The sequence below is a fragment of the Bufo gargarizans genome, chromosome 3 (genome assembly GCF_014858855.1).
Source record: "Bufo gargarizans isolate SCDJY-AF-19 chromosome 3, ASM1485885v1, whole genome shotgun sequence".
Taxonomy (NCBI): domain Eukaryota; kingdom Metazoa; phylum Chordata; class Amphibia; order Anura; family Bufonidae; genus Bufo; species Bufo gargarizans.
The window spans coordinates 121783349-121855437 of NC_058082.1; the positions used below are offsets into that span (position 1 = coordinate 121783349).

Consider the following 72089-nt stretch of genomic DNA (forward strand, 5'->3'; position numbering starts at 1 on the left):
TTAAAGGGGTTTTCCGAGTTATGAAAAAAAAACAATATAGCTGTGAAAATCTGATATATAACTGAGCTAAGCAAGTTTTATGCAAAAAAAAAAATATATATTTTTCCTCATTTCCCTGGTTCTTTTCTGGGCCTTTGTTTACATGCAATAAAAACAATCTCTGCCCCTCCCCCACTCTGCTAAGGGAGTGGATACAAGAGCTGCCCTGAATGACATGTCTGCCTGCTGGGAGACTCTGCAGCATGTTGTATGTGTAGGACTACAAGTCCCAGCTGTATAATGACACTGCTAAGGGAGTGGATACTAGAGCTGCCCTGAGTGACATGTCTGCCTGCTGGGAGACTCAGCAGCATGTTGTATGTGTAGGACTACAAGTCCCAGCTGTATAATGACACTGGTAAGGGAGTGGATACAAGAGCTGCCCTGAGTGCTGGGAGAAAACAGCAACTTGTAAGTGTAGAACTACATGTCCCAGCTGTATATGGACACTGCTAATACACACAGGATCTTCCCCCTACCTTCTTGTGCAATGCACTCTCTAGTATGTATTGTCTCCTCACTGCCTGCATAGCTGTGGAGCTGAAGGGGTTAAGTATCCCAGCAGAGAGTAGACGGCAGTGAAGGGGGGCGTGGCCAGCACAGTGACGCCTCGTTTACAGGCTTGTAAACGACCTTTATCAGAGCAGGGAGAGAAGCTGACATCACAGGTCATGTGACCCTCAGTGAAATCTGAGAAGCCAGCCACCGGAGATAAAGTGAGTGAATTGGAAAGCTGCTACATTTGCTTAGTTAGGAACATAGAAAGAACAAAAAAATAACTTGGACAACCCCTTTAAGGTGAAATAAGGCTGTGTCCTAAAGGGGTTAAACTCTTTGGTTGCTTTTGCAGCATGCTTTGGGTCATTGTCCATCTGCACTGTGAAGCACCGTCCAATGAGTTCTGAAGCATTTGGCTGAATATGAGCAGATAATATTGCCCGAAACACTTCAGAATTCATCCTGCTGCTTTTGTCAGCAGTCACATCATCAATAAATACAAGAGAACCAGTTCCATTGGCAGCCATACATGCCCACGCCATGACACTACCACCACTATGCTTCACTGATGAGGTGGTATGCTTAGGATCATGAGCAGTTCCTTTCCTTGTCCATACTCTTCCCATAACTCTGGTACAAGTTGATCTTGGTCTCATCTGTCCATAGGATGTTGTTCCAGAACTGTGAAGGCTTTTTTAGATGTCGTTTGGCAAACTCTAATCTGGCCTTCCTGTTTTTGAGGCTCACCAATGGTTTACATCTTGTGGTGAACCCCCTGTATTCACTCTGGTGAAGTCTTCTCTTGATTGTTGACTTTGACACACATACACCTACCTCCTGGAGAGAATAATAATAATAATAATAAAAATAATAATAATAATAATACAGAAGGGGGTATTATATATTCTAATAATAAAGAGGGGTCCTTTATATATAGTAATACTACAGAGGGGTCCATTATATATACTAATAATACAGAGGGGTCCATTATATATAGTAATAATACAGAGGGGGCCATTATACAGTATATACTAATATAGAGGAGTCCATTATACAGTATATTCTAATAATACAGAGGGGGCCATTAGGGTAATTATATACTAATAATAAAGAAGGGGTCATTATATAGTAATAATAGAGAGGGGGCCATTATATATACTAATAATACAGACCGGGTCATAATATATACTTTTAGTATCGAGGGGACATTATATATATATACACTAATAATACAGAGGGGACCATTATATTTTTTTATAATACAGAGGGGGAATAATATAAACTAATAATAGAAGTGGGCATTATATTTACTAATAATACAGAGGGGGCTATTATATTCCAATAATACAGAGGGGCTATTATATATTCTAATAATACAGAGGGGACATTATATATACTAGCAATGCAGAAGGCATTATACATATGGGCACTACGGGATGGGGGTTGTATTATATGTAGCGGCACTACAGGGAGCATTATAATACAGAGAGCACTGCAGTGGGGCTTTATAAATACTGGGGCTACTACAGAGGGCATTATACGTACTGGGGAGACTATATGGGGCTTCTAATGCTGTGGGCTCTATAGGAGGCTTTATAGAGGGGTCTTGTTACATTATTAACACTATAGGGAGCTGTATTTCTACTAGGGGCCCTATAGGGGCATTATTAATTTTAGGGGGTGTTGTAGCAGCATTATATTGAGCACAATATGGAGGACATACTAATGGGGGTGCCATTGAGAGCAGTCTGGGAGCACTATTACTATGGGGGGAAGGTACTATCTTTATGGCACTGTTGTTTTTGCAGTATAGTATTTGGGGGTATTAGGGAGCACAGAAGGCACAGTATTGGGGGTAGCAGCAGGATGAGAATGTTGGGGCAAAAGAACGGGGGATAGAAAAGTGAGGAATCTAAGATGTCTGTGTGTTAAACTCTGAAAGAAATTATCAAGGCAGTCTGATCTCTGAATGGAAAAGATGAAGAAAGAGAACGTCTTGATCAAACTAGTTGTAAGAGGTATGTGGAGCTGTATTCTCCTGTATGTAATGTTCATCCAAATCTCTTTGTCAGTAGGGATGGGGGAGTTGTTGGAATGAGAATTCTCCACAGCAGGGACAGCAGAAAGGCTAGAATCGGCCCTTCCCATTAAGCCACTGAGGGCCTCTGTAGGCCCACACCACCGCAGCCCGGCCCCAGGTCACACTCTGCCTGTTCTGAATTCTAGGATATCTCACCGTGACAATGCAGACTGTGTGCAATACTGGGGTGGGCATCCCCAGAACTCATAACAGCCATAAGCCATGGTGTCCACAATGCCCTTGTCTTGACATCCTGATTCTAGCTAGCATAAGGACGTTCTGTGCGGGCTCTCAAAGCTGGCTCTGCCTCCTTCCTCTTGCAGCGCTGCTGTTGTGTCCCGCTGGAGGAGAAGAAGGACAATTCAGGTCACACTTGCTTCCTTATCTGTATGTGTTATCACTGTGTTATCTGTGGTGTTACATAGGATTGCAGGTAGGTAAAAAGGGGCATGTCCACAGGTTAGAGGGTTGGTGCAGTACATGGCTCAACCAAGCGCTGGCAACCCACGCTACGCCACGGGCCTAACATGAATAGCTCTTTAACCTCTCCCCGACATGTGACGTAATAGTACATCACATGTCGGGTCTTTAAATATGGCCCCCACTCCCGAATGGAGTGGGCACCACCAGCAACCGAGTGCCTGCTGTTTCACACAGCAGACACCTGGGCCTAATGTTTGGTCACAGATTTTTAACCCCTCAGATGCCATGGTGAAATAAGGATAAGGGAGGAGCCGATGTGTGTGTGTGGCAGCCTCTGTATTCTCCAACGAGACGAGGCTGCCGCACATTAGTTCCTATGGAGCCCTTGCCTGTGGCAGGGCTCCATAGGAATACAGTGTACATCTCAATGCTAATGCATTAGAGTCTTTAAGCAATCTGATGATTGCTTGTTATAGTTCCCTATGAAAACTATAAAAAAGTGTAAAAAAATTAAATAAATATAAAAATTTTAATCACCCCCCTTTCCCCAAAATGAAAATAAAAAAACATAAACATTAACAAAATACACATCATGGGCATTGCCGTTTTTGAAAATGTCCGTGGTATTAAGATATAAAAATATCCCATATGGGAAAACTGCTAAGTGGAAAAAAAGTCAAAATGGACGATTCGCTGTTTTTTGCTAGCTTCACCTCCCCAAAAAAGAAAATAAAAAATTATCACAAAGTCATACACCCCCCAAAATGTATAAATAAAATGTACAGATCACCTTGCAAAAAATGTGCCCTCACACAGCTCTGTACATATAAATACAAAACAGTTCTTGGGCAACAATATACTGAATATGGCAACAAAAAGAAAAAAATTTTAAGGACTTTTTTTGTTCTGTTTGGTATTGTCATAATCGTACTGACCTGAATAATGAAAGTTATGGAACGCCGGAAAAACAAAATCCAACAGTTTTTTTTCCAGCTCCCTAAATACATTGTATGCAATATTAAATGGTGAAATTAGGCTACTTTCACACCTGCGTTTAGGTGCGGATCCGTCTGGTACCAGCACAGACGGATCCGCACCTATAATGCAAACGCTTAGATCTGTTTGCATTACCATGAATGCATGATAGTGCAAACGGATCGGTTTTGACTTTACATTGAAAGTCAATGGGGGACGGATCCGTTTGAAAATTGAGCCATACTGTGTCAACTTCAAACGGATCCGTCCCCATTGACTTTTACATTGTAAGTCTGGACGGATCCGTTTGCCTCCGCACGGCCAGGCGGACATCCGAACCCGCCTGCTAAGTGGAGCAGAGGACAAACGGTGCCAGACTGATGCATTCAGGGCTGGACGGATCCGTTCGGGGCCGCTTGTGAGAACTTTCAAACGGAACTCACAAGCGGAGCCCCGAACGCAAGTGTGAAAGTAGCCTTAGACAGTGCAACTTGTCCTACAAAAAACAAGCCCTCATATGGCTATGTGAATGGAAGAGTAAAAAAGTTATGGACCCCAAAAACAGGGAGCGAAAAAAAAAAACTCCAGGGGTTTAAAGAGTTCAATTTCAAAAACTTTCAAAAACCTGCTTATTGCCTTTGGAAATTCCTTTTACCTTGCTGCTTTCTATTACTATAAGTAACTGAAAGAATCAGTCTGTTTTTGTTCTTTCACTCTACTACCATCTAGTGGCTGAAATGCATTATCATAAAATACATACTTTTAAAAGGAAGACGCTGGACTATACCACTACAATGGGTGGTAGGCACTGTTACCTTGCATCACAGGGAGTCCTGGGTTAGAGTTTAACCAAGGAAACTATCAGTTCAGAGTTTGTATGTGCTCCCTATAGTGCCTGCTAGCACTATATAAGCTACAGTAGAAAATAATGTAAATTATTTTAAAAAATTACTAAGATTCCACACTTAAAAGGATTGTCTGAAACAGAAAAAACTAAACAACAACAAAAAAAACACCTATCACTGGGGCAGAGGGTCTTATTGCCAGGGGTGTAGATATATTGGAAGCAGGGGAAGCAATTGCTACAGCGCCTGAACTCAGAAGGGGCCCATTTAGGAGGAAGACCAAAAGATGTTATTGTCAGGGCCCCTTCAACAGTATAATACAATACATTATATACAGTGACAGTATATACATTTAGAAGACCTATGAAGCAGCGGCTGCCTGACCTGGTAAATACACTCCTCAATATTGAATTTGCAACACCAAGAAGGAAAATTAATGAAATTATGTAAATCATGGATCAATATACGAGTTAATGGTATGCAAATTATCAAAAATGGGAAAAAAAGTATTCAAAACATCTTGATTTATTCAGTGTTTAATTATGGGCACCACGTACAGCAATAAATGCACTTACATGACTTGGCATGCTATCAGCGAGGTTATTAATGGTTGTCTGATCAGTGTTCTGCCACCCTGACTGCACTTGGGCACGTAAATCATCAAGATCTGTTGCTGGCAGCTCCCTTTGTAATTGCCGACCAATAACATCCCAGATGTGATCCATGAGAGGCTGCTCACAGTAGCAGAAGCAACATGAAGCTTGGTGTTGTCCTGTTGGGAAATGGTCCCTAGGACACTTTGGAGAAATGGCCGCACTTCTGGTTCTACCACCAAATGTCACGCTGAGCTGTTAGTGTACCTGAAATGAAGACTAGAAGGATCCGGCTATCTTAATTTATGCCCCCCCCCCCCGCCCCCAACCATAATCCTAGGAGTGGGAGTGGTGTGACGTTACCTTGTAAAGGCCTCTTGTGATCTTCAGACCAATTTCTTACTATCACTGTGCCCAAGAAAAAAGCGGGACTCATTGAGGAGGACAGACCTCCATTCCAGCCTCCTTTGCTGTGCACCATCTGGTTCATAGCCCAATGTAATGCAAACTTCTTCTGATGGTTTGTGTAGACAATGTTTAACGCCCTAAACTTGGTAGGTGACGTCCGATTTCACTTGCAGGACAGAATGGATCACTAATCAGAATTCTTCTAATCAGACAGTCTGTCCATGAAGAGGTTCTCCTCTGTGCCCTTCTTGCTGTCATTACAGTTTGCCATTTTTTTCTCAACCACCAAGACATGTAATGTTGAACAGTAGTGAGACGTCTCGGCCTAGGAGTGTAGCGATCTGCTGGAGTGATAATCCATGGTCTCTCAGTTCAAGGATTCTGTCCCTCTCAGTTTATAACAAGTGACAATAATTGGCATATTGATGAACAGGAGGCATCACAAAATCATCCCACACGACTTGATACAATTTTTGAGGTTTCATGAGGTTAAAAACTTTGCTTTCAATCTGGCTTTTATGTCCCTCCCACATGTCACAAATGTTATCATCTGCAGATCTGACAACTGCTACATCCTCAATTTGCATAACCTTATGGATTGTCCTTCTTGGAGTTGCAATTTCAGTGTTGAGGAGTGTATTTATGTGACTGATAACTGGCGCAGGAGCAGTCAAAAATGAGCCACATCTCAGATTAAGACCAGCGTATTAAACACCTATGTTTATTACAAGAGGCAGTCTGTCATGCATGCTTCCTGTTGTGCTTTCTGGTGTGTTATGACTAGTGGTGCACACTTCTGTTTTACATGTACATGCTGTGATGTTCCAGTCATTATATCAGCTGTGGCCATCACAGAGTATAGATGTTGCAACCAAGATGTTTCTCTACCTACAATGTGGTTTTGCAAGGGTATTTTACAAAATACCCAGGGACCTAATGGAAGCCCCTGAGCAAAAACATTTGGTAGGAGCCCCTATCCCATTTCTGGAATCCAGAACCTACCTGAGTGTCTATCACAGCCACAATTAGGAAAGTTGGTTGGACAATCATACACCATGCTAGTTCTGCAGACAGCTAAGTCAGCATCTCTCCTGCTCTTCTGGGCTTCATTGAATCACTTTTAGTCCCCAGGGTGATAAAGACCATGTACCTCGAGTGGTTTCCCATCCTGATTACTAGAACCAATCCCTGTTCATTTTCAAGATAATTATAGTAAACAATTCTATTTATAGAATTAGCTGAACGTTTTTCATGATGGTAACGTGGTGGCACTTAATAACGGCATCTATAAAATGTTAAATGATGGGGCTGTACAGCGTTCACCTCCTGTTTTACCTTTTTAATAAAATTTTATAGATGCCCTTATTTAAAACGTTACCATCTCATTACAGTGATACTTTAATCAAGTGGTATTTCATCCTAGAAACAAATGTAGTATCCTTTCATATCTGACCTCACTTCCACTCCCCTACTGTATAGTGAGCCCACACCAGCCCGTGCACTGTATACTAATTGAGCATCTACAGTGCACTGTACTGTTTCTCTGAGTTTAGAGGTCTGAGGGACCAATGCACAGCATGGACCATTTGCTGGCTTACTGCAATTGAGTGAAATTGTGTCTCTTCTAGAGTTGTTGCGATACCAAATTTTTGATTCGGTTTCGATACCATGAAAAAGTATTGCGATACTCGATACCATTCGATACCACGCAAAAAAAATAAACAAAAAAAGCCACGTGCATTCCTCATTTTTAAAAATGGCGAATCACGCAGTTTTTATTTTATTTTTTCTGTTCCGGCATTCACCACCTAGATTTTTTTTTATATTTTAATAGTTTGGACTTTTCTGACGTGGCGACGTAATATGTTTATTATTTATATATTTTATATGTGAAATTGGGAAAAGGGGGTGATTTATACTTCATATTTTAGTGTTTTTTTTGTTGTTGTTTTTTTTTACACTTTTTATTTAATAACTATTTCCCCCCCTTAGGGGCTAGAACCTGGGATCTTTCATCCCTTTTCCTATTCAGCCTGATAGATCTCTATCAGGGTGAATAGGACTTCACACTGTCCCTGCTGCTCTGTGCTTTGTGCACACAGCATCAGGGATGTTACCATGGCAACCAGGGCTTCTGTAGCGTCCTGGCTGCCATGGTAACCGATCGGAGCCCCAGGCTTACACAGCTGGGGCTCCGATCAGAAGCTGCCACTGCACCACCAATGAGGGGAGGGGAGAGGTCCCTGATTTTAATACTGGGGGGTTGAGATGGGCCGGCGCACTGTGCCACCAATGATTTTAATGGGTTGGGGGGCACACTGCACCACCAATGATAATTACCCCTTTATACAGGAGGCGGGTACTGGCAGATCAGCGGCAGTTAACTGCCGCTGATCGCAGCTCCCTGTCAGGGGCAGGGTGCCGGCAATGCGATTCTGCTGCCAGCACCCGCCTCCTGTATGTGTTAAAGACTGACTACTATATGGGACTCCAGACTTTCACTATCAGGCCACACAGAGCGGCGCCCAGCGATGTCTCAGCATTCACCATTAGTCCTGGGCGCCGCTCCGTTCGCCTGCAGTGCTCCATTACTGTCTCCTCTCCTGCTCCACATGCTGCTGATTACTATCGGAGCGATGGGAGGAGACATCAGCTTCACTAGTGGGCGTTCCTTCTCCCTGGCTGTAGCGCTGTCCAATCGCAGCGCAGGGAAAAGGAACGCCCACTAGTGAAGCTGATGTCTCCTCCCATCGCTCCGATAGTAATCAGCAGCATGTGGAGCAGGAGAGGAGACAGTAATGGGGCACTGCGGGCGAACGGAGCGGTGCCCAGGACTAATGGTGAGTGCAGAGACATCGCTGAGCGCCGCTCTGTGTGGAAATAAACCTATCATTGGTGGCGCAGTGCGCCCGCCCCTCCTCCGCCCCTCTCTTCTCATTGCCGCCTTTCCTCCGTGGTGCCGCCCCTCTCTTCTCATTGCCGCCCCTCCTCCGCCCCTCTCTTCTCATTGCCGCCCCTCCTCCGTGGTGCCGCCCCTCCTCCGCCCCTCTCTTCTCATTGCCGCCCCTCCTCCGCCCCTCTCTTCTCATTGGTGGCAGCGGCAGCAGCACAGGGGGGAGGGAGGACAGCTTCCTTCTCCCCGTGCTGCTGAGAGAACATGAGCGCGCCGATAGCAGCGCGCTCATGTTCAGAGATACTAGACTGCGCAGAAGCGCAGCCCAGTATCGAAAAAACGGAAATCGGGACAAAAGTATTGATTGGGTATCGAAATTTCGATACCCGCAACAACCCTAGTCTCTTCATTCTAGTAGTTCTGTGTGAGTGGGCAATTTCACGGTAATAGATTGTCTTCAACAACTATACAGCTAAAAAACCTATAGATGGGACAATTCCCTCATTAGTGATTATCTGGCAGATTCTTCGCCCATGTAAAGGGCTCTTTGGGTGGGCTACTGAATATCCTTAAAGAGACCCGCGCTATATGGAGACTTACTGGAAGTGCTCCATGGTATGGAGAGTTGGAGACTTATTGGTAATGCGCCATGGGAAACAATATACAAAATCAATGGCGTAACTATAGGGGTCGCAGTGGTCGCAGTTGCGACCGGGACCCTAAGCTAGGGGGGCCCAGGGGGCCCTCCTTGCCAGTGGTACTGTACTTTTCCCTTTATAAGATGCAGTGCATATTATAAAGGGAATACTAGTGAGTGCTTCCATAATGGAAGCGCTCACTAGTCTGCAGGAGGAGGGGGAGTGAAGTGCTGTAAGCGCTGTCCAGTACTTACCCCTCCTCCTGCTCGCTCTTCTCAAGGCCCTCTCTGCTGTGTAATGGCTGCCTGCAGCATCAGGACATACAGAGCGCACTCTGACCTGACTCTGCAGGAGGTCAGGTGACTGCAGCACAGGCCCTGAGAAGAGAAGACAGCCAGGACAAGGAGAGTGGCCGCAGGAGAGGGCTTTTACAGTCTGATCTAAGGTCTGATACAGAGGTCTAATGGGGGGTCTGGAGTGGTCTATGGCGTGTCTGGAGGTCTGACTGGGGGTCTGAAGTGGTCTAATGGAGGGATCTTGAGGTCTGACTGGGGGGTCTGGAGAGGTCTGACTGGGGGGTCTGGAGAGGTCTGACTGGGGGGTCTGGAGAGGTCTGACGGGTGTCTGGAGAGGTCTGACTGAGGGGTCTGGAGAGATCTGACTGGGGGGTCTGGAGGTCTGATATGGGGGTCTGGAGGTCTAATGGGGTCTTATATGGGGGTTTGGAGGTCTAATGGGGGTCTTATCTGAGATCTGATATTGGGTCGGGGTCTTACATGGAGGTCTAATGGGGGTCTGATAGGAGGTCTACAACTGGTGTCTTATATGGGGTCTGACATAGAGGTCTAAAGGGGGTTTGGTCTGAGAGGGGGGATCTCATTTAGGGTTTTATATGGGGGTCTGATCTGAAAGGAAGGGGGGATTTTCTTGTACTAGCGCACAATATTAAGCAATGTTTTTGGACTGACGCACTATCTGTGTGGTACCAGTATTTTCAGGGGGACTGTTTCTGCAGGAAAGTATTGGGGAGCACAGTGGACACAGTATTTGGGATGGCAGAATGGGGTGTTGAGAAGGTGAGGAGGAGGATGGAAAAGTAGGAAAGTAAGATGTCTGTTTGTTAAACTCTGCAGAGACGAGGTGCAGCTGACATAATTCACCATGTGTAGCTGGCCAGCTAGCACCTGTCCTAGGTTGCTAGTATAGCTTATATGTGTATACAGCTAGACCTGCCAATAGCCTTAATACAGTTCTTATGTTTATGTGTTAAAGACAAAAGCATAGTTATTTACTGTGACATCATGTTTTGGATGTCATATAACTGTTATATTTTGTGTTCACAGAAGCAGAAAAATATAATATGCTTTTAAGATTCATTTTGTAATGTAAGGTAAGCTCAGTGAAACAACAGAAAGCACAGTGTTATTCTGTTGTTGCTAGGCAGAAGTCTAGACCAATCACAGCCAGCTTCTTACACAGCAAGAGTTTTCACAAATCACAGCCAGCCTCACACACAGCCTGTGTGGGGAATTCCCCTAGCTGAAATCATTACTCACCAGAGAGAGGAGCTGAACAGACACACAGTTCCAGTCAGATTCCAATTTTATGAGAACAAGAGGCCAAAATAGATATTTAGAACAGTTATATAATGTTCATATTGTTAGTATTGTGATTTAGAACTATATACTGAACCGGTTAGATGTGTGTTTACTTACAGTTCCACCAAATTGCAAGCATACAAACCAGATTCCATACAAATTGCATACAAACTGCGAACTGCTGATACCAGATCATAAGCAATTGCAAAGTACAAATACAAATTACAAGCTACAGTTGCAAACTGTGAACTACTTAACCGATTCCATACAAATTGCAACCATACCAGATCATAAAAGCGTAGTGTTGTCTCACCTATTCTATGCTTATGGTAGGGTGCCTCCAACCAGATCAGATACACCCAATCTGTGGAAAACAAAAGTATATAGTATATTGGTGGGTTGGGCACACCTTACTCGGATAAAATCTATATAGTTATTCAATTTTATTACAGCAATATTATAGATATAAAAACATGTATCTCTATTTAAAACATCATACAAATATATGCACATATAACATAAAAACATTCAATAAGCTACAACATACGTCTGTTCAGATATATGTTAGACCCATATAGTATATATTGGTATATGAGGGGTGAACAAGTATCGTGTTCGTGTTTCCTTGATATGGTAAGTTAATTGCTCACATCCCTCTCACACCAATATATTGTCAAAGTCCAAAAGAAACTATATCGATGCGTTCAAGAGAATCTATTTCATTGATATAAATATGATATAAGATGAAATATCTGTTCTTTTCTTTATTCAATAGATTCTATTGTCGATATAATGAACTGTGCAAGGCTACGATGTCCCCCTCCACACTGTATATATGTGACAGTAGCAAAGTATGATGTTTGGTAACTCAAAACAGTCGTAACGTTATATCCTTTAGACTGTAGTTAGTATACTGGTTCCGTTGTTATCTTTTAAAGTATCCAAAGATTTGAAACAGTATCCACAGATGAAAACAATATATTGTAAATCTTGTATTCAGATGTCACTCTGATCAGAATGTTACATCAATATTCATATGTGTAGATATATCGATGTATTACTCACGATTGGATGTCATCTCTTTATAAGTAGTGAGAGTGGCGATCCATAAGTATAAGCGTAATCGTGTGCGGTATTTTCTTATCTCCTTATCCTTGTGTTGCGGACGAATACTGAATATATCAGATGGCGGAGTATATGATCGTGGCAGCCCACGTGTGTATAATCATGTAGAATCCTACTCTTTCTCGTCTCGCTCCTGCTCCGGATACTCCGTGGTCAGTGTCCAGGTGTCGGCTGATTCGATGTTAGCACGAATAGTTCTAACAGGCTGGAGGTGTCTGACTGGGGGGTCCAACACAAGGATAAGGAGATAAGAAAATACTGCACACGATTGGTCGGGTCTGACAGGAGAAGATGAGGAAAGAGAATATCTACATCAGAGAGGAGACGTCACTGGATGTAAGAGGTACATATGTGGCGCTGTATTACCCTGTATGTTCTGTAGCGCTGTATGTAATGTTTTCCAAGTATGTCTTTAAAGGGGTTGTCTGCTTTTTTTTTTTTGTACGAGCGCTGCCTTCTCTGCTCTGTTTACCTGCTCATCATTGCAAATGCTACAGTGAGCAGGTGAACAGAACAGAAAGCAGCTCTCACATGAGCGCTGCCCTCTCTTCAAATAGCTGATCGCCAGGGGTTCCGGAGGACCCCTGCTGATCTGATATTGCTGACCTATCCTGAGGATAGGTCATCAGTAGTAAAAAGAGGACAATTCTTTAACAGTAGGACTGGAGGGAAGAGGGGGGGGGGGGGTTCTTTTCAATATTTTCCTTGGGCAGGCAGCAGAAAAGCTAGGTGCACCAGCGCTGAGTGAAGGGGGGAAGGCAAGCTGAACTCTTGCACCAGGGCCCATGAGCCTTTAGCTACGCCCCTGATACAAAGAGCTATCTCCCAAGGACAGAGAACTGTCTCTTTAGCACCACCTTGTGGAATTGGCTCCCTATGAGTCAAAATCTGACTTTTTAACAAGCCTTGGAACATGACGGGGAAAATAGCCGAGAGAAATATCAATCTATCCAAACAGACATCTGTTTCAGGGTGACTGTCCCTAATCAGTACAGAGGAGGATTCTGGCAGGTTGAGGTGGAGTTCAAATTTCTTGCCTGGAATATTACTTTTTTATTGGCTATCACTTCTGCAAAGCGAGTTGGGGAACCAAATTTCTGCAAGATGGGTGCTACTCAAGTTCTTGCCTACCTTTATTCCAAAGGTGCCTTCATTCAGCAGCATCAACCAGATAATTTCTATTCCAATTTTGGCTCCACTCCCCTCCTCAGAAGAAAGAGGGCTCCATACCCTCGATGTCTCAGGATTTACCTGGAGCAGTCAAAGGTATTTAGGAAAGATGAAAATCTCCTTATCCTTTTTTCCGGTACCCACAAGGGTAGGAAGGCCTCTAAGCCCACCATCAGTTGATGGATTAAAGAGGCAATTTCGGAGTCTTATGTGTCTCAGGGTTCTGAGCCACCTGAGTTTATAAAGGCCCACTCTACTCGAGCGGTGGCTACTTCCTTTGCAGAAAGAAACTTGATTCCACTGGATGTCATCTGTAAATCAGCTTCCTGGAGTTCTCACTCCACTTTTATCTCAAACTATAGAGTGGATTCTAGAATAGATAGCTATTCCTCATTTGGCCGGACAGTGTTATCCTCCTCCAGGCATGAGGGCCCTCCCTTGGGGGTTTCTACTTGCTAAATCCCCATCTGTGCCACTGGTTAGGACGTAAGGGAATCGTTAATTTCTAACAATAATTTGTTTTCCCTTAGCCCTAACAGTGGCACACAAATATCCTTCCCCCTTAGTTTTTTGCTGTTAAATTGTTTTACACTATTGTTGCTTATTTCTTCTTCTAACTACACAAGGGGACTGGAGGTGATCCCCCTCTTTATTGGAGGTGGGAGGGTCTAGGTAATTATTTAATTATTAAGTGTCAATAAAATTTCCACCTGTCCTACCAGTTTACGGGGGGCGAAATACCCTATCTGTGCCACTGTTAGGACTAAGGGAAAACAAATTATCGTTAGAAATTAACGATTCTTGTCCGCAATTACAGACAAGAATAAGACATGCTCTGTATTTTTTAAGTTGTGCCGTCCGCTTTTGCGGCCCCGTTGAAATGAATGGGTCCGCACCCGTTCCGCAAAATTGCGAAACAGATGCGGACCCATTTATACGGTCGTGTGAATGAGATTTTATGGTGAGGTCTCTACTGGAAGTCCTCTCAATGTACTTCAGGGCCAGTTTGCAGGCACATAGCTGGAATGAGGCTGAGAATCCAGATACAAATTCGCATTCTGGAGTCAGCGGTAGCAGTACTATTCATGTAGCGCTGCACTTAAAGGGGTTGTCCCACAAAAAAATATTCTACAGTTTTAAAACCAGCTCCTGGAATAACCCCTTTAATAGAACTTGCAGGAGGTGGCAAAATCACTTGAGGATGGCCAGAAGTAGGAGATATTTCTCTACCAATTCTTGATATATCCAGTGTACTTGATAGTGCACATACACAGTACATGTATGTCAGCCAAACCAGAAAATTTCAGTGGCTGGCTAATGTGTATGGGGGTGTCCCGAATTTTTATGATGGCAGATGTCCTCATCCTTTGTTCCTGTCCGAGATATCCTGATGCCAGAGGTATATGTCAGGCATCTTATTTTCCTCTCCTCATTGAAAACACATGCATGTTTGGCTGAGTTTAGCTTGCACGCATATGGTGAATTCAGGACAAATAGCTGATACATATACTGTACCTCTATGGGCAGCTTTAGAATCGGTAGATGTCAGTTGTCCAAACCTAACAATTTTGACAGCTCTGATCAACTAATCAATCTAATGGCAGATTTAGAGGAAAGAATTAATGAGAATGGAGGCGCCTCCCACTGAGATGAATATGAGGGAAGTTTGGGGGAATAGCTGCTAACCAAACAAGTGTGACTGCCATCTGCCAACAAGTTTAGACACAATTCTGAAATTTTATTACAAAAGTTTTTATTTGCTGTTGTTATATTTCTTGATAGTCTCTGAGCGCAACGTCCCACAATGAGCACCATTCCTACTAGAACAAACTGACTTTCTATTGTAACCTATTACACTTTGAAGCCCTCTCCGCCATTTTCCATATATCATTAAAGGGGTTGTCCCACGAAAAACATTCTAGTTTTCAAACCAGCACCTGGATCTGAATACATTTGTAACTGCATGTAATTGAAGAATGTGTTAAGCTACTGAGTAATTCAATAATATGTATCCGTATAGTGCCCCTTCTTCTTTGACCTGCTCATTAAAGGGTTTCTACCACTTGAATATCACATATTTGGTGTTCAGACACTAGCGATTCGCTAGTGTCTGTTCTTGCCTACAAGCTAATTATCACATTAATCCGGGCTGCCGATACCTCAAAAAAAGCACTTATATCTTTATGCAAATGAGCCTCTAGGTGCTATGCAGGCGTTTTTCTAAGCACCTAGAGGCTCCGTCTACCTTGCATTTTGCCGCCCTGCGCCTCGCTCCAGCACGCCCATCTCTCACTGTAATCGATCCTCCCCCTGCTTCAGCCTTCCGAAATCCCGCGCCTGCGCCGTCCGTCGCGGCATTCGGAGGCATTCGGCGCAGGCGCAGTCAATGTCTGACCGCTTGCTGCTGGGCTTCGTCTGTCCCACGGAGCTCTGTGACGTCATCGGCGCAGGCGCAGTTGAAATGTCTGAGCAGGGAGCGGTCAGACATTGACTGCGCCTGCGCCGAATGCCTCCGAATGCCGCGACGGACGGCGCAGGCGCGGGATTTCGGAAGGCTGAAGCAGGGGGAGGATCGATTACAGTGAGAGATGGGCGTGCTGGAGCGAGGCGCAGGGCGGCAAAATGCAAGGTAGACGGAGCCTCTAGGTGCTTAGAAAAACGCCTGCATAGCACCTAGAGGCTCATTTGCATAAAGATATAAGTGCTTTTTTTGAGGTATCGGCAGCCCGGATTAATGTGATAATTAGCTTGTAGGCAAGAACAGACACTAGCGAATCGCTAGTGTCTGAACACCAAATATGTGATATTCAAGTGGTAGAAACCCTTTAAGACGGCCGCACATGCTCAGTTTCATCCTTCAGCTGCCTCCTGAGCTGTGATAGGGAGAGCATGGACACGCCCCCTTAGGTGCAGCAGAAAAGACACGCCCCTTGTGCTGCCAGTTTCATATAAATCGAGCAGAGCAATGAATGGGAAAATCTCTGGATCCATGTGAGGTGCAGGTTTGTTAGAAAGGTATTGTTGTGGCCTATATGATCTCTGATTTTCATTTTTTACATTATTCATGGGATAACCCCTTTGATACTCTTAAAAGGATTTTCCGGGATTTTTATATTCATGGTGCATCCTTAGGATTAGTCATCAATATGCGATTGCCGAAGGCTTAACCCTTAGGATACCAGCGCCGTACAGCTACAGCGCTCTGATCGAGTGGGCGCAGGAGCTGCAGGGGTCCTGCTGTATGTGCCGGCATTGGTGAAAACACTGATGCTGGCGCATTAACCCTTTCACTGTCGTGGTCAGCGATGACCACAGCACGTGCGGTATCCTGCCCGATGCAGGCTGTCCATCGGGTCCCCGCGCTGCTGTGACGAGGAACCGATGGCTTGGACGGCAGCCCGATGCCTTCCTTATGCATCGTGGCTGCCACCTGTGTCAGCCTGTGAGATCCAGCCCCCTGGATCTCACAGGCAGGAAGCTGTAAGTGTATTACAGTGTGTAATATACTTACAGCCAATGCATTACAATACAGAAGTATTGTAATGCATTGTAAAGGGGATCAGACCCCCAAAAGTTGAAGTCCCAGAGTGGAACAAAAAATAAAGTTAAAAAAGAAGTAATAAAAATAAAGTTTTACAAAAAAATTAAAAGTTTCAAAAAAAGCTTCCTTTTCCCAAAATAAAGTTAAAAAAATTGTAAAAAAAAAATAAGGGAAAAAGAGAAAAGTAGACATATTAGGTATCGCCGCGTCCGTATTGACTGGCTCTATAAAAATATTACACGATCCACCCCGTCAGGTGAACGCCGTAAAAAATAAAAAAAAAAGCCAAAACAGCCATTTTCTGGTCACCTTGCCTCACAAAAAGTGTAATACCAAGTGGTCAAAAAGGCGTATTTAACCCAATCAAACTGTCATCTCATCCCGCAAAAAATGAGACCCTACCTAAGACAATGGAATCGCAAAAAAATAAAAAATGGCTCTCAGAAAATGGCAACACAAAAACAAATTTTATTCTGTTCAAAAAGGCTTTCACTGTGTAAAACCTAACAAAAATTAAAATGATAGACATATTGTCTGTAATAACCTGCTCTATAAAATTCCTCTGTAATCTGGGAAATTTTGGCAGCAAGTGTTTAATTCTCCTGTAGCACTGAATCAGCAAAAATGAAGTATTACACATCACCCATTCAAATGAATGGGGTCGTTCAAGAATAGTGACTAATGTCCATGGTGCTGAATGGTGTCAAATTAAAAACAAAACACTCGCCTGGTCATAGTGTTCCCGATCCAGTGCCGTTCTGCCGTCTCCGCCACTTCCGGTCCCCGCCGGAATAGAAATGTCCCTGCCAGCCAATCAATAACGTCTACAATGACCACTGAGGCTCACCTGGTCACGTGCTGTCCCTGGCGCATCACCGAGGTCACTGATTGGCTGGCAGCAATGACATGCTCGTTGACGCACATCACAATTCCAGTCCAGTGGGGACCAAAAGCAGTGGAAAAGGGAGCTCAGCGAAGGTGGCGGGAACACTTTTTTATTTTATTTTACACCACGTCTAGCCACATGGACATTAGTTCCCACATGTGGTCATCAACTTCTTTATATGGTTGTCTGTGTAAGGTTCCATTCACACATCGGCATCCGTTCTGCAAAGGACCCATTAATTCTCTATGGGGACGGAATGGATGCGGACAGCACACAGTGTGCTGTCTGCATCCGCAATTTCGGAGCGCGGCCTCGGCCCGCAGCTGCGGACAAGAATAGGCATTTCTATAGGGGTGCCGGGCGGGTGTGTTTTGGATCCGCAATTTGCGGGTCCGCAACACACCACGGACGTGTGAATGGAGCCTAAGGGTTCATGCACAGAAACATATATTTTTTTCCGTGTCCGTCTGTTTTTTTTGCGGACTGTATGCGGAACCATTTATTTCAATGGGTCCGCAAAAAAAATATGAAGTTACTCTGTGCATTCCGTTTGTCCGTTCCGCAAAAAAATAGAACATGTCCTATTGATAGGACTGTTCTATCAGGAGCCAGCTGTTCCGTGCTGCAAAATACAGAATGCAAGCGGACGTCATCCGTATTTTTTGCGAACCGCCTAAAGGCGTGAATTTTTTATGCCGTTTTTGTGCACCTTTGCAGTTTTTGGATGCATTTTTTTTGTGTAAAAATGGCAGCTCCAGATGTTAGCTGAAAGTCTAGTGCATTTGTTTGTTTTTTGCTGCTGGTGCTTTCATTAATTAGGTGCCATTTTTTTGTTTCTCTGGTGTTTTTCTAAAATATGCAGGACGCATTTTAACAACTAGTCTATGTGGAAAAAATTCTCAAAAAAACATGAAAATGGCACAAAGAAAGCCATAAAAGTGTATGATGTATGAAAAAGTGTTTTTTATAGTTTTTTTTAGTGGTGAAAAAGGCCAAATGATGTGGGGGCCCTAATGCAGGCCAGGTCCTACAAATAGACACAGTCTATGTAACCGCCCTCAGCGCAGGACCCCCTATTAACACCCAACTAGGGTATATGACAGTGGGTTTTCTGAACTGGACAAGCTCTTTATGGAATACTTTTGAAGGATGCGGTGTACAGAAAAGAAAACTGGGCATTTTGTTAAGAGAGCATTCACACGTCCGTATCCGTTTTGCAGTCCACAAATCGCAGATCTGCAAAATACTGTCACAGTCCATGTGCAACCCCTTTCACAAAAAAATGCCTATTTTTGTTTGTACAACGGACAAGAATATTACATGTTCTATAGTTTATGTCAAGGCCGCACGGAAGCGGCCAGCAGACAGATGACATACGAATACAAATGAATGGGTCCCCGTGCGATCTGCATTTATGCGGACTGAAAATACGGTTGTGTGAATGCACCATTAATCTGGTACAATTTGAACAATTTTCGACAACGCTGTGCATTTTGCAGCATCAATGATAAAGGTTCCGTTATTTTATGTGACTGCCAAATGAAAGAGAACAGCGTCAGGTGATTTGCTTTTTCCTGCATTTCTTTTCTACCAAAAAATCTGACGCTAATTGATATGTACCCAAAAATGAATGGTGAAGTCGGAAAGCAGACAGAAAAAAAAAAAAAAAAAGAAAGAAAAATCAATTTTAGCTCTTAAGGGGTTAATAACAGAGTGCCAAGAGGCGTAGTCCGCCGTACAAAAATAAATTGCCCAGTTCTCCAGCTGATAAAGCAAAATGGCGGCACAATTCTACTTTTTGGTCCACGCCCGGCTCCGTACCAGTGGGTGGAACGCCGCCAGGCCACGTGATGTAAACAGCCGGTTTCTAGGTCGCGGCTGCGTACATTCCAATGTGCCCCAGTCTTCGCGTTTCCCCTGCCCGCTCCATCTTTATCCTCCGCAGTCTCATCCGAGGTCCTGAGAAGAAGCCGCCGTTCATCACTGGCCGCCATGTCAGCGTACCGGGTTTCTCCTCCTCCTTCGACTCGACCCTCCAATGACGTCATCGCCGCGGGTGTAGGAAGGAAACGTGGTGAGAGGACCAAGATGGCGACTCCCTATGTGACCGACGAGTCCGGTGAGTGTAGCACCGCGAGAGGCAAGGCATGCACGGCTGGCCCTCTGTTATGGTCTACCGCCGGTAGCGCTGCGGCATGTGATGAATGGTGTGAATGGGCGCGCATAGTCAGAGAGCATCCAGCCATCGTCCTCCCCGGCGGAGGATCATGTCCGGCAGTCGTGCTCCATCTATATTCCCTGCTCACTTCCAGCAATAGATGAGGCTGACAGCAGGACCTGCATGAGACGCAAACTGTGGGGGGCTCATTGTAGAGCCTGTGCACACAGAGCGTAAAGACTCCGGACTAGAAGTCTGCAGCAGATCGGCCGATGAGATCAGCGGGTGGGATGTGGATTGCATTGTTGGTTCTGCTGTGGGATTCGGCGATAGATCTGCAGTGAAAACCTGCACCATTCCTACCGCAGACTGAACCCAACTACGTGTTCTGCTGGGAGTGAATGGGGGTTGTACTTTACTTTGGTGCAGGTTTGTGTAAATCCATATGTGAACACTTCTAGCATACCATAGCTGGGTGACATGTGCAACAATCTAATGCCAAGGACAGGCGCACTCTGCGGGCTTACTAAACCCTCAAACTGGCGTTAAAAGAGAGATTAGCCAACATGTCCTACTATGAGGACATGTCTGAGCCCGAGCACCGCGCCAAGGTTTCTCAAGTAGCTCGGGTCCTAACGCTCACTTACCTGAGCCGTATGGGCTATACCAGTGGGCGAATTACAGGAGCGTGAGGGCCAAATAACGGAATACAGGTTCCACATAAATCCACACTATTTGGCCTCCTGCACACGACCGTTGTGTTCCGTTCCGCAAAATGGGGTTCCGTGATCCATTTCCGTGTGTCTTCCTTTTATTTTTGGAGGATCACCAGACATGAAGCAAAGTTAAAAAAAAGTCTTAAGTCGAGTTTGCCATGCAAATGATAGGAAAAAGGCGGATGTGGATGACAATCTTGTGTGCCTGTGTTAATGGGTCCGCAAACCGTTTTTCCGTGAAAAAAATAGGACAGGTTATATCTTTTTTGACTGACTGTTATCCGCGTCCGTGGTTCCAAACTGTGCATTAGCCGAGTTTTCAACTGACCCATTGAAAGTCAATGGCTCCGCAGAAAATCGCAAAACAACGGACACAGAATGAAACAACGGTTGTGTGCGTGAGGCCTTTATCAGTTATTTTTTCCCCGTCAGGAAGGCTTGCCATTTACTATATAAAATACCACATTTTTTGGAAACGTTTGCAATGGCATCTCCTGATGTTTTAGGCTTTGTTCACATCGGGCGCAGATTTAAACAAAGCCTAAAGGTGCATTTACATGGCCCAAGAACCAGGCAGATTAGGGAGCGACCGGTCGCTCCCAACAATCTGACCAGGTAAATGCGCCGTCTCCTTCACCGACCAAGCATCCGACTGTCGGGAAGGAACGCTTCCTTCCCAAAAATCGGCCACTCGCTCGGCCCGTGTAAATCCATCTTAATAGTGCGTTTACACAATAGAGTTGGCAAGCACCTGTTTTGGGGGCTGTATAATTTGATGCAAATCTGCATTCTGCATGTGGAAAATGTGCCAAAATCACTCAAAACTCGGTGTGAATGGGCCCTAAAACTGTTCTCTCATCAGAGGCAACCCATTTCTTGGAGCCCCATGCCAGGTGGACATTTACAGTGCAGTACAGGGGGGGGGGGGGGGGGGGCGGCTCTCCGCTTTGGCTAATAGAAGGTTCCTGAGCATAGACACCTGACGTGTACACGTGGCGGCGGACCTAACAGCACAGCAGCGTGCACAGTCATTTGCAGAACTGGAGGTGCCCTGTACTGTAGATTTTGGGGTGGCAGACAGGTCACACTCTTGAGCTCCTTGGATTTTATCAGCTTCCTTTGGCTTGTGATTTATTTTAAAGAAATACCATTGTAGTAGTACAGCACACGAGAGAGCTGATGACGGAATAAGGCCTTGTTCACAGTTCCGTTTTCCATGGATGTGTGCTGTCCGCATTTTCCACAGACAGCGCGCGCACACACACCCAGAGATTTAAATGTCTGTTCACACATCAATGTGTGTGTGTGTATATTTTACTGAGGCATGCACTACTTTGGTTACCAAACACACCCATTGAAGTCCAGATGACATTCGTTTTTAAGGAGGTGTAAGAAGGTACAAGGAATCATCGTGGATGATGGGTACATGTCACCGAGGTTCCTGGCCTCAGTGGAGTAAGAGCCGTTTTTTATGCGTCAGCAACAGTTGCTGTTTGACACCTTGATACTTAGTATGGCTGTAATAGCTGATCCGGGACAGCTCTTACTGGGAGTAGTCAAAGTGCTGGGTGGGTTACTACTCCCCATGTTCAAGGCTGGATTTTGCCAGGCATGAAAACCAGCCAGCACTGCCAGGTGGAGAGGATTACCTCCGTCTGACAGTGGAGCTCAGGAGATCTGTGTTGGGATCTGAGGTTTTGTGCCGGACCCGTGTGCAGGGGGAACAGGCCCCCTAAAGCCTACTGAAGGCAGAACTGCCAACAAGGTGACTTGGGCAATATGAACTTTCCATTGTGTGTGAATTAACACCAAAGACTGCAAAGTTACCTGCTGTTTTAGGCAACTGCTGCAAGTGTGAAAAAACCCTGAATTTTGAGTTAAGAACTTGTATTTTGCCCGCTTACCCTATCTACCAGAGCGAAACCCCACAGTAGACCGATAGGAAATGCTCTTGAAATTCAGCTGAGTGACATCCGTGGATTACTGATGACACACGGAGGGTAAAAATTGACACGGGCCATCTACGAATCCTTCATGGATATCTTGGCATGTTATATAAGGACCATTTTTTTTTTTTTTCACGTATGTAATATTGACACAGAAATATGAATGAGGCCTCCTCCATAAACGTACAGCTGAGGGGCTCTTATACCCTAAGTTCACACTTGAGCGTTTTACAGCGCGTTCCTACGCGCTGTAAAACGCACAACACATGAAAACCAATGCTTCCCTATGGGGCTGGTTCACATTTTCGCGTTTTACAGCGCGTTTGAACGCGCTGTAAAACGCCCGACGCTCAAACAAGTACAGGAGCTTTTTTTGGCGTGTTTGGGCCATAGACTCTTTGGACAACACTGCTGTCAATCACCCAAACGCGCATTTACTATTACAAAAAACGCGCGACAAAATCGCGCATAAAAACGCGCGTTTGCGAAACGCTTAGGTGTGAAACCAGGGATAAACCTGGTTTTAGAAAAAGTTGCAAACTGCACATCTTTGTGCAAATGATGTTTTTGCGCCCATTTCAGAAAAGGGGGGATGGTCCATCAGATTTATTATCATTTATACCAATTTCCTGGCGTAAATGATGACTGAAATCTACGCCAACTACGAGCTCTCATATTTCATTCTAGGCGCACAGACTCCTGGGGATATAAAGACCAGATATTAAAGGGATTCTGTCACCAAGTTTTGGGCTATAGAGCTGCGGACATGCACGGCTAGATCTTCGCTAGCATGTCCGCAATATACCTGTCCTATAGGGCTGTGTGCTTTTTATTTTTCTTTAAAAAATTATTTTTAGAGATATGTAAATTAGTCTTGTAGGTGCCCAAGGGGCTATACGAACCTTCCTGGTGCCCAGCCACGCCCGCCTGTGGAGGAGCCCAGCACCGCCTACGTCCTCCGAATCTCCTCCTTTCATCACCGATAGATTGCCGTAATCTCGCGATGTGCAGTGCCGGTATAATGTTCCTTCCCTGTGCTGGCATCAGCCTCAGGGAAAGAACTGCGCGAGCTTGCGCATCGCGAGATTACGGCAATCTATCGTTGATGAAAGGAGGAGATTCGGAGGACATAGGCGGTGCTGGTCTCCTTCACAGGCGGGCACGGCTGGGCACCAGGAAGGTTCGTACAGCCCCTTGGGCTCCTTACAAGGCTCATTTACATATCTCTAAAATCCTTTTTTAAAGAAAATAAAAGCACCCAGCCCTATAGGACAGGTATATTGCGGACATGCTAGCGAAGATCTAGCCGTGCATGTCTGCAGCTCTATAGCCCAAAACTTGGTGACAGAATCCCTTTAAGATGTCATAAATTAAAGGGAACCTGTCTCCTACAAAACGCACATTAAACAGTTAGCAGTTTCTAAAGGTGCTTTTGTCTTTCCTGATGCTGTGAATCCCTGGAAGAATAGGGCGTCACTGAAAATCTAAATGTAATCAAGTAGGCAATAGTAAAAAATTATCACTGAGCAAGAAGGGTCTACTGTTTAAAACTTAACTTTTAATACTTAAAAAATAAAGTGGTCCCACTGGACACAAAACATTAAATATCAATAATAATAATGTTTGCTACATTAGATCAGAGGGACATATAAATAATGAGGATTAGTGGAAGTATTCGGCTCCCATTGATGTAATCCCTCGCTGTTTGTTGTATCGATCCGAAGGTGGAGCTGGTCACTCAAGTGTTTTCAGTCCTTTCCTCCTTTTGAGTACAGCATCTTCTTGAAGACCATATTCATTAAAGCTGAAGCACGATTCAGAGGAGGATTACCCCGGCTCCCCCAGGGACAGGAAACAATGTGGAGATCTTTAAATAGCCCCCACACTTACCTACTCCAGTTGTTTCCTGTCCCTCTGGGGATATGTGGAGAACCTCCTGCTGGAAAGGCTCTGGCAGGAGTTTTCTTTTATTAAAGTTGACGCCCGGCTGAAAACACAGGTCTGCGACTAAAAAGCTGTTTGATTATTTTTAGCTAATTTCCATGTATTTTGGTGTGCTGAAAACAAATAAAATATTGAAAAAACTCCTAGATGTCATGATTTGACACAAAATGCTAAATTGTCTTCAAATTTTTGGTCTTATTTTTTTTTTCTTTTTTTATATTATGGGTTTTTAACCAAATTTAAAGTCCAAATGACTATTAATTCAATAAGTGCATTTAAGATGTACCATATTTTTTTGCCCTATAAGACGCACTCTTCCCCCCCCTCCCCCAAAAGTGTGGGGGGGAAAATAGCAGTGCGTCTTATGGGGCAAATGCTGCATTCTTCCGAATTTTCTATGATGCGCCATGCCGTGTGGCGGGTGTGTCAGCTGAGAGGGAGGGGGTGCTGGGTGCCGGCATCTGCGTTTATAATGACAGCAGGGCCCGTGCAGTGACTGTATTCTACTACACAGGCCCCGCTCACTGTATATAATCTTATCTATAATTGTAGGCATTGTTAATATATAAAAGTTCAGGGTAATCAGCGCTTTTTATACCGTACTTACAAGCGCTCGTAGCAGAGGAGGGAGGACGATACGTCATGCGCCTGCGCCGCCCACTTTATGAATGAAGCAGGTGGAACCCCCCCTCTGTATTGGGGGTCATTCACACCGCAGGGACACTATTATGGGGGGGGGGGGGGTCTGTGGATGACACATAGCATAAGATGCTATATATGAGTCATCCACAGATTCCCCCCCCCCCCCCCCCAATAAGAGCCATCCACAGATCCCCCATAAGTGTCACCCACAGACCACCATTAGTTCAAAAGCACACTTTTTGGTTCAAATTTTTGTTTTTCTTATTTTCCTCCTCAAAAACCTAGGTGCGTCTTATGGGCCGGTGCGTCTTATAGGGCAAAAAATACGGTAAAATGCCAAAAAAACGTAAAGGGGTTGTCTGAGTTGTGTAAAAAACATATAGCACTGTAAATCTGATGGTCAGCAATGTATACATAAGCTAAGCAAGTTTTAGGGGGGAAATTTTTTTTTTAATTTCCCTAGTTCTCCTCTTGGCCCTTTTTTGTTATTTGCATGTAAACAATCAGACATTAGAAGGCTTATAGTTGATAAAGAGTTTGTCCTGACGGATCCTCAAAAAGAAGGGTGGATTGCATTTAAAGAAGTCGTCCAGAAATTTTTAGGCAATAACAAAGATCCTCGCTACAAAAAAATCGCCGGGCGAATGCTGAAGGCATTTCAAGCTTTAGGTTGCCTGATGAGTTTGAAAGTGCATTTCCTCCCGTCCCAGCTTGACTAATTTCCTGAAAATTTTGGGAGCTGTGCGTGAGGTACAAGGTGATCAACGGATGACCAACTGACTCCAAGACACAAAACAATTCATCCTTGATGCAATCCGATTTATCCTGACGCACAATGTCTTTTGAGTTTGAGGGTAAAATCTACAAACAACGTAAAGGGACCGCCATGGGGACGCGATTCGCGTCAAGCTTCGCCAATCTCTACATGGGTCAATTTGAAGAGCGACAATCACACCTGGACGGAATCGATTGTGCTCTACAAAAGGTACATTGATGACCTGATTTTTATTTGGAAGGGGAGCGAAGAAGAAGCCCAGACATTTGTGTCCTACCTAAATAACACTTGGAACCTCAGTTTTACTTTCACAAGTTCAAAGACCTCAATCAAATACCTGGACCTGGTTTTGTATTCCGAAAGCAATAGAATACTGACAAAAACCTTTTTCAAGAAAGTGGACGGTAACAGCTACCTAGATTACAAGAGCGCGCAGTACAAAAAATGGAAACAGAACATTCCTTTTAGTCAATTCAAGCGAATGATTTTTATCACGCAAAGCCAGACTATACATTCTAGGTTCCAGAACAAAAATTACCCAGGAGGCATAATCGAAGGGGCCTTCAGGCGAGCATACGAACAGAGCCAAGAGGAGTGCCGCACAACAAAAAAGAAGGAAAATACAATGTTAGACCGTACAAACTTCAAATCCTCTTTTATCACCACCTTCAATCCCAACCATGGAACACTGAGGAACATCATAACCAAACACTGGCACATCCTGAAGGCTGACCCCCCTATCTAAATTAAGCCATTTTCTCCAAGCCCCACTTCACTTTCAGGGGGGCCCGCACACTAAAGAATGCACTAGCCCCAAGTAAATTAAAAATAATAAAACGTGCTACCTTGACCACATCCGAATGGTTCCCTGACCCTAAAGGGAACTTCAAATGCAGCCATAAACTATGTAAGTGTTGCAATAACATCAATAATCGTTTGACGACCTTCAGGAGTAACACCACAGGAGAAGAATTCACTATCAAAAGCCTCATGAATTGCGCCTCAAGTTTTGTGATCTACCTCCTAGAATGCGCCTGCGGACAGCAATACGTAGGCTTGCTCAGAGAACGCCTAAACAACCATAGATGGAACATCACGCAAGGCTATCTCCAACACAGTGTGTCCAGACACTTCCTGGCCACCCATGACAAGAACCCCACCAAGCTAACCATCACGCCCATTGAACACATCTCCGACGGTTGTTCTGACAGGTTCAGAACTTTACAACGGAGAGAAATGTTTTGGATATACAAACGCCAAACATTGGAACCTTACGGCCTCAACGAAAGCCTGGAAAACAAATGCTTCTAATTCTACATACTACTAGACCACTGTCCTATTACACCTTTTTACCCTCGGATCCATATTCACCATATCCCGTCATCCAATCACATCACGCCCACCAAAGTTTCACTCTCATTCCTCCCCTTTGCTCCCACTTCTCGTTCCCAACCTCTATCCCAGCATCCGATAGCCCCAGCCTCCTCCACCCTTCATCCCAAACTTATACCCCAGCTAGCGACGGCCTCAGGCCCCCCCACATCCCCAGCATCATCTAATCCCCATCCACCACTACTGCCCTTTATTGGCCCCCGCCAAAGGGGAACGCGGACGGAATCGGCAGCATCAACCAGTGAGACGTAATCACTCCTATCCACCTCCAGTCCAGTTGCACCAAACAATAGGTGCATCAACAACAGGTGAGCAGTACAACTCTTCCTGTTGCTCTGGAGGCTTGGCTCTTAACTTATTTACCCTATGAGCACCTTTTTTCTCTCCTTGGCCATTATCCACTTTTTTTTTCACCATGGGTAAGGGACTATTTAGACCAATTCTTTTTTATGACCAAAGTCTGCCCTCTTTTGAATGTGCCTTTTTTTTCTAATATATTACCTAGGTCAGGGACTCGCAAAAGTCATCTGAATCTTCTCAGCGTGTCAAAAAGTGTTCTATTTGTAAAAAAGGACTGCCTTCCGGTCATAAAAAAAAAAAACCTGTGAGATGTCTGGAGAAGATTGTAACTGAAGAATCTCCTTCCCTTCTGGATAATATTAGAAACGTTATCAAAGAGGAAGTGAGCAGCACTGTGGACCTTTAAATTGGCATCCACATCTCAAAAAAACATCCACCTCCATGTCTGTCCAGGCCTGCCCATTCTGAAATTGATCTACAAGAAGATTTTGATGAGGTGGAGTTACCTTCTGAGTCCGACTCTGAATCCTCTGAGGACGAGTCTGGTCCTCCACTTTGTTCTATAGAGGATACTGATGCCCTATTAAAAACTATAAGGGGGCAACCTTAAATTTTAGAAGACTCTAAACAACCAAAATCCGTTCAGGACCTTTGTTTAGATGGTTGGTAGAAAAAGAGAATTTTTTTCCCCTACATTTAAATATTGCCAAACGTATTAATAAGGAGTGGACTGACCTAGAAAAAAAGACCTGGGGTTTCCAGGTTTTTAAAAAGGAAATTTTTTTCTGAAGAAGATGCCACTTTTTGGGATAACTGTCCAAAAGTGGATGCCCCGGTGGCGAAAATAACAAAAACCCAAAGGGAGGACATTACTGCTTCTTTGCCTATGTTTAAACAAGCAGCCAATTTTTTTTTTAGCTGCTGCCTCTGATACTGAAATTGGCAGCCAGGTCACTGCCCTCTCCGATGCCACTAGGAGAGCAGTGTGGCTGAGATACTGGTCAGGTTATTTTACCTAAAAAAAACTATGCGGTATCCCCTGTGGGGGTGATAGTTTTTGGATCGGTACTCGACTACATCCTTGAGACGCTACAAATAAGAAGAGAGGTTTTCTGTCAGATCACAGAAATTATTTGTCAGACGGAACTTCGACGCATCCACAAGGGGCAGGCAAGATCAGAGAAAAAGGGGTTTTTCATCTAGAAGGCAGACGGGTAGGGGCAGAGGCAAAGGTTCTCCTTTTAACCCAGCAAATTCCTTCCAAAAATCTACTAATCAATGATGCCAGAAGCACTAAAGGTTTTTTTCCCCGCTTGGGAAAAAATTTCCTGGCCCCCCCCTGGGTTTTAGACGCAATATCAGCAGGTCTAAAACAAGTTTTCCTCCCTACCTCAAGATGTTTCACGTTACCAAGGAGCTGTGAAAAGTTCAGTCATTGCTCCTAGATAGTGATATTTCTCCTTTCAGAAAGAGTCCATTATTTCTGTCCCTCTGAGAAGAGAGAATCAGGTTTTTATTCTCCAATTTTGGCTCGTACAGAGCAATTATAAATTTAAAAGGCCTAAATCGTCATGTCCTGTACAAACGTTTCAAAATGGAAACTATAAAGTCTACAATAAATCTGCTGGGCAAAGACTCTTACATGGCAACTTTGGGTCTCACCAATGCATATTGTCACATCCCAATATGCAGCGGTCATCAAAAATATTTAAGGTTCAGAGGAAGGAACAAGTGTTTCATTTTCAGTTCCAGGTCCTTCCTCTTGGCCTAACATCTGCTCCCAGGGTCTTCTCAAAAGTAATGGCAGAGACTGTAGAGAATCTACATCAAAAAGGGATACTGCACGTCCCCTATTTAGACGATTTTCTCATTGACGCAGAGTCAAAAGAAAAATTGGAAAAACAATTGATGGTTGTACAGCAGGATCTAAAGAACCTAGGATGAATGATAAATCTACAAAAATCTGATTTTCGCCCCGAAAGAAGGAAAGTATTTTTGGGCATGTTGTTGGACCTCAAATCTTATGAAGACCTTTTCTCCCAGACGAAACTATCAAAGATCAACCAGGAAATTTCTCTATTTCACAGCAGGAAAAAGTGACTGTTCGAATGGTAATGAAGGTGCTGGGAGTTATGTCTTAAATTCCAGCTGTAAAATGGGCACAAGCGCATTCTCGGACGCTACAGGCATTCATGTTAAAGAATTGGGACAAAAGCATATTCTCCTTGGAAAAGAAGGTAAGAGTTCCCCAGTATGTAAAAGACTCCTTAAATTGGTGGCAAAACAGAGGAAACCTTTGCAAGGGAGTATCTTGGAGACAAATGGGCACTATAACAATTACAACGGATGCCCGCAGATCTGGGTGGGGGGCTCATTCAAACCTATCTATGGTGCAGCGAATGTGGGGTCAGAATCTGTCTGTCCTCCTCGAATCTAAGAAAGCGATCTGCAGTTTGGAAGGCCTAAAGAGCACTTTAATCAGAAATGAAAGGAAAATAAATAAGCATTTTATCAGACAACATCACTGCGGTAACTTACCTGAACAAACTGGGAGGTACAAAGTCCATCCTTGGCGAAAGTATAAAATCTTTCAATGGGCAGAAAAGAATAGACGTTCAATTACGGCAGTCCATATAAAAGAAAAGGACAACCAAGTCGCAGACTATCTAAGCTGAGATATCTTGAAGGAAGGGGAGTGGACTTTAAATCAACAGGTCTTTCTTCAGATAACTGAAAAGTGGTCTCTTCCAGACTTGGACCTATTTGCAACAAGACAAAACAGACAGATGGAGAAATTTTGTTCCCTATCCTACAAAGATCGCCCTTTGTTCGTGGATGCATTCTCCCATCCTTGGCCTAACGAGACCATGTATGCGTTTCCTCAGTTTGCCTTAATTCCCAACGTTCTGCAAAGAGAGTTACAGGAAAAATCCAGGCTAATCCTAGTAGTGCCATACTGGTCAAGAAGGTTGTGGTTTCCCCTTACTCTTCAACATGTCAGCAGGAGACTTCTGGATTCTACTGGATCTTCCAGTCCTTCATCAGGGCCTGGTTTTACACCCGAGGTCAACACATCTTCGACTGGCAGCTTGTAACCTGAGTGGGAATTTTTAAGAGGGCCTTTCAGAGGCGGTAATTTCTACTATTCTATGCAGCCGGAAAACTATTGCATCAAAAATTTACCATAGAGTCTGGAAAGCTTTTTTTTTTTTTTTTTTTTTTTTTTTTTTTTTAAAGTTTGCAAAAAATAAGACTTCTGGCCCCTTTTAATAATATTTCTATTTTAGCTTTTCTGAAGGCCGGTTTAAACAAAGGTTATAAAGTCAGCACCATTAAAGTCCAGATATCGGCCCTGAGTGCTTTACATACAAAGCTAGCAGATTTAGATCTCCTTTAAAAGGGGCCCGGAGAAATGAACTGATGGTTAGATCCACGGTTCCTCCGTGGGATTTAAATAGTTTTATCTGCTCTAATAGCGGCCCTTTTTAAGCCGCTATCTGAAATCTCTTTGAAGTTATCACTACAGCTAGGAGAGTGGGCGAATTACAGGCGTTCTCATGTAGGCCCCACTATCTGTTAGGCCCCTTTCGCACGGGCGAGTATTCCGCGCGGATGCAATGTGTGAGTTGAACGCATTGCACCCGCACTGAATCAGGACCCATTCATTTCTATGGGGCTGTGCACTTGAGCGGTGATTTTTATGCATCATTTGTGCGTTGCGTGAAAATCGCAGCATGCTCTATATTGTGCGATTTCCACGCAACACAGGCCCCATAGAAGTGAATGGGGCTGCGTGAAAATCGCAAGCAAGTGCGGATGCGGAATAATAATAATAATATTTTTTTCACTCACGGTTGATAGGAGACGGGATGGAGACCCGATCATTATTATTTTCCCTTTATAACATGGTTATAAGGGAAAACAATGGCATAGTACAATAGCGCTGGAGGGGTTAAAAAATAAAAAAAACTTAATTTGCCTTAATCGACTTGCTCGCGCAGCTGGCATCTCTTCTGTCTGTCTTCTGTGCTGTGTGCAGGAAAAGGACCTGTGGTGACGTCACTCCGGTCATCCCATGATCCATCACCATGGTAAAAGATCATGTGATGGACCATGTGATGACCGGAGTGCCATCACCACAGGTCCTTTTCTTGTACAGAAGACAGACAGAAGAGATCCCGGGCTGCGCGAGCAAGTGGATTAAGGGGAGTTAAAAAAATATATATTATTATTTTTGCATTCTGTATTCAGAATGCTATTTTCCTTTTATAACCATGTTATAAGGGAAAATAATGCAATCTACAGAACACTGATCCCAAGCCCGAACTTCTCTGCAGAAGTTTGGGTACCAAACATGCCGATTTTGCACTCGCACGGAAAAATTGCGCATGTTCCCGCAACGCCCGTCTGAATGAGGCCTTAGAGATGATGGTATTAAAACACTCTCCCTCTTTTTTGCCCAAGGTTGTCTTGAAATTCCACTGTCTTCAGGAAATCTTTCTACCATCATTCGGTTCTCCCCAACAGGTTGTCCAGAAGACAAACGTTTTCATAATCTGGACGTTCTGAGGGAGGTGTTAGCTTATCTTGAAGCAACATAACCTTTTAGGAGGATAGATAGACTTTTCATTCAATTTGCCGAGCCAAACAAAGGACAGGCGGCAAGCAAGACAACCATTGGTAGATGGATCAGATCAGCAATTTTGTTCTGTTTACAAATTGAATGTCTCTCCTCCAAAAGGACTTAAAAGCTCATTCAACGCGGTCAATTGCTGGCTTCCTGGGCCGAGTCAGCAGATGTCCCTCTGGAGCAGATATGCCAGGCAGCCAACTGGTCTTTACCTTCCACCTTTTTCAAACATTATCAATTGGATGTGTTTAAGAATAAGGACTTATCGTTTTCTCAGTGTTATCTGCCGTGGTCCCACCCTAAATATTTAATTTCTCTGTTCATCCTCCTATGAATCGTGCCGCTGTGGAGGCGTTTGGAAAGATTGCGATTACTTACCGGTAACTGGTTTTTCCTCTAGCCTCCACAGCGGCACTGGGTATTTCCCCCCCCACGTTTATGTATTATCTTCTGGAGTCTGTTATTTTCTGACATTTTGTTCTAATTTTAATAAATACTATGTTGCATCCATTTCAGAGTTTCTCGGTTATTTACTGGAGCAGGTAAGGGGAGGGGACTATTTAAAGATCTCCACGTTGTTTCCTGTCCCTGGGGGAGGCGGGAGGAAAAACGAATTACTGGTAAGTAATTGCAATCTTTAGGCATATAAAGTATATCTGGGACTCTTTTAGGTCCCTGCCTAAAAGCGGAGTAATCACCCCGAATGTCCCTTCCTAGCAAACAAGGATGTCCAAATGGCGTCCTGATGCGTTCCCCTAACAAAGTTGCTGTCGGTTCATCGGGGGTCTCATCTATTGAGCACAATGGCTCTCCAGGATGTAGCCGGTAGATACTCGCAGCCTCTCATTTCTAAATAAACCATAGCTTTAGATCACCTGCCGATATTTATTTAGACTGGTGTGCATGTGAAAGCTCTGCGCGTGCGCCAGTCTGTCACATGCAGTATTCAATCCCCGTTGTCAGTAGGCGTCTGCAGATATATGAAGTTCCCATATTCCCAAAATAAAGATGCGCTACTAGGTGTCAAAGGTCGGGTGATTCAATTTACTGAAAAAAATATTTGTATTGCCCTGCAGCTGGTAAGCAAATTAGGGTCTTTAAGTCAAGGGGGCTTCTGCTTTTTCACCGCCGCCCCCCAGCATTTGATTAATGTGCCTTTTTGTTTTCTTGTCATGTCAGATTCCAGACCGAAATCTCAAGTGTGCGCTGTGTCACTGTCATTACCGAGCATGCACATTGAGCCACTGAAAACAAGCTCACAGCAGCGGGGCACAGTGCGCAGGCATGCGTGAGATGTCGGGCCGGAATCTGACATAACAAAACAAAGGGCCATCAATCAAACACTCAGGGGCAGGAAAGGGGCCACAGCGAGCTTGACATCAAGCAAGAAAGGTGCTGTCCCCTTGACTTAAAGGCCTAATTTACATACCTGGGGGGCAATAAGTCTTTTTTTATTTTTTTACAGCGTTCACCGCATAGGAGATCTTCGCATTTTGCAGAACGGCTGGCCCATGATAGAACAGTTCTATCCTTGTTCGTAATGTGGACAATGAGTTTTTTTTTTTTTTTTTTTTTTTTTTTTTTTTTTTTGCGGAAAGGACGTGGACAAGGGAAGCACAATTATTTTTATTTTTTGGTTGGCCCTATTGAAGTGAATAGCTCTGCATATGGGCTGCACAAAAAATGGAACGGACACAGACAAAAAATACGTTTGTATGCATGAGCCCTTAAGAGCATGCTCTGTTGGTGCTGGAGCGAGAGACCGCCGTAGAAAACACTTGTCTTGATAAATGTCCCCTAGTGTCTTTATTTCAGTGGGGAGAGCGTATTGCCTGTGGAAACAAAGGATATCCGCTGTCACATTTCTGTCCTATTTCTGGTGGGAGGGGGGGGGGGGCTGGGGAAGGTCCGGGTCTACAACGCTGTAACGGGACCTATCCATGGCAGCGTAAGTCTCCTGGGGGAGCTGTCGCCTAAGTTTGTCCTGCTTCCTGCCTCCTCCCAAGCCTCATTGGGGAGCTGCTGTGGCCAGTTCATAGTAGTGCGTTGGCTGGCGTCCCACTTCAAAAATGCCGGAGCGAGCATTGAAGCTGTTTCTGGCAGTGCTGACCGGAAGGGGGAGGGCTCGTCTGCCTCATGAATCAAGAGTTTTTTTGGGCCTGATGTTAAAAGGAGCTGAGGCGCGTAATAAGTCAGAAGCAAGAGGGCACAGCCAGCCTTGGTGCGCACGCAGTGCTGTGCAGGATCTGGAGCCTCCACAAAACATGTTGGAACCAGGTGATGCCGGACGAGCCGATCCCTTGGAGAACATTTGAGGCCCACAAGCCCGGTATTGGACCTGAGGAGTGGGGAAGCTTGACTCTACCAGTTGGTGAGATTTGATTCTCTACTAATTTGGCAATACTAAACCTAAAGAATGTGGAGGGTGTAGAGTAGCGTTGTCAGCTTCATATGCTAAACCACTATGTCAAGCTTGTAGGGATCAACCGATTATCGGTTTTATAGATATTATCGGCCGATATTCAGGATTTTGAACGTTATTGGTATCGGCATCTATTTGCCGATATTCCGATAACTTTTGGGGAACAAGGATCGTGCTGCTGACAGCGCTCTTCGTGTTCCCTCAGCAGCAAAGGGGAGAAGGAAGCAGTGTCTTTACCCCCCCCCCCCCCATCTGCTGCCAATTAGAGGAGAGAGGACAATAGAAGGGGAGGGGCCACTGCGCCACCATTGAAGATGCCTCTCATTCATATACAGGTGGCGGGAGCTGCCCCCCCCCCCTATTAATCATTGGTGGTGCAGTGCGCCACAGGGTCCCCTCTCCCCTCCTCCTCAGTGGAAGTTCTGATCTGAGCCCCAGCAGTGTAAGCCTGGGGCTCCGGCCGGTTACCATGGCAGCCAGGACGCTATTGAAGCCCTGGCTGCCATGGTCAACTCCCTGCTGCTGTGTGCACAGAGCAGCAGGGAGAGTGTGAAGTCCTATTCAACCTGATAAAGATCTATCAGGGTGAAGAGGACAAGGGTTCTAGTCCCTAAGGGGGCTAATGGTAAAAAATGAAATAAAAAAAAAAAAAAACCCCACCAAAATATTAATTATAAATGAAAAAAGATTTACAAGAAAAAAAACTACACGTTAAAATATAAACATAAATTTTCAGCAGATTTGTGTAGGAAATTTTTATTTTATTTTTTTCAAAAATGAAAATTCACAGAATATCTGTATAAACTATCGGCCTAAAAGTTCATAGATTAGCTGTATCTGCCCTAAAAAAATAAAATAAATCAATATTGGTCGATCCCTACAAGCTTGTATAGATAAGTTAGTCATGGAAGAATCCCATAGCTTATCTAAAACCATTAAGGCCTTGGTACAATCTGAAGTTAAGTCTTCCTTTAAATCCTTCAGTCGGGGCCGTTCGAAATCACCAGAAAGGCGTACCTATAACGTGGATCTGATTCTGATCTTTCTGGGGTAGATGAAGATATAGAATCGGGTCAGGATTTGTCTTCTGATTTTATGTCTTCAGGTGAGGATTCAGCAGGGGAAAGGACTATTTCCACCTGAAGATACTGGGCCTTTTGTTAAGTCATAAAAACCACTATGCAATTGGAGGACGTAAAACAGCCTAAGACTATCGCTGACCAGGTTTTTGAGGGCCTTTGCCCTAAATGCCTTAGTTTTCTCAGTTTTTAAGAACATAGAAGCACTGATTTAAGAGACAAAATGGAAAAACCCTGACAATCTTTTTTATTTTTTATACCGAATTCTGTTATTAGAAAATATCCATTGGAAGAATCAGTGGCGGGTGTATGGGACAGAGCTCCTTCTGTAGATGCCCCTGTAGCTAAAATAGCCAAAAAAACGGCTCTTCTGTTTAGGGATTTAGGCTGTTTAGGAGATTCTTTAGATAAGAGCAGACATTTTATCTTAAACCTACTTGGGAATGTGCCTCTACAAGTCTCAGGCCGGCCATTGCTGCCGCTTGGGTCTCCAGGTCATTAAGGCTATAGTTGGGTCAACTAGAATCTCATATTAAAGACAAAACTCCTAGAGAGGACTTACTATCCTCCCTCCCAACCTTACTCAAGGCAGCAGATTTCCTTGCAGACGCTTCTACTGATGTGGTCCTTTTTTCTGCCAGAGCAGCTGCCATGTCAAATGCAGCAAGCCGTGCTATTTGGCTTAAATCATAGAAAGGGGATCAAGGGTCGAAGTCTAGACTTTGCTCTCTCCCATGTGAAGGATCTAGATTGTTTGGTTCCTCTCAATGACATCTTAGAGAGGGCCTCTGACAAAAAGGGGTTTCCTGTTCCCCAGAAGACTTTTTTTATTTTTTTTATTTTTATTTTTTTATATATAACCCCTTAAGGACGCAGGGCGTATCGGTACGCCCTATTTCCCGAGTCCTTAAGGACTCAGGGCGTACCGGTACGTCCTAACTTTAAATGCAGATTCCGGCGCCGCGGGGGTTAATGGAAACGGGATGCCGGCTGAAATCATTCAGCCGGCATCCTGTGACAACGCCAGGGGGGGGTCACATGACCCCCCCCCCCCTATCGGCGATCACCGCAAACCGCAGGTCAATTCAGACCTGCGGTTTGCTGCGCTTTTTGCAGTTTCTGATCCCCGCGGTCCCTGACCGCGGGGATCAGAAACTTTAGTGTACCTCAAATATAGATTTTGCACCCCTGCATGATTTTTTGCCGGCGGGTGGTGCAGGGGGGGGAGTTGTGGGCGGTGCGGCAGGCGGGATCGCGATCCCCCGCCCGCCTCCCCTTGAAAATTCGTTGGTGTAGAGTGGGTATACCAGGGTGCCAGCACATTGCTGGCACCCTGGTATAAACGGCTGACATCGGTGATGCGATGTCAGCCGTTTAACCCTTTCCATACAGCGGTCCGTACGGACCGCTGTATGAAAAAAGTTAACAGTAAGAAGTAGCTCCCTCCCTCTCCCATCGGGGGGCTGCAGTGCCTTTGCAGCCCCCCGAATGGAGAGGGAGGGAGCTCCCAGACAGCCCCCCCAGAGCCCCGTCCTTACCCTTCCCCGCCTGCGCAGTTCTGACCACTACTGAGCAGATGGGGAAGGTTCCCATGGCAACAGGACGCCTTCTTAGGCGTCCTGCTGTCCATGGTGCTGAACAGATCTGTGCTGAAGGCAGAGATCTGTTCAGACAAAGTGTAAGTAAAATACAGTACTGTACTGTATTATACAGACATCAGACCCACTGGATCTTCAAGAACCAAGTGGGTCTGGGTCAAAAAAAAAGTGAAAAAAAAAGTAAAAATCAAAAAAAAAAAACACTTATCACTGAATAAAAATGAAAAAAATAAAATTCCCTACACATGTTTGGTATCTCCGCGTCCGTAATGACCTGATCTATAAAACGGTCATGTTACTTTCCCCGCACGGTGAACGCCATAAAAAAAAAAAAACTATTAGGAAATTGAAATTTTGCCCACCTTACTTCCCAAAAAAGGTAATAAAAGTGATCAAAAAAGTCGCATGTACGCCAAAATAGTACCAATCAAACAGTCATCTCATCCCGCAAAAATCATACCCTACCCAAAATAATTGCCAAAAAACTGAAAAAACTATGGCTCTTGTTTCAAAAATAAAATCATTGTGTAAAACTTAAATAAATAAAACAAAGTATACATATTGGGTATCGCCGCGTCCGTATCGACCGGCTCTATAAAAATGACATGACCTAACCCCTCAGGTGACCACCGTAAAAAAATAAAACATAAAAACGGTGTAAAAAAAGCCATTTTGTCATCTTACGTCACAAAGTGTAATAGCAAGCGATTAAAAAGTCATGTGCACCCCAAAATAGGGCCAATCAAACCGTCATCTCATCCCGCAAAAAATGAGACCCTACTTAAAATAATCGCCCAAAAACTTAAACTATGGTTCTTAGACTATGGAGACACTAAAACTTTTTTTTGTTTTAAAAATGAAATCATTGTGTAAAACTTACATAAATAAAAAAAATTGTATACATATTAGGTATCGCCGCGTCCGTGACAACCTGCTCTATAAAATTACCACATGATCTAACCTGTCAGATGAATGTTGTAAATAACAAAAAAAAAAAACGTGCCAAAAAATCTATTTCTTGTTACCTTGCCACACAAAAAAAGTGTAATATAGAGCAACCAAAAATCATATGTACCCTAAACTAGTACCAACAAAACTGCCACCCTATCCCCTAGTTTCTAAAATGGGGTCACTTTTTTGGAGTTTATACTCTGGGGGTGCATCAGGGGGGCTTCAAATGGGACATGGTGTCAAAAAAAAACAGTCCAGCAAAATCTGCCTTCCAAAAACCGTATGGCATTCCTTTCCTTCTGCGCCCTGCCGTGTGCCCGTACAGCGGTTTACGAACACATATGGGGTGTTTCTGTAAACTACAGAATCGGCGCCATAAATAATGAGTTTTGTTTGGCTGTTAACCCTTGCTTTGTAATTGGAAAAAAAATATTAAAATGGAAAATCTTCCAAAAAAGTGAAATTTTGAAATTGTATCTCTATTTTCCATTAAATCTTGTGCAACATCTAAAGGGTTAACAAAGTTTCTAAAATCAGTTTTGAATACCTTGAGGGGTGTACTTTCTTAGATGGGGTCACTTTTATGGAGTTTCTACTCTAGGGGTGCATCAGGGGGCTTCAAATGGGACATGGTGTCAAAAAAACTGTCCAGCAAAATCTGCCTTCCAAAAACCATACGGCGCACCTTTCACTCTACGCCCCGCTGTGTGGCCGTACAGTAGTTTACGGCCACATATGGGGTGTTTCTGTAAACGGCAGAGTCAGGGCAATAAAGATACAGTCTTGTTTGGCTGTTAACCCTTGCTTTGTTAGTGGAAAAAATGGGTTAAAATGGAAAATTAGGCAAAAAAATGAAATTCTCAAATTTCATCCCCATTTGCCAATAACTCTTGTGCAACAACTAAAGGGTTAACAAAGTTTGTAAATACCTTGAGGGGTGTAGTTTATAGAATGGGGTCATTTTTGGGCGGTTTCTATTATATAAGCCTCGCAAAGTGACTTCAGAGCTGTAGTGGTCCCTAAAAATTGGGTTTTTGTAAATTTCAGAAAAATTTCAAGATTTGCTTCTAAACTTCTAAGCCTTGTAACATCCCCAAAAAATAAAATATCATTCCCAAAATGCTACAAACATGAAGTAGACATATGGGGAATGTTAAGTCATCACAATTTTTGGGGGTATTACTATGTATTACAGAAGTAGAGAAACTGAAACTTTGAAATTTGCTAATTTTTCTAAATTTTTGGTAAATATGGTATTTTTTTATGCAAAAAAATTCACTTTTTTTTACCCAATTTTAGCAGTGTCATGAAGTACAATATGTGACGAAAAAACAATCTCAGAACGGCCTGGGTAAGTCAAAGCGTTTTAAAGTTATCAGCACTTAAAGTGACACTGGTCAGATTTGCAAAAAATGGCCAAGTCCTTAAGGTGAAATAGGGCTGAGTCCTTAAGGGGTTAAACCCCAGGCCAGTTTTAAAAGACAAAGGGGTAGGCAAAGTAATAGAAGTGAGAGAAATTTCCTAAAAGATCAGGAAAACGGACCAAAAGACAAACCGCAATGATGCCAGAAGTCAGGTGGGAGGAAGACTGTCTCAGTTCTTCCCAGCCTGGATGTCCATTTCTCTGAACAAGTGGATCCTAAGTGTAATAGAAAACGGATTCCGGCTGGAGTTCATTTCTCGTCCCAATTTTTTTTTTTTTTTTTTTTTTTTTTATACTCAGACAGTTCATCCCAAAAATCCGGAAAAAAGGAAAGCTTTAGAATTGGAGTAGTCTGTCCAGTCCCCAAGACAGAGAGGGGCAAAGGGTTCTATTCCCCTTTTTTTATTTTTGGTGAAGAAACCAAATGGAACATTCAGGGTTATTTTAAATCTGAAGAAACTGAACGAATCTCTGGTCTACAATTTTTTTAATGGAGACTATAAAAACGGTGAGCCTCATCTTCTAGGATTTCTGGATGGCAAGCCTGGATCTGTAGAATGTGTTACCATGTTCCAATCCATTCCTCCTCCCAAAAGTTTTTAAGAGCAGCAGTTTGGTTTCAGAGGAAGTTGCTGCATCTCCAATACAGAGCGCTTCCCTTCGGTGTAGCGCAAGCTCCAAGAGTCTTCACTAAAGTGGTAGCGGAGTTAGCGGCTTTTTTTTAAGACAGTCGGGAATTACTCTGGCACCCTATCTGGACAATTATTTTTTTGATAGTCTCTCAGTAAAAAGAAGGGCTAGAAAAAGAGATGAAATTCCTCTGCTCCACTTTAGGAAATCTAGGATGGGTAATCAATTGGAAAAAATCTAATCTGATTCCTTCTCAAGTTTGCATTTTTTTGGGGGGATTCAGTTGGACTTCTGTTTACAATTTTATTTTTCTTCCACCTCCAAAGGAGAGAGTCTATTATGGAACAATAATTAGGACAAAAAGACTGACCATATCAGTGTACTTCAGTGAAGCAATGGCGATACTAGGGCAGATGACATCAGCAATCCCAGCAGTACCTTATGCACAGATCCACTCCAGAGATCCTAAGATTGTAGGACGGCTCCCCTTAGTCCTTGGATCAAAAATTCCACTTTTCCTCAAAAGCAAGATTCTCCCTGTTGTGGTGGACGGTACCAGAACTTCTATCAGCAGGAGTTACATGGACTTTTTCAAGACCATAATTACCGCAGACGCCAGCCCTTGGGTTTGGGGAGCCCACTCCCAGAACAGATACTGGCAAGGGAGGTGGGATCTGATTCCGAGAGAGGCATCATCCTCCTCCAATTTCAAGGAGTTAAAAGTAGAGATGGCACTGACGGTGGCTCTTCCGGGGGGGGGGAAAAAAAAAAACAGGAAGATTGTGTTTTTATTTGGACAATTCAACAGTAATGGCCTACATAAACCGTCAAGGAGGAACAAGTCTCTTCCCTCCTACATCTATGCCATGAGATCGTTTGCATAGCAGAAAGTTTTTTGTTTTTTTTTTTTTTTTTTTTTCCTTTCAGTGGTACATATATATTTATTTTATGCATACATACATACATACATACATACATACATACATATAGAATTTATAGTTGATAGGGTGTGAACCATTTTATCTCTTCAGTTTTCCTGTCCTGGATGATGAGGTCCTAGTTGCATGGGTGCCTTCATGGGTTTCAAGTAAAACAATTACCGTTAAGGGCAATTATTTTCCGGTATTTATTTCCGTCATAAGGGCTCAATACCGGAAAAAAAACGCTTCAGTTTTGTACCCATTTATTGTCAATGGGGACAAAACGTAACTGAACGGAACGGAGTGCTCCTTTTCGTTCTCATACCGGAGAGCAAACCGCAACATGTTGTAGTTTGCTTTCCGTCCTGGGATGTGGATCAAGACGGATCAGTCATGACCTCCAATGCAAGTCAATGGAGATGGATGCATTTTCTCTAACACAATAGAAAACGGATCCGTACCCCATTGACTTTGAATGGAGTTCATGACAGATCCATCTTGGCTGTGTTGCGGATAATACAACCGGATCCGTTCCTAACAGATGCAGATGGTTGTATTATCGGTAACAGAACCGTTTTTGCTGAACCCTGCTAGTTTGAAAGTAGCCTTATTCAGACTGAAGTGCCTGATAAATAAGTGATGTGCTCCTCGTTGGCTGTAACGAGGAGTTCAATAAAATGAAATTCCATCCATGTAACATTACAGTACTATGCCTTCCAGAAATCAATATGCATAGTACTGCACGAGACGTTATGTACAGTAGAGACCTCTCGCACGGTACAGAAAACACTGACAAGCGGAAAGGTAGATGTATTAGAAATAATTTGCAGAAAGCACTAGTGGTTGACACTCAGATGTCCATCAGGGCTCATGCACACAAATGTAACGGCTCAGTGCCCGTGCTGCAGGCCGCAAATAGCACGGGCACAGGCCGTCTGTACTCAGTTTACGGATGCAGATTTATTGACTTAAATGGGTCCGCTATCCACAAGATACAGCAACTTACTGTATTTTTTGCTTTATAAGACACCTAGATTTTTGAGGAGGAAAATTGGTACAAAATATTTTTATTCTTAAAGGTGTGCTTTTGGTGGGTTTTGCACTAATGGTGGTCTGTGGATGACTCACTGTTTTGGGGGGGGATGTGTGGATGACGCACATATAGCATCTTATGTAATGGGGTCACTATTCAAACGGACAATATACTGTGACACATATGATACTGTGACCACCATAAGATGATCTTATGCTGGTCACAGTATCATATGTCTCACAGTATAGTGACCCCCATTACACCACAGGGCACACAGTAGACTTTGTAAGGAAAATCTTTTAATGGCTCTGCTTTCTTCTATAACAGTACTCACTATAAGCAGCAGTCCGGCCAGCACGTGACGTCACTCAGTCAGTCACGCTCCTGCCAGCTTCATTAATGAAGTGGGTGACGTGACGCGCCGGCTGAACCACTGCTTTCAGTGATCAAAATGTTATATATGCCACAAAATGGTTTCAATAAACACTATAGATCACCCTGCCAAAAAATTCACTTACACAGCTCCATAGTTGGAAATATTATAAAGTTAGAGGTGGCAGACTATTGCAAAGCTTTTCTTTCAATGTTTTGTGTTTATAAAGTACTGTGCAAAAGTTCTACGTGTGGAAAAAATGCTGCAAAGTAAGAACGCTTCCAAAAAGACGTTTAACAGTAAACTAGACATTAAGCACGTTACAATAGCAGGCGCTAGAACAGTAGTGCATAAACATTAGTAGGAACGGTCTATATTAAATGGCAAGGGAACTTGACCACCAGTGTTCCCTGTAAGCTGCGCGGGCGCGCGGCCGCGCAGCTTCCTTTATGCCTCCGCTCAGCACCTCTGCTGGCCCGCTCACTGCTGCTGCCCGGACTTTATGTAAGGGGCTCGGGGCCTCTCTGTGCAATTTATTTTTATGATGCCTACAGTGCGATTGGCCGGCTGCGCTACCGGCCCAGTGCGCACATTAAGTAACCCATACCCTCTTCGGTGCTGCGCCTGCGCCACCAGCTGTGACAGTGCGAGACTCGGCACTGAGGTCACAGGTCTCGCAGGATCACGCGGGATGACTGAATGGCGGGATGACTGAATGGCGCGGCGCCGGAGAGGGTATGACGGGATTGTCCTGACAGATGAGTGGAGCAGAGAAGGTATTTTTATTTATTTATGTATGCACACACACCGGCTTCATAGGGAGGGGGGGGGCACGCCGCACTTGAATTCAGAAAAGGGAGCCCACGCCGGCCATATGAGGGCAGGCCCACTGGCAGCAAATCCTTCATTATCATGGAATATATACAGAGATGGAGAGAGGGGCAAAATAATGAAATATATACAGAGAGGTGCAGTGTAGGGACACCGTGTAGGGGTTATACTGTTTATTGTACAGCATGGCACAGGGGTTATATTGTCATTTGCTGTACAGTATACTGTACATTATAATCCCTGTACCATGCCGTACAATATACAGTATAGTTCATACACCGTGCCGTACAATATACAGTATAGTTCATACACTGTGCCGTACAATATACAGTATAGCTCATACACTATGCCGTACAATATACAGTATAGTTCAGATACCATGCCGTACAATATACAGTATACCACCTACACTGGGGGATTATTGTGTATATTGTACGGCATGGTGTATGAATTATAATGTATATTATACGTCATGGTGTATGGATTATATTGTGCAGCACGGTGTATGAACTATACTGTTCATTATCATGATTAAGGACCAGCATGTAAATGTCCGAAATGCATAGATTTGACTGCCCTGCATATGTGGAAGTTTTAATACCGCTGTGAATAAAGTATTCCCTGCTATCAAGAGCTGGATTTTCTCTCTTTTCTTCATGAACTATACTGTATATTGTACGGCATGGTGTATGGATTATAACGTACATCGTACAGCATGGTGTAGGGATTATAACGTACATCGTACAGCATGGTGTAGGGATTATAATGTACATCATATTGCATGGTTTTGGGGTTATATTGTATATTGTACAGCATGGTGCATGAACTATACTGTATATTGTACGGCACTGTGTATGAACTATACTATATATTGTACGGCATGGTGCAGCGGTTACACTGTATTGTACGGCATGGTGCAGAGGTTACACTGTATGCTCTTTGATGTGACACTTATCTTCGGTTTTCCTAGCGCCCACCTTTGATGGCGCTGTGCCCAGCTCTGAGCCGACCCCGCTCAGCAGCTGCCAAGGCTTAGAGGGAACACTGTTGACCACATTGTATGGCTGAGACTGCTGGTAACACTGACTGGTGGTGCTAAAATGGCTGGCACTGTGACTGGTGGCTGGGGCCGAGCCCTGTCTGTGGCTGAGACTGCTGGCACTGTGACTGGTGGCTGAGACTGCTGGCACTGTGACTGGAGGCTGAGACGGCTGGCACTGACTGCTCTTTGTGGCTGAGAGTGCTGGGACTGTGCGGCTGTGTGATTCAAGGACAGTAATGGTGGCAGTCTGACGTGGAGAGCACACCATAACCTGCGATTGGCCGGCGTGCAGGTGTGGGTGGTGCGGGCGGCGTGTGGAGCGCTATGTGATTGGTCAGTGCGCACTGGTGTTGACGGCATGGCTGCGTGTGGGGCGACGCTCTGGTGTGGGCAGCGCATGGAGCGCTGTGTGATTGGTCGTCGCGCATGCCCAGTTCAATTATCGGCACAGACACGCTGCCCTGAGCATGTGCACAGGGCTTTTATTATTATGGATAAAATGCAAAGTGAATCAACAAAATAGAAATCTAAATCATCAAGTATATGTTCTGACCAGTCTTTACCTTTAAAACCGCATCGGTTCTTCTAAGTACTTGCACAGAGTTTTTTAAGGAACGCAGCAGGGAGGTTGTTCGAAACATCTTGGAGAACTAACCACAGATCTTCTCTGGATGTAGGCTTGCTCAGATCCTGTGGATGTAGGCTTGTCCCAGATTCTGTCCCTTCACGTAATACTAGACAGTCTTGATGATAAGATCAGGTATCTGAGGGGGCCACCTCGTGACTCCTAGGACTCAATGTTCTTCTTTACGCTGAAGATAGTTCTTTAACCCCTTCCATTACATGTACGTGGGAGAATGTGGTGCCTTTCTGCATTCCCACGTACATGATGATGTAATCAGGCAGGAGCTGCACCCGCCCGATCTGCAGCACGGGCCCTGGCTGTTACTGATATCCGGGCCCCTTCTGCATCCTCTGGCATCGATGTATGCGGTGATGCTGGCAGAATAACCCCTTCACATGCCGCGGTCAGCGCTGACTGCAGCATGTGTGGGGTTTACAGAGGGAGGGGGCTCCCTCTGACTCCATCGCCCCCCCCCCCCCACTCTGCGCTGGCAGGGGGCCGATGGTTGCCATGGCAGCCCCAATGCCTTCCACAGGCATCGGAGCCTGCCACCTATAGATGTCCAGGAGATCCAGCCTGAGGGCTGGCTCTCCTATGCAACTGTCAGCGTCTTACTGTGTAAGACGCTGACTGTTCAATTCAGTACAACAGTACAATACATTATGTATTGTACTGAATTCAATGGGATGTTAAAGTGGGATGTTAAAAAAAAAAAGTGTGGTTCCCTCAGGTGAACACTGTCGTCAAAAAAAAAATAAAAAAAAAAAAAAAAATGCTAAAACAAAAACATTTTTTTTGTCGCCTTACATCACTTAAAGTGCAACGCCAAGCGAGCAAAAAGCCGTATGCCCCCCAGAATAGTACCAATCTGTCACCTTATCGTGCAAAATAATTGAGCCCCCTACCTAAGACAATCGCCCAAAAAATAAAAAATAAACTATGGCTCTCAGACTATGGAGATACTAAAACATATATATATATTTTTTTCCTTCAAAAATGAGAGTGTAAAAAAAATTATATATATATATATATATATATATATATATATATATATATATATATATATATATATATATATATATATATATATATATATATATATATACACATTAGGTATTGCCACATCCGTAAGAACCTGCTGTATAAAAATATCACATCACCTAACCCCTCAGGTTAACCCCGAAAAAAAAAGTGTCAAGCCATTAAATCACAAAGTGTAATACCAAGCGTTCAAAAAGTCATATGCACCCTAAAATAGTACCAAACAGTCATCTCATACTGAAAAAAGAGCCCCTACGTAAGACAGTCGCCCAAAAAGACACTAAAAAAATCTTTTTTTTTTGTTTGTTTCAGTTTTACATAAAAGCATTTAAAAAAAAAAAAAAAAAAAAAGTCTCGTTTGGTATTGTCGTGTCCGACTCCGTAACAACCTGCTCTATAAAAATACGTGATCTAACCTGTGAGATGAACATTGTAAATAACAAAAAATATGACCGCACTCGATACCGGAAAACTTTATTGCTAGTGTGAAAGTCCCCTAATATAGAGCAGCCAAATATAGTACCAACAAAACTGCCACCTTATCCAGTAGTTTCCAAAATGGGTTTTTTTTGTTTTTTTTTGGGGGGGGGAAGTTTCTACTCTAGGGGTGCATCAGGGAGTCTTCAAATGTGACATGGCAACTTAAAATTATCCCAATGAAATCTGCCTTCCAAAAACCATATGGCGTTTCTTTTCTTCTGCGCCCTGCCATGTGCCCGTACAGCAGTTTAAGACCACATATGGGGTGTTTATGTGAACTACAGGATCAGGGCAATAAATATTGAGTTTTTCTTGGCTGTTAACCCTTGCTTTGTTACTGGAAAAAATTGATTAACATGTAAATTCTGACAAAATGAAATTCTGAAATTTCATCTCCATTTTTCCTTTTAATTCTTGTGGAACACATAAAGGGTTAAGAGTTTGTAAAAATCTGTTTTGAATACCTTGAGGGGTATAGTTTCTAAAATGGGGCCATTTTATGGGTGGTTTCTATTATGTAAGCCCCACAAAGTGACTTCAGACCTGAACTGGTCCTTTAAAAAGTGGGTTTTGGAAATTGTCATTTACAAAATGATCCAAACATGAAGTAGACATATGGGAAATGTAAAGTAATAACTATTTTAGAAGGTATCACTATCTGTTTTAAAAGCAGAGAAACAGAAATGTAGAAAATTGCTAATTTTTCAAAATTTTGGGTAAATTTTTATTTATTTTTTTTAATAAATAAAAATGAAATATTTTGACTCAAATTTGCCACTGTCATGAAGTACAATATGTGATGAGAAACGAAAAAACAATCTCAGAATGGTTTGGATGAGTCAAAGGGTTTTAAAGTTATCACCACATAAAGTGACACTGGTCAGATTTGCAAAAAATGGCCTGGTCCTTAAAGAATAACTCACATTTAGACCCTAATTTCAATTTTCATATATGTAGTTACTAATAACATGATATTCCAGAATCAGTTACTATTAGACTGGCTTACCCAATATTTAATAAGATTCAGCCCTTAGCAACCAGTCTTCATAAAACTGCAATTTCACTATTCAGTTAAGATGGCCGCCACTGCCCTAACCCTGAGGATAATCTCGCCTGCCCTCACTAGCCAGTAACAATAGCCCCCCAAGTGTCAGTAACCAGAGCCCTCCCCCCTAAAGGGTTAATCTGCAGCACAAAGGGTTCCTCTTACCACATGTTGCTTTCATTTATACACTGAGCAGACGGCAGATCTCCCTTCCCTGGTCTGCGCTGCTCCAACTCTGCATTGTCCCAGTTTGCTGAGTGAGGGAGCGTCTGCCAAGCGCAGGGACTGGGAGAAGTGCACACATCCCAGGCACTGTTATCAGCTGCTGGGGAGGACCTGGCTTTAATAATTTACTTAGTCCCTGGCTGTGAGGAATGTGACCTTGCACGCTGCTTGCTCTGTCCTTCAACAGATAGATGGACTATGCAACCCTATTTTAAGCACCAGTAAAAGTAGGCAGTACAGGGAACAAAAAATGTGGAATTAGGGGGTAATTGAATACACAGTTAAAAGTTGAAATAGGGCCACCAAGGTGATATTAATCACCACAATCCAATACTCCAAATACAACAGTTATCCTTTAAGGTGAAAATTATCCCGGTCCTTAAGGAGTTAAGGTAACATGTCATTTTCACCACACTGAATGCCATAAAAAATGAAACCCATAAAACAATGACATAGTTGCATTTTCTTTTTTTTTTCAAATTCACCCTATTAAAAAAAAAAAAAATTCTAGCTTCCAAATGCATTGTATGGAATATCTAATGGTGGCATTTTAAAAGTTCTCCAGCAAAAAAATAAATAAAAAAATTTAGATGAAAGAATAAAGTTATGGCTTTTGGAAGTTGGGGAGTAAATAATGGGAACTTGAACATGGAAGAGGCCTGCAATGGGAAATGGCGAGCGTTAACCAGTAACAGTGGGTCGGTCAGCTAAATATTTTGCCCCCTGTAACTGCAGGTCCATAAGCCCATTAGGCTGAGTTTACATTTGTCGTAGGCTCCATTAGGGGTCCCCATAATAGGTGAATAGGTTCCATCTAAAGTGCCAGATGAAATGAGACCCCATGACAAATAATGGAATGCCTGATGCATTGTTGGCAACGGTCCTGAATTTGCAGGCACTGTCCCTAATTTTCAGAAACTGATCTGGTCTCTCCTGGCCCAAAAATGGACAGGGCATAGGTAAGACCTCCCAGAAATGGTCAGGCCCCGTGGTTTGGGGCATTCCCAGGTTGGGTCTATTTGTCTCTAATTTAAAGGACATCTGTCAGCAGATTTGTACCTATGACACTGGCTGACCTGTTCCATGTGCATTTGGCAGCTGAAGGCATCGGTGTTGGTCCCATGATTATATGTGCCTGCATTGCTGGGAAAAATTAAGATTTTATATATGCAATGGGGGCGTTGCCTTTACACCTAGAGGCTCTGCTCTCTCTGCAGCTGCCGCGCCCTCTCCACTGTGTTTACACTGTCTGGCCCTGTCAATCGAAGTGCAGAGAGCAGAGCCTCAAGGAGTAAAGGCCCCTCCCATCGTTGCTCCTAGAGGCTCATTTGCATATAGTAAAATATAATTTTTCTCAGCATTGCGGTCACATATGAACATGGGACCAACACAGTTGTCTTATAGAATAGCAAACGGCATCGGGGGTTATAATTAAAGGGGTTGTGCAGTGATTTTATATGGATGACCTAACCTCAGGATAGGTCATTAATATCTGATCGGAGTGGGTGCCGAATCTCCGACGTTCAGCTCTTTGAGGAGGAGGCAGCAATGTTGTTCATTACACTGCCCATTGTCTCGGAAGTGAGTGTAATGAATGTAGAGAGTACTTGTAATTGCACCATGCCACCGCTGCAAGAGAGATGACGTGCAGAGTGATGAAGGGGAAGGAGCGCTGCCTCCTTGTCAAACAGCTGATCAGTGGAGGTGCCAGGTACTGGACTCCCACCGATAAGAGATTAATGACCTATCCTGAGGATTGGTCATCCAGTATAAAACCCCCGCACAACCTCTTTAAGCTAACAATGTCTGTCTATAATTGATCTTAATGTTGAGTTTGATGGACATATCTTTTTTTTTATTTTTATCAACCTGTGTAATTATGTAATTGGCTATGAAAGCATGGCAGTACCTAGACGCTTGGAGGGAATTTGCTAAAGTGGGGTTTCCCTTGTATTTTCTGACACAATGATAAAATCACAAAGTCCAATACCAATATATGACTGTCCTACAGTGTACAGGTGGCCTCTAAACAACTGCCTTGGTAAAAATATTTTTAGTAGGCCACAGAAAACCTCTTTAGGCTTTCTTCACACAATTGCTATTAAGCACCTAACAGTAGTGGTGTGTGTAGGGGAGGACGCTTTAAATCTTTTTATATTTCAGGTTCTGTAGAGGATGGAGATATGAAGGCAATATAAGCTTTAAAACTAGACCAGAATCGCATAATCTCCTCTACGTCGGAAAATATAGCCTTTCCAAATTGGGTCAGGAGTGACCGCTGCTGAAAGTGAATGCATGTTTCAACTGCTTTTACTCTAGGCCTGATTTCTAAAGGCTGTATCATCCGATGTAGAGAAGATTATGCTGTGATTCTTTGGTCTTGTTTTAAAGCTTAGATTGCAAGCTTTTGAACAAGATTAGATCCTTATCTCTGTCTTCTACGGAGCCCAAGGCTTGTGAAGGCTTAACACCCCCCCAAATGCCTTAGCTGGCTGTGATCTCAGGAGAGGGGGCAGTGGGGGAGCCGACAGCCTGCAGTATATGGGAGAAAAAAAAACACTAACAAAAAAAAAACCCTTACAAATCGTCCCACAAAGTTCAAGGGCTACTATAGCTAATTTGAAGATAAAATAAAAATCTTATGACCGCTTGACCATAACTAGGAGAAATGTTACTTTTCCTTTAAAGGGAATGTGTCATCAGTAAATGATCTACTGTTTAAAGAGGGCCTTTCATTTGGCAAAAAATTGTAAACTAAGTGTCATGATCTGTACAGCGGCATCCAGGGATCTCACTGCACTTACTATTATCCCAGGGCGCCGCTCCGTTCTCCCGCTATGCCCTCCAGTATTTTCGGTCACTGGGTTATAGTAGGCGGAGACTGCCCTTATTCTCCTGGGAGTTTTTTTTTTTTTTTTTTTTTTTTTTTCTCCCAGGCTGTGAGCTCTGCACTGCGATTGGCCAGCGCTACAGCCTAGGAGAAGGAGACGCCCAGGAGAATAAGGGCAGTCTCCTCCTACTATAACCAAGTGACCGAACATGCCGGAGGACATAGCGGCAGAACGGAGCAGCGCCCCAGGGTTAATAGTAAGTGCAGTGAGATCTCTGGGTGCCGCTGTATATATCATGATACTTGGTTCACAGTTTTTTTGCCAGGTGAAAGGTCCTCTTTTAGTCACATTTTTATGTTAAATATATTTTTAAAGGGCTTCTGTCACCAGAATGTGCGCAGATCAGCAGAAGCTAGCAATCTTGATCTCATCCCCATCTGTGGCTTTATTTCTAAAAACCTGATCTTTTTATATACACAAATGAGCCTCTAGGAGCAACAATACAAACATTTTTTTGGCAGTGCTTCTTTAAGTTATAGGTGTTATCTTACAATACATCTTTTTATTTTCATAAAGGAAAGTACATAGCAGCTACCCAGCGTCCTGATGGAACCTGGAGGAAGCCGAGAAAAGTGAAAGAGGGATACGTGCCTCAAGAGGAAGTTCCTGTGTATGTATCTGTCATTATGTATCCAGTATGATGCATTAGTGAACTGGAATAAACACAAAGTATCGGTGTTCCAGTTTAATCCCTTGCTGATGCTGTATGTGGCGGTGGCTCAGGAGATTTACACAGCTATCCGTGATCAGAGACGACGCCAATCATGGACATTTAAAGACTTTGTCCCATAACAATAACTTATCCCCTATCCACAGAATAGAATGTGTCTGTTCCGCGGAAGTCCACCTGCTAGGGGGCCCGTGATTCCCCATGTGAATGGAGCGGCAGACGCGCACATCTGTTCCATTCAGGTCTGTTGGGCTGCTGGAGATACCCGAGAAGTTGTCCTCCCATAGTTGAATGGAGCAGCAGCTCCATATGTGTGTGTCTGCTGCTCCATTCAGACACCCTTCCCGCTCATGGCAAGATCGGTTACGGGAAGTTCCAGGGCCTAATCGGAACAGGGTTGCCATCTATGGCAGAATTGCTATTGTATTGCTGGCTGAGTAAGAAGCAATCCAATGTTCACGCGTTCACAAACCTTGGTGGTACTGGGCTAAAAAAATAAAATAAAAAAATAATCACCTCCCCTTTCCCCATTTTACAAATAAAATGAACATCATTAGTATTGCCATGAGCATTTGTCTGAAAATGCTCGTACTGTTAGGTTTGTTTCACGAACCGAGGACAAGACAGTCAGTGTTTCATCCATGAAGTTGACAGTGAAGGGTCTGTTGTTGGTCCATATGTCTTTTGTGAAGTGTGGGCAAGCTTTGTCTTGTACATCCAGATACATATTTAAATTTAGATCAGACATCTGTACCGTATATTTACTCCACCCCTATAATTAAGAGTCGTGATTGTTAATATTTGGCACTTCTGACGCCATCAGAGAACACTTATAGGTCAGCATATAAAACATCAGTCTTAATATCCCCCTATGTATGTAAGGCTGGTTTCACACTAGCGCTTTTAGATCCAGCATGAAAAAGCCTGCAGGATCTTTCTGCTTTCCAGCATTGCCAGAAGCTACCACACTGCCTTCCAGCTCCATTAACTATAATGGAGACTGACGAGATCCTGCTGCAATCCGGGAAATATGCAGAGAATCGACAGGGCTAATAGAGCGGTTTAAGTCTGACCGGTTCTCTGCATGTTTGCCGGCTTACGGCCACATCTCTGCCGGTCTCCATTATAGTTAGGCCTCTTTCACATGGGCGTTATGGATTTGGGACGGATAGGATGTGGGTGCCTGGTGGGGAAATCGTGGGAGTGAGCACACAATTTCAGTCAGTTTTGACTGCGATTGCTTTGTGTGGTTGAGTTTTTTTTCTGCGTGAATGCAATGCGTTTTGCGCGTGAGAAAAAACAATGTGGTACCCAGACCCGAACTTCTTCAATGAAGTTTGGGTTAGGCTACTTTCACACTAGCGTTCGGGCGGATCCGTTCTGAACGGATCCGCTCATAATAATGCAGACGGAGGCTCCGTTCAGAACGGATCCGTCTGCATTAAAATGGCAAAAAAAAAGCTAAGTGTGAAAATAGCCTCGGACGGATCCGTCCAGACTTTCAATGTAAAGTCAATGGGGGACGGATCCGCTTGAAGATTGAGCCACATTGTGGCATCTTCAAACGGATCCGTCCCCATTGACTTACATTGTAAGTCTGGACGGATCCGCACGCCTCCGCACGGCCAGGCGGACACCTGAACGCTGCAAGCAGCGTTCAGCTGTCCGCCTGTCCGTGCGGAGGCGAGCGGAGCGGAGGCTGAACGCTGCCAGACTGATGCAGTCTGAGCGGATCCGCTCCATTCAGACTGCATCAGGGCTGGACAGCTGCGTTCGGGTCCGCTCGTGAGCCCCTTCAAACGGAGCTCACGAGCGGACCTGACGAACGCTAGTGTGAAAGTAGCCTTAGTTGTAGATTTTATAACTTTCCCTTATAACATGGTTATAAGGGAAAATAATAGCATTCTTTAATACAGAATGCTTAGTAGAAGGTCCATTGAGGGTTAAAAAAAAAAAAAATCGCCTCCTCCATAGCTGCCAGTCTCTGCTCTTCAGGACCTGTGGTGACGTCACCACAGGTTCTTTAGCCGGCAGCTCATGATTAAAGAAGTAAGAAGAGATTGGTAACTACGCGATCAAGTGGAGGAGGCGAGTTAATTTTATCTAATTTTATTTTTTTACCCCTCAATCCACATTTTACTAAGCATTCTGTATTGAGAATGCTATTATTTTCCCTTATAACAATGTTATAAGGGAAAATAATAAGGATCGGGTCCCGATCGTCACCTAGCAACCATGCATGAAAATCGCAACGCATCCGCACTTGCTTGCGATTTTCACGCAGCCCTATTCACTTATATGGGGCCTGCGTTGCGTGATGCATGAAAATCGCCGCTCATGTGTACAGCCCTATAGAAATGAATGGGTCCGGATTCAGTGCGGGTGCAATGCGTTCACCTCACGCATTGTACCGGCGCAGAAATCTCGCCTGTGAAAGGGGCCTTAATGGGGCCCGCAGGTATCGGGTAGCCTCTGGCAGTGACGTATCCAAGAACCTTTGGCAGGCTTCAGATGTCTAATGCTAGTGTGAACTTAGCCTAATTGTAATTTTGGCAAGCATTTATTTCTCCTTTAGAAAACACACACATACATACACACCAACTTTTTTAATATGTGGAGGTCTATCTGTGGTAGTGAAAACTTCTATTCTTAGAATAGAAAAACTACTTCTAATAGAATTCTGTTACAATATATTGGGACAGCATTATCAGAAGTCGGACCTGGTATTTACGGACTTAACTGGGTTGTACAGGCCGATTTTTATATTGACACCCCTGCCGATCAGCTGTTTGAAGAAGAGGCGGCACTCCATGCGAGCGCTACTTCCTCTATATTATACTGCTCGTCACAGAAGCGCGCAGTGTAATGAAAAGTACTCGCTCCAGGCAACTTGTAATTTACACTATGCCACTGCTACAAGGAGACGACGTGTAATGTCAAACAGCTGATCGGCGAGTGTGTCTGGAGTCGGACCCCCAGCCATCTGATATTGATCTGTTCTGAGGATAGGTCCTCAATATAAACAGGCTGCACAGCCCCTTTAAGCTTAAACAATATTAAAGCGGTTGTATCAGATGAGAGAAACTCGCCTGCTTTCCTCCACCGGGCAACTGCTCCACTCCTGTCCATAGTGTGTGTCTAGTATTGCCATATGGTCCAGGGTCACTGAGCTGTCACAGAACTTGTGATATGTTGTGATTGGTGGGGATCTGAGTGCTGAGACCCCCATCAATCACTAGAACAAGGAGAGGGCAACGCTCGCATAGTGCGCTCTTTCCTTGCTGCAGAAAGAAGCAAGACTTTCTCTTGAGTCCATCTTGCTTCCTTTCCTGCAGTGAGGAGAGTGTGCACTATACAAGCAATTGTCTCCCTCTTCCTCTCCCTCCTCATTCTAGCAATCATTGGGGATCTCAACACAGACCCCCACCGATCAAAACCTTTGATATGTCTGACATGCCAAAAGTTTTTTGTGAAAGCTCAGTGACCCTTTAAGTAAATGTCTGTCTGAAATTTATCCTCCTCTCGTACAACCCTTATAGTTTATAAACACATGGAAGTGCCAATATGTTCTGCACTTCTACATTTTTTTTTAAATATCTATAGTTAATGCACTTCTACTTGTCTTGTTTGAACTTGTAGATATGAAAACAAGTATGTCAAGTTCTTCAAAAGCAAACCCTCACTTCCCCCTGGACTTAGCCACGTTGAGCCAACTGCTAACAAAACTCAACAGTCCAACAAGCCAGAGACAGAAACCCCTCTATCTAAAACAGCTAAGAGGAAAATGAAGCGCAAAGAGAAAAAGAATCAGGAGAAAGGAGAACGAGAGTCGGTGGAGGAGGCCAGACAAGACATTGGGAAGATTAGCATTTCAGAAACTGAGGTGAAAAATGACAAATCGAATAGTGAAAACGCTGCTGCCGAGAAGACAAAGAAACTGAAGAACCTGCGTAAGAAACTTCGACAAGTGGAGGACCTACAGCAGAAAATAGACTCTGGAGAGATCAAGCAGCCTTCCAAAGAGCAGTTAGAAAAGCTGGCTAGGAGGAAAGCACTAGAGGAAGAGATAGAGGACCTGGAACTGGACTTGTAGAAGAGAAGGCATCCATCATTGGCTAAACTGCCACAGGACATCTTAGGAGTTTTATGTTTTCTTTGTTTCCCATTCATGTCCCATTGTAGTTTGCGAGGGAATGCGGTTTCTGCTTTCCCAAAGGACCTCTAATATTGAAGATCTGATTTCCAGCTCATTAGCACCTAGGCGAGAAAGATACCATCTACACAGAAATGTGAACAGTCCTATCATGTTTAGGTATCAGAAGACCACATTTCATTGACTTGTGCACAACTTATCACGTCAGGCCCATCCAAGTTTTGTTTTTGTTTTTTTCTCTAGGTTTGTCAGATTGTCTGTGGATTGTAGAGTGCTCAACTTTGGACACTATATACAAAATGAAAGCAATAATTTAAGTACATTATGTACTATATCATATGTATAATTTACCAACTTACAATACTTCTGTTACTGGTTTGTTGAATGGAATGTTTTAGGAGAAAAATAATGTCTTAAAATAGGTTGTCACATGTTAAGCCATAATGACATCAAGGAGGATATATGCTTTTATGCCTGAGCAATAATGAAGTCTGTTGGTGGATGAATATGCAGATACACATTTTATTTTTTTTACATTTTGCCAATGTTTGTAAAATTGATCATTTTCATACAATATTTTAACAGAACTGATACTTAAAGGGATGTTCCCCCACTGATCCTGAGAACACTGGGTCTAAGGTCCTTTTGGCTTTTTATAGTAATATGCCGTAACATTCTATGGTGGGAAAACCCCATTAAGTAATGGTTAAAGAGGTTCTCTGGGTTAACAATTATCTGATGACCTATCCTTGGGGTAGGTTATCGATTAGTAGGGGTCTGCCACCCAGCACCTCCACCAATCAGTTGTTTTACATAGTATCTGTGTAGTGGTTGTGCCAAGGTAAAGCGGCTCGGCTCTCCTTCAAGTGAATGGGAGCTAAGCTGCAGTACTCTGGTGCTGGATACTACACAGTGTATAGAACCTTCTGCTACTGCTTTGTACACTGTAGCAGCCCAAAACAGCTGATCGGTGGGGGTGTAGGTTGTGGTCTGACAACCAATCTGATATTGATGATCTATCTGGGATAGGTCATCAATATCTGTAACCCAAAGACCCCCTATAAAAACTTTGAACACCTTCGGGGGCAATTTTTAATGATTGCATTTAACTCATTTTGGGCAAAAAAATAAAAAATTTCATCAGGTTTTGTCATAAAGGGTTAAGTATTAGCCTAGCTGTGAACATCTTAATTTTTACTTCCACTTTGTGCCTCAGACACTTATTTAGGCCACATTCTAATTAGTAAGATAAGAACTGAGCTATGAGTGTTTATGAGCTGTCAGGAGATTACAGATAAGCTTCACATGAGCCTGGTACTAGAGAATCTCAACCCTTTTACAGAGAGAGAGGCTGAACATTTTTAATAAAGACCAATTGAAAAAAAATGATTTTAGCTTGAGTACAATACAATAAAAACTAAAAATTTCCCCCCGAAGGTGTCGATAACCTTTAAGTAGCAGATGAGGCGGGTTCCTTGCAGTTAGAAATGCCCATATGTCAAATGTATCTGTTCAGCCCACTTCAACACGTCCCACTACAGGGTATTTGTTTCCTAAGTCTATAAAATGCCATGATCCAGAGTTTAACTTTGCATCTGATAACAAGCGTACAAAATATGGAAATATGTCCTATCTTCTATTACGTAAGGCTGGGAAAAAAGTTTCTGTAGTCCGTGAGTCCATAAGTAAATGAACTGTTGGTCAGCAATATAACTACCCGTCTCCTGACCAATCTGGTGGGCATCATCTATTTTTTTTTTTTTTTTCTTTCTTTGTCGGGTGTGGTGGTGTCCAGTGCACAGATTTTCTATCATCTTGGAAGCTCGAACTCTTCAGACTGTAGTACTCGTTACTTTGTCCCCCGCTGTCCATACAATCATTCAGCAACAGTAATGCAGGAAGTTCAGGAACAATACAGTAACATGCGTCCTGCAAGGTTTTGTTAGGAATTTCCATTGTAAGGAAGCTGATTGTAGCAAAGTTGGGTTTTATAATGTACAGTCCATTTCTTACAAATTCCTTGTTTTAAGTGATCGTTTAATAAAGTTACGAGGTGATGTATCCATACAGCTGGGGTACATACACTGTGTCCGTAATTTAGGATCGAGTACCTCTGTTATGTGCGGCCTTTACTATTGTCCTATGTCCTGTTACTCTTGACCCCACGTTTTTGTGTTGGGGGAGATCACCATTACATTTATAAGGACTGTATTGTACGGTTTGTTGTATTACTATTTTCTCTTTTTATAACCTAGAAGGTGTAATAAACATGTTGCACCAAAGAATTTCCTGAATGTTTATTGTGTTACACATTAAGTAATACAACACTAGGGGAGCTAAATGTTTTGAATAGGAGCAGGCTTGGACTTTTGAGTTTTTATTATTCTTACAGAAAATCCGCAGCAAGAATTGACGCCGCTTGTTTTTACATTTATTGTACTTTTATAGAAATGGATAAGGCTATTTTCAAACCGGCGTTTTGAATTCCGTTTGAGATCCATTTCAGGGATCTCGCAAGCGGTCCAAAAAGGATCATTTCAGCCCTAATGCATTCTGAATGGATAAGGATCCGCTCGGAATGCATCAGTTTGCCTCTTTCTGTATATTTTCCTATAATCTTTCTATCTGTCATGGGGGCATATATTGGTGCTTGGGCAGATGTCAGCGAAGTGGTGTGGGGGTAAAGGCAAGGGGGGGGTGTTTGAGTCATTGATCATGGGCCTGATTATTGCAGGGGTGGGAAAGATGTCAGATTTCAGAGCAGAGTGGCTGATGGAAGGGGGTGGGGGTTTGGTGTGCGGGGGGGTGGTTTATGAAATTTTGGTGCGCTCGTGGAATAGGAGGCCAATTGTTGAAAGGCGGGGGGGGGGGTTTGGGCAGATGGCTCAGTGGTCGGGCTGATGGCAATTTTGGGGTTTGGTTTGGTCAGTGAATAGGGGCCAGATTATTGCACGTGTGGGGTGGGTCAAACATGGCACCGATTGGGGGCAGATTGATGTCGGGGGCGGAAGAGGCACTTATTTGGTGCACTATTCATGTGGGCAGATTATGGCAGGGGGAGTAGTTTATGGTAAGGGAGGGGCAGATGGCAATGGTGTCTGTCGGCATTTGGGCAGTTTGTGGTATTGGGGGGACTGGATGGCACTTGGAGTGGGGCAGATGGTTAAGGTGGAGGCAAATGGCAATGCAATGCAGCCAATGGCACTGAGGTGGGAAATCAAACTATTTCATGTATGTTTTATTATTTTTTATTTATTTTTTTTAGCATCTACAAGCCCCCCAAAAAAAACAACTGGTGACATCTGTCAGAAAAGTATCCAAAAGTAACAAAAATTTGTGATATCTATGTCAATTATGTTGTTTCGTATGTTAAAATATACTTTTGTATTAGATCTCTACAGATGTCCAAATTATCAGAACATGGTAGACGCAGGCCCCCAAGAAGCCGATGTCGCATCCAAGAATCGGTAATTACACGCAGCAATAGTTTTTTATATTCCAATAACATTCTTTTTATTAAATTTTTTTTTTTTCTTTTCTAGTCTTCATTGACCATTTCTGCCGCCACACCAGTGCCATCACCTGCTGGGGCCCGGTCATCGCGGGCCTCGGAGTCCCCAAGGGGAGGTGGAGATAGCATGGACCAGGACCGGCAGCAATTAGGAAGTCTACACATTTTCACATCCCCAACCACCCCAGCCTTTCCCACAGACTCTGGAGGGGACTTGGGGAACCTGCCTAGTGGATGTAGTAAATACTTAGTTTTAATTAGAACTTTTCATTTGTACATTCGTTAATTTTTTTCTTTTTCCTTTTTTCTTCCAGGGTTCCAGAGTCTCCACCGGAGAAGATAGGGAGTTTGTTGTCCCTCGTATAGATGGCGAACTCCTTATCCAGCTGGGGGAGGCGCGTCCTGCATTATGGGACCACACAGACCGCCACCATGCAGACCATCACCTGACCCAGCGGCTCTGGAGGCAGATCTGTGACTTTGTTCAGTGGCTTGGAGGATCTAAATGCGGCAGATCAAAAAGAATGTGGCAAGTACAGCACTAACTTGTGTATAATGTAAACCTAAGTCCATGATAATATTGTTAAATAAATTAAATTATAATTATTTTTTGTTGACAAGGTTACCACTCGGTGGCGGTCAATGTGGGACCGCTTCAAGAATGGACTATAACAAGCAAGTTCAGGCCCCGAGTGGATCTGGAGCAACCTCAAGGCCGCAATATATCTACAGTGCGGCCTTGGGGTTCTTAGGACGAACGCTGGCACTTAGAAGGTACATTTTATTTTATTTTTTTGTCAATTTTAAAATGACTTTGCTTTAATCTCCCTCTGTCTGCAAGGATGGTTTGACACCTTTGTTTCATGCAGCCCCCTACGGTCGGAAGGGACAATTGTTCTCCACTTCTGTCTGCCAAGGGCTGTCTGAGACAAACAATGGTTTGACACCTGTTTCATGCAGCCCCCTACATTATGAATTAGACAGTATCATATACTGTAAGCAGTAATAAAAGGCCTTATATTTTCTCTCCACAGAACTGCCAGCAGCACTCGGGTGCCTGAACCTGCTCTTGAAGCGGAACCGGCCGCCGCCACCAGCCCTCCTGTCCCTCATACACCTGTTCGGGTCAATCTGGGTCCCTCTTTTCAGCGTACGCTCTCACATTGGAGACAAAATGTGAGAGCTATGCTGTATAGCAGGAGATCCGGTTGGAGCAGTCGGGAGGACTATGGGGACCTTGTAGAGATTGTTTCCGGTGCTCTAGAAGGTTTTGCAGATGAGATGTGTTAAACGTTAGATGACTTGGCACGCTGAGTGGAGGGGGCTGAGTCGGTGCATCAACTCACAGCGAACGAACATTACCTGCAATTTTCCGTACGCCTCCCACAACGGCACTTCAGCAGGAGGGAACCCCGCCCCCAGGGACAGGAAACGACGTAGAAAGCAGAAGAATAAATGCCTCCTCCCCATTACCTTCTCCAGTCGTTTCCTGTCCCTTGGGATGAGTGGAAAGCGGGCAGGTTCTCTCCTGCCGAAGTTTCATGCGCCCAGCCTGCGGTAAGTATTCCCTGCTCGGCAGGAGGGCTGAGGCAGAGCGGCGGACGCTGGGGGCGAGATACGGCTCCCTCCGCTTGCTTTCGGCGTAAGTCCTTACTTTAGGCAGCCCCGGACGGTGCACCGGCTCAGGAGGTAGCCACTTGCAGGGCCGGAAGGCGCGCAAGATCTCTGGGCCGGGATCTCGCGAGACCCGGTCACGTGACTCCAGCTGGACATGTGACGCGCCGGCAGGTCATGTGACCCGGAAATTATTCAAATAGCGGCGGGAAACGAGGAAAACGCCGCTCAGTGTCTCCAGCAGAGCAGCAGTGGGATCCCTCAGCATGTCTCTGCAGCAGGAGAAGCCTTCTGATGCCCCTAAGGCCCCCAGTCCGGTAAGCCTCCTCCTCTGGAGTGATTTTATTTTTCTCTTCACCTGAGGGTTTATCCTGGTGACGGTTGCCCCACTCCTTCCCCTATAATAAAAGGGAGCCCTTGCCCTTTTTTGTGTTTTTTTTTTTTCAGAATAGAGAATCTGGAAGGAGTGGGGAATCTGCACAGAAGAAAAAATGTGCTATTTGCAAAAAGCATCTGGCAGCACATAGTAAAAAACCTATCTGCCAGAAATGTACGGACAAAATAATGATCGAGGATTCCCCTTCTCTTGTGGAGAATTTACGATCCATTATAAGAGAGGAAGTGAGCTCAGCAGTGGAATCAAAAATGGCATCCCTTTCCCAAAAACCCTCCACCTCTAAGATGGTTTCGGAGCCCCAGATAGAATGGGATATGGAGAACGACGATGTTAACGATTCGTCTGACTCAGGATCCTCCTCTGATGAAGAAATCAGTGGTCCGTTATGCTCAGTAGAGGACTCTGACGCCCTCTTGAAAGCGATAAGATTAACTCTTAATATCGAAGAAACTAGACAGTCACAGTCGGTCCAGGATCAGATCTTCAAAGGGCTGGGTGATAGGAAGAGGAGAGTATTCCCGATCCATGACAGGATCCGTAAGCTTATACGGGATGAATGGAAGGACCCAGAAAAAAGGGCTGGTACTTCAAAAATCTTTAAAAGAAAATATCCCTTTAGCGAGAAAAATTCGGCTCTTTGGGATAAAACTCCAAGGGTTGACGCCCCTGTTGCCCGAATTTCTAAAAAGGCAGCCTTACCCTTTGAAGACGTCGGCTTATTGAAGGACACTATGGATAAAAAATGTGAATCCGTACTTAAAAAGGCTTGGGAATCCAATACCGCCATGTTGAGACCTAGCATAGCTGCTACCTATACTGCTAGATCTCTGGCTCTCCCAGCTGGAGGAACACCTGGTCTCTGACACCCCCAGAGAGGATCTCCTGGCCTCCTTGCCGATTTTGAAACAGGCCTCTAATTTTCTGGCAGATGCTTCTGCCGACCTGGTAAAGTTATCAGCTAGGTCAGCGTCTCTTTCTAATACGGCAAGGAGATCAATTTGGTTACGCTCTTGGTCAGGTGATACTGCCTCTAAAAATAAACTCTGCAGTATCCCTTGTGAGGGAGATCGTCTTTTCGGTTCTGTCTTAGATGACATTTTGGAAAAGGCCTCTGATAGAAAAAAGGGGTTTCCACCAGAGTCCAGGTTCTTCCAACAGCGTCGTTCCTTTCGCCCCCAAAGAAAGGGTAGACAGGACCGTAGGAAGAAGGATCCCTCTAGCTCTTGGCAGTCCTCAAAGGGGAGAGGTAGAAATTTCCTCTTTAATCAGGATAAATCCACAAAACAGTCCTCCCAATGACGCCAGCAGTCCGGTGGGGGGGAGATTGAAGGAGTTTGTCCCGGCTTGGGAAAAAATCTCAAATTCAGCCTGGGTCCTAGATGTAATCCATCAGGGATACCAGCTGGAATTTTGCACTCTCCCTCCAGTCAGATTTATTTTGAACAAAATGTTAAAATCGGATCACAATCTTTTAGAGTCTCAGATTGCCCTTTTGTTAGAAAAAAGAGCAGTCTTTCCTGGTCTGCTGGAACTGGAACTAAGGGGATTCTATTCCCCAATTTTTCTCATAAAAAAACCCAATGGCTCTTTCAGAGCAATTATCAATCTAAAAGGCCTCAACAAATACATAAGATACAAAAGGTTCAAGATGGAGACAGTAAAATCTACAGTGAACCTTTTAACCCAGGGCTGCTCCATGGTAACGCTCGACCTGGCGGACGCATATTACCATGTTCCAATTCATCAGAAACATCAAAAATAGCTACGTTTCACAATTTTTCAGGGGGAGCGTCTTCTCCATCTCCAGTTTCAGGTGTTACCCTTTGGCCTGGCCTCTGCACCCAGAGTGTTCACAAAGATAATTGCAGAAATTTCAGCCTTTTTTCACCAGAAGGGGATAAGCTTCATACCCTATTTGGACGATTTTCTCATTACAGCAGCCTCCCCGACTCAACTGCAGCTACAGGTGAAGTTCGTCCTAGAGACCTTAACGTCGCTGGGTTGGAAACTAAATCTAGAAAAATCAAATCTATCACCCAGCCAAAAGATGATCTTTTTGGGTATTCTTCTGGATTCCACCCAAATGACCTCTTTTTTTTTTTTCTTCCAGAACAAAAAGTCCGGGACATCAGGTTAAGAATTTCTGTCTTTTCAAGCCAGACAAAAGTCACGTTCCGGAGGATTATGAAGATTCTGGGACTCCTGACATCAACGATTCCTGCGGTGAGATGGGCCCAGGCTCACGGGAGACCTCTTCAGGAATTCCTACTAAAAAAGTGGAACAAAAGCGTCTTCTCCCTAGAAGAAAGAGTTACCCTACCTCCAGGGGTCAGACTCTCCTTGCAGTGGTGGCTGAACGAGAGAAACCTAGTCAAGGGGGTCCCTTGGAGACTCTTCAATCAAATTGTAGTAACAACAGACGCAAGCGGGGGAGGCTGGGGAGCCCATTGTCAGGGTCAGTTGTTGCAGGGATCCTGGGACGCAGAGACCCTTCCCCTTTCTTCAAACGCCAAAGAACTTCTGACTGTATTTCTGGCCCTAAAATCCCTGGCTCCAATCATCTGCGGACAAAATGTAAAAGTCCTCTCCGACAACTCCACCACAGTGGTATATCTCAACAAGCAGGGGGGAACAAGAAGCAGTTCCCTTTGTCGGATAGCATCTCGGATCTTTTCTTGGGCAGAGGCAAACATTCAGTCCATAACCGCGGTCCATCTAAAGGGGGACGAGAACACGCTAGCGGACTTCCTGAGCAGGAAGAGAACTTGGCCAGGGGAATGGAGCCTCAAAAGAGCAGTGTTCCAGAACATCTGCAGCAGATGGGGAGTCCCAAGAGTAGACCTCTTCGCTTCCCAGAAGAACAAACAGGTGGACCTTTTCTATTCCCTTTCGGCGAGGGACCATCCGGTGAGTGTGGATGCCTTAGCGGGTCCATGGCCTTTGGGGCTGCTATATGCGTTCCCTCCTTTCCAGCTGATACTAAAGGTTCTGGCAAAGATAATAGAGGAACGAGCCCATGTCATCCTAGTGGCTCCATACTGGCCCAAAAGGCCCTGGTTCTCCCTCCTTCTGAACCTCTCCAAGGGGGACTTCTGGACCCTTCCTCTGTCTCCAGACCTTCTCCATCAGGGCCCAGCCTGGCATCCGGCAGTCAGCCAACTAAAATTGACAGCTTGGAATTTGAGCGCTCCATTTTGAAGTCCAAGGGCTTCTCGGATGCAGTGATTTCCACATTGCTCTCTAGCAGAAAACAAGTAACTTCCAACATCTACTGGAGAACTTGGAAAGCCTTCCTTTCTTTTGCCAAGGAATCCTGGAATCCCACTCTTCCCCCAGATATGAGGGTAATCCTGGACTTCCTTCAGAAAGGGCTGGGAAAAGGTCTTAGTGTCAGTACTATTAAAGTCCAAATTTCAGCCCTTAGTGCCTTCCTGGATATGAGACTAGCGAGTTTGGATGTGGTCAAGAGGTTCATAAAGGGAGCCAGCAGACTTCACCCAGTTATTAGATCCACGGTTCCGCCTTGGGTCCTTAATTTGGTCCTTTCTGTCCTTATGGACCATCCCTTTGAACCTCTTGAGTCAATCCCCCTCAGGTTGCTATCCTTTAAGTCCGCTTTTCTCATAGCTATCACTTCAGCCAGAAGGGTGGGGGAGATCCACGCTCTATCATGCAGGCCTCCATATCTAACCATCCTTGATGATAGGATTGTACTGAGACATGAGCCCTCCTTCTTACCGAAAGTTTTTTCTAAATTCCACTGCCAACAAGAGATCTCCATACCTTCCTTCTGCGCAGGGGCTAGGTCTTCAAGGGAAAGACGCTTTCACCATCTAGATGTACGTAGATGTATTCTGGGCTACCTGGAAGCCACCAAAGGACTACGAAAATCCGACCGTCTTCTGGTCCAGTATGCAGGCCAAAATAGGGGGCAGGCAGCTTCAAAAATTACTATAGCCCGTTGGATAAGAATGACCATTGCAATGGCCTATACAGTTAAGGGTCTTACTCCTCCAGGGGGCCTTAAGGCCCATTCAACCAGAGCAATCTCCACCTCCTGGGCAGAATCTGCCTCCGCCTCCTTGTCACAGATCTGCCAGGCTGCTACGTGGGCTAGTCCTTCCACCTTTTTTAACCATTATAGGTTGGACGTTCAGTCCAACTCGGATTTGTCGTTTGGACGTAAAGTCCTGTCTGCGGCAGTCCCCCCCTAATGGATTCCTTTGTTATTCCTCCTGCTGAAGTGCCGTTGTGGGAGGCGTACGGAAAAGATGATAATTACTCTTACCGGTAATTGGATTTTCCGTATAGCCTCCACAACGGCACTGGGTTTTTTCCCACCCATAAATTTCTTACATACTTTGTCTATTATAACTTGATTTATATCTCCCTACAAATAAAAGGTTACTTCTTCAGCATCATCCTGGTTCCTTTTGGTATTTACTGGAGAAGGTAATGGGGAGGAGGCATTTATTCTTCTGCTTTCTACGTCGTTTCCTGTCCCTGGGGGCGGGGTTCCCTCCTGCTGAAGTGCCGTTGTGGAGGCTATACGGAAAATCAAATTACCGGTAAGAGTAATTATCATCTTTTTAGTCCCTCGAATGGACCAAATTACTCCTGAGCAGCTGCAGGAATAAAAAAAATCAACAATTGAATTTACCACAAGGGAAAGGAATATAATGCTGTCAGGTTTTTGTCTGGGTTCAGAGCCAAATATGGAACTGCACCCAGCCAAAGAACTCAGCAGTTCAAGCTGGAATGCTATCCCTTGCCATGTGTTGGATCACGCTGAGAAAGGGCTGACAATAACACACTGCTTGGCGGAGAATTCCTACAGTGTGTTTGACTATTTCATAGTCTGTGAATGCCTAGCTGTAGCAATGTCATAGCAGTTTGGCAGGGCTATAGCTGGCCCAATAGGGTGGGTGATGACACGGCAATCACAGATGGACGCAGGCCACAACGCCTGGCAGCACTATGGAGAACACTGTATGTGTTTGTCCCTAATGCAAAGACCCTGCAATATTTCAGTCTGTGAAGGCCTAGCTTTAGCAGTTTGACAGGCTATGGCAGAGCTACACTTGGCCCAATAGTGCGGGTGAAGCCATGGCAATCAGGGACGTAGGCCTATGTCTGGCAGCACTATTGAGAGCACCGTACCTGTTTCTCCCTAATGACAATACCCTGGCTGGTTATAAAAAGTTGAAGACAGGTGTAATAAATTAATTTTCTTTTTATTATACGAGAAAACATTTACAAAACATTATTCTGCCAATTCACTCTACCCTCATCAGAAACGGTCCCTCATTCTAGCAACGGCAAGGGTTGAGCGATATGACATGTTGCATCCTGGTGAGTGTACAATCCACCTCTTGCGGGTCCAGGGGCAGTGGTTCCTCAGATAAAATATAGTTATGTAGAACTACACAAGCCTTCACTACATCGTCTATGGTTTCCACTTTGAGGTTAATGGCTTTGGTGAGAATACGCCATTTGGCAACTAGAGTGCCAAAGGCGCACTACGCCAGTCGTCTAGCTCATGTCAATCTATAATTATAAATACGCTTTGTAGAGTTCAAGTCACGGCTGGAGTATGGCTTTATGAGGTTCTCACACATTTGGAACGCCTCGTCCCCTACTACAACAAATGGCATGGGAGGTCCATCTGTACCTGGCAACGGTCTTGGAGATGGTAATCCAAATTGCTTAGAACAGGCATCCTCAAACTGCGGCCCTCCAGCTGTTGCAAAACTACAACTCCCACAATGCCCTGCTGTAGGATGATACCTGTAGGCTGTTCGGGCATGCTGGGAGTTGTAGTTTTGCAACAGCTGGAGGGCCGCAGTTTGAGGATGCCTGGCTTAGAATATAGAAAGTGTCCCATAGAGGAGGTTTTCGAAGCAGAGTCATTTGTCCGTCCATATGTTCCAATGTCAACTGCAACAAATCGATCATCTGCAATGACCATTAAGATAATGAAGAATTTTTATTTTTTTTTGTAATTAAAAAATTCAGATCCACTTCCAGAAGGTTTTACAATCCTTATGTTTTGTCATCCACAGCTCCTACACAATTAGGGAATTAGCTTGTTTCCATGAACTTGTCTGCTATTTGAAGCCACTGTTCTGTTGTTGGATGTGGTATGAAATCCTTATGCAATACTGCCCACAATGCACGACAAGTATCTTTGACTTCTCTGGAGATTGCAGAAATTCGAATGAGATATTGGTAATGTAACGGTCAGACTTTCTCCAGTAGCAAGAAACCTTTTAAAAAAAAATACTATATATATATATATATATATATATATATATATATATATATATATATACACACACACACACCGTATTTTTCACCCTATAAGGGTCCATTCACACAGCCGTAATTTGGGTCCGCATTCGTTCCGCAATTTGCGGACCCATTCACTTTCAATGGGGCTGAAACGGATGCAAATCCACAGTTCCTGGATCCGCATTTTTGGGATCCGGAATTTCGTTCCTGAAAAAAACAGAACATGTCCTATTCTTGTCCGCAATTGCGGACCAGAAAAGGCATTTTCTATTATAGTGTCTGTGATGTGCGTTCCGCAAATTGCGGATCACACATTGCAGGTGTCCGTGTTTTGCTGCTGCCGTCAGGTGTATCAGCTAAGAGGGAGGAAGGGCTGGGGGCGGCATCTGGTTCTGTAATGGCAGCAGGGCATGGTGCAGTCACTGTATTCTACTACACTGGGCCTTGCTCACAGTAGTATAATCATATCTAACCTGTAGGTATTGTTAAACTATTCAAATCATCTGCAATCCAGCGCTTGTAGTACTTATTAACTTCATAGCAGTCAGGAGGCCAGGCGGGCGGCAGCATAACTCACTACGTCACGTGCCTGCTCCGCCCACTTTATGAAAGAGGTGCTGCAAAGTTAGTAGTAAGTAGTACAGTCGTGGCCAAAAGTTTTGAGAATTACATAAATATTGGAAATTGGAAAAGTTGCTGCTTAAGTTTTTATAATAGCAATTTGCATATACTTCAGAATGTTATGAAGAGTGATCAGATGAATTGCATAGTCCTTCTTTGCCATGAAAATTAACTTAATCCCAAAAAAACCTTTCCACTGCATTTCATTGCTGTCATTAACCACTTCAGCCCCGCTAGGTGAAACCCCCTTCATGACCAGAGCACTTTTTACACTTCGGCACTACACTACTTTCACCGTTTATCGCTCGGTCATGCAACTTACCACCCAAATGAATTTTACCTCCTTTTCTTCTCACTAATGGAGCTTTCATTTGGTGGTATTTTATTGCTGCTGACATTTTTACTTTTTTTGTTATTAATCAAAATGTAACGATTTTTTTGCAAAAAAGACATTTTTCACTTTCAGCTGTAAAATTTTGCAAAAAAAAACGACATCCATATATAAATTTTTCGCCAAATTTATTGTTCTACATGTCTTTGATTAAAAAAAAATGTTTGGGCAAAAAAAAAAAATTGTTTGGGTAAAAGTTATAGCATTTACAAACTATATGGTACAAAAATGTGAATTTCCGCTTTTTGAAACAGCTCTGACTTTCTGAGCACCTGTCATGATTCCTGAGGTTCTACAATGCCCAAACAGTAGAAAACCCCCACAAATGACCCCATTTCGGAAAGTAGACACCCTAAGGTATTCGCTGATGGGCATAGTGAGTTCATAGAACTTTTTATTTTTTGTCACAAGTTAGCGGAAAATGATGATTATTTTATTTATTTATTTTTTTCTTACAAAGTCTCATATTCCACTAACTTGCGACAAAAAATAAAAAATTCTAGGAACTCGCCATGCCCCTCACGGAATACCTTGGGGTGTCTTCTTTCCAAAATGGGGTCACTTGTGGGGTAGTTATACTGCCCTGGCAATTTAGGGGCCCAAATGTGTGAGAAGAACTTTGCAATCAAAATGTGTAAAAAATGACCGGTGAAATCCAAAAGGTGCACTTTGGAATATGTGCCCCTTTGCCCACCTTGGCAGCAAAAAAGTGTGACACATCTGGTATCGCCGTACTCAGGAGAAGTTGGGGAATGTGTTTTGGGGTGTCATTTTACATATACCCATGCTGGATGAGAGAAATATCTTGGCAAAAGACAACTTTTCCCATTTTTTTTATACAAAGTTGGCATTTGACCAAGATATTTTTCTCATCCAGCATGGGTATATGTAAAATGACACCCCAAAACACATTGCCCAACTTCTCCTGAGTATGGCGATACCAGATGTGTGACACTTTTTTGCAGCCTAGATGCGCAAAGGGGCCCAAATTTCTTTTAGGAGGGCATTTTTAGACATTTGGATCCCAGACTTCTTCTCACACTTTCGGGCCCCTAAAAAGCCAGGGCAGTATAAATACCCCACATGTGACCCCACTTTGGAAAGAAGACACCCCAAGGTATTCAATGAGGGGCCTGGCGAGTTCCTAGAAATTTTTTATTTTTTGCATAAGTTAGCGGAAATTGATTTTTTTGTTTTTTTTTCTCAAAGTCTCACTTTCCGCTAACTTAGGACAAAAATTTCAATCTTTCATGGACTCAATATGCCCCTCAGCGAATACCTTGGGGTGTCTTCTTTCCGAAATGGGGTCACATGTGGGGTATTTATACTGCCCTGGCTTTTTAGGGGCCCTAAAGCGTGAGAAGAAGTCTGGAATATAAATGTCTAAAAATGTTTACGCATTTGGATTCCGTGAGGGGTATGGTGAGTTCATGGGAGATTTTATTTTTTGACACAAGTTAGTAGAATATGAGACTTAGTAAGAAAAAACAAAAACAAACAAAAAATTTCCGCTAACTTGTGCCAAAAAAAATGTCTGAATGGAGCCTGACAGGGGGGGGTGATCAATGACAGGGGGGGGTGATCAATGACAGGGGGGGGTGATCACCCATATAGACTCCCGGATCACCCCCCTGTCATTGATCACCCCCCTGGTAAGGCTCCATTCAGACGTCCGTATAATTTTTACGGATCCATGGATCGGATCCGCAAAACACATGCGGACGTCTGAATGGAGCCTTACAGGGGGGTTATCAATGACAGGGGGTGATCAGGGTGATCACCCCCCTGTCACTGATCACCCCCCCCTGTAAGGCTCCATTCAGACATCCGCATGATTTTTTACGGATCCATGGATATATGGATCGGATCCACAAAACACATGCGGACGTCTGAATGGAGCCTTACGGGGGGTGATCAATGACAGGGGGGTGATCAGGGAGTGTATATGGGTGATCACCCGCCTGTCATTGATCACCCCCCTGTAAGGCTCCATTTAGACGTCCGTATGCGTTTTGCGGATCCGATCCATGTATCCGTGGATCCGTAAAAATCATACGGACGTCTGAACGGAGCCTGACAGGGGGGTGATCAATGACAGGGGGGTGATCAATGACAGGGGGGTGATCAATGACAGGGGGGTGATCAATGACAGGGGGGTGATCAATGACAGGGGGGTGATCAATGACAGGGGGGTGATCAATGACAGGGGGGTGATCAATGACAGGGGGGTGATCAATGACAGGGGGGTGATCAGGGAGTTTATATGGGGTGATCATGGGTGATCAGGGGTTATAAGGGGTTAATAAGTGAAGGGGGGGGGTGTAGTGTAGTGTGGTGTTTGGTGTGACTGTACTGACCTACCTGAGTCCTCTGGTGGTCGATCCTAACAAAAGGGACCACCAGAGGACTAGGTAGGAGGTATATTAGACGCTGTTATGAAAACAGCGTCTAATATACCTGTTAGGGGTTAAAAAATTCGGATCTCCAGCCTGCCAGCGAGCGATCGCCGCTGGCAGGCTGGAGATCCACTCGCTTACCTTCCGTTCCTGTGAGCGCGCGTTCACAGGAAATCTCGCGTCTCGCGAGATGACGCATATATGCGTGACTGTGCGCAGGGCTGCCACCTCCGGACCGCACATCTGCGTTAGGCGGTCCGGAGGTGGTTAAAGGACCTGCTGAGATCATTTCAGTAATCGTCTTTTTAACTCAGGTGAGAATGTTGACGAGCACAAGGCTGGAGATCATTGTCAGGCTGATTGGGTTAAAATGACAGACTTGACCTGTTGAAAGGAGGGTGATGCTTGAAATCATTGTTCTTCCATTGTTAACCATGGTGACCTGCAAAGAAAGCCACTGACACCTCCAGCCCAGTAAGCCTCCTCCCTGAGGATAATTTTATGCTGGCTTCTCCTGCCTTTCCTCCCTATCTTCAGGGCTGTCTTTAACGCGGGGCAAAAGGGGCAGCTGCCCCGGTCCAAGTTGCTCCTGGGGGCCCTGCCACTGCCCACAAATTCAATGACATCGTCCGGAGGACCGGGAAGCGGTGAAGGCTTTGTACTCACCGCTTCCTGGTCGTCGGCTGTGCAGGGCTGCGCACAGCGAGAGGAGCTCTGTGACGTCATGCTGTGCGCATCCTTCACAGCACAGCTGACAGCAGGAGGATGCAGATCGCACTAGAGGAGAGGAGCGGTGGCGTCCAGGAGCAGGAGAGGTAAGATTTTATTTTATATTTATGAGGCTGCTAGACACTTCTGGGGGCAGGTGATAGGATGCTGGAGGCTGCTATGAGGCATGGGGCTCTTATCTGAGTTCTGATTGGGGGTCATTCATATTGGGGTCTGAGCTGGGGTCTGATCTGATGTCTTATTACCATTGGGGATCTTATTGGGGCTGTTAGCTGAGGTCTGATTAACATTGGGGGTCTGATTGGTGATCTGACCTGATGTCACCGCCAGTTCTGTGAGAAGGTCTACTCCTACTCCTCTAGTGTTGGAGCTACCCTGGCTCACTAAACATAACCCCACCATTGAATGGCAAGCAAGGCAAATAAATGGTTGGAGTGAGTTTTGCAGAGAGAATTGCCTCACAGCGTCTCTTTCAGAGGTTTCTACCAAGAC

The 72089-nt window shown here is 44.2% G+C and overlaps 1 protein-coding gene across 2 annotated transcripts; it reads left to right on the forward strand.

Moving 5' to 3' along the window:
* The first annotated feature begins 19543 nt into the window (after positions 1–19543).
* Positions 19544–57932, forward strand: PYM1 (PYM homolog 1, exon junction complex associated factor). Of its 2 annotated transcripts, none has more exons than XM_044287400.1 (3): positions 19544–19831; positions 51341–51434; positions 55134–57932. In XM_044287400.1, exons 1-3 carry the CDS (start codon positions 19705–19707, stop codon positions 55585–55587), a joined length of 675 nt encoding a protein of 224 aa, XP_044143335.1. In that variant the 5' UTR covers positions 19544–19704; the 3' UTR covers positions 55588–57932. The 2 variants fall into 2 exon arrangements, with proteins under 2 accessions (XP_044143335.1, XP_044143336.1); XM_044287401.1 differs by lacking the exon at positions 19544–19831 and adding an exon at positions 34416–34586.
* Positions 57933–72089: the final 14157 nt, after the last annotated feature.

What these genes read in the sequence shown, in the direction of transcription:
- PYM1 (XM_044287400.1), top strand. Translation starts at nt 19,705, where the DNA reads ATGTCAGCGTACCGGGTTTCTCCTCCTCCTTCGACTCGACCCTCCAAT. An exon ending in CTATGTGACCGACGAGTCCG is followed by an intron (nt 19,832 to 51,340) that starts GTGAGTGTAGCA and finishes ATTTTCATAAAG; the next exon opens with GAAAGTACATAGCAGCTACC. An exon ending in CCTCAAGAGGAAGTTCCTGT is followed by an intron (nt 51,435 to 55,133) that starts GTATGTATCTGT and finishes TTGAACTTGTAG; the next exon opens with ATATGAAAACAAGTATGTCA.